Source organism: Protobothrops mucrosquamatus, unplaced genomic scaffold, assembly GCF_001527695.2.
Source record: "Protobothrops mucrosquamatus isolate PMUCROS unplaced genomic scaffold, P.Mucros_1.0 scaffold563, whole genome shotgun sequence".
In the NCBI taxonomy this organism is placed as follows: domain Eukaryota; kingdom Metazoa; phylum Chordata; class Lepidosauria; order Squamata; family Viperidae; genus Protobothrops; species Protobothrops mucrosquamatus.
In genome coordinates, this window is record NW_015386866.1 from 38,877 (window position 1) to 108,786 (window position 69,910).

A 69,910-nucleotide genomic window follows, 5' to 3' on the forward strand; every position below is an offset into this window, starting at 1 on the left:
TCATATGATCGTTTAACGACAGCCGGGTATCCAGGAGGACGCCCAAGTTGCGTGCCCTTTCCACCGGGGCCAGTGTTTCGCCCCCAATGGCCAAAGATGGAGTAAACTGGCTGAAACGAGGCGCCGAGAACCACAGCCACTCGGTCTTGGATGGGTTGAGCTGGAGCCCGTTCCTCCCCATCCAGACCCACACAGCTTCAAGGACTACCTAGACTAGACTAAACAAGGGTGACATGAGTGTTGGTACCACTTTATAATGCTTAGTAAGATCACACTTGGGATATTGCATCCACTTTTGGTTGCCACAATATAAAAAGGATGTTAAGACTCTAGAAAGAGTGCAGAGAAGAGCACCATAGATGATTAGATAACTGGAGGCTAAAACACATGAACGGCTGCAGGAATTGGGTATATCTTTAATGAAAAGAAGCACTAGGGTGACGTGATAGCAGCGTTCCAATATCTCAGGGGCTGCCACAAAGAAGAGAGAGTCAACCTATTCTCCAAAGCACCTGGAGGCAGGACAAGAAGCAATAGATGGAAACTAATCAAGGAGATAACCAACCTAGAACTAAGGAGAAATTGCCTGACAGAACAATTAATCAGTGGAATGACTTGCTTCCAGAAGTTGTGGATGCTCTAACACTGGAGATTTTAAAGAAGAGATTGAACAACCATTTGTCTGAAATGTTACAGGGTTTCTTCCTTGAGCAGGGAGTTGGACTAGAAGACAGAGGTCCCTTCCAACTCTGTTATATTGTTATCCTGTTAAGTGTGATTCTTCCACATTAAGTAATGGGGATGGAATCTAATATTCTAAGTAAAATAAGAATGTGTGCTGCAGGATAGGTAATTAATTAAAGTTCTCATTTAGCTTTCAGCTTAACTGTCTCAGTATTTTTGTGTTGGGCTGTACATGCATAATGCAAAGCTTGAACATCTAAAGATGCATTTGGCAAGATTGGAAGTCCACTTCTTCCGCTTAGTTTCAGCTTTGATTTAAGAATGTCGACACCTGCTTTTATCTCATTATGCAAATACTATATTAAATGGGTTTATGTGGCCAACGTATCTCATGTAGTGGTTTCTTTTCTTGAGATAAACAGAAAGCTGCCAGAAAACTGCTCATTTCTGACCAATACAGTAATGATGTTGCTGCTACTTTTTCCATTCTGTGTGCCACAAACACATTTTCAAAAAGAAAGACACCTTCCATTGGACTGTACTATAAAGGCTGTTCTTTAGTTATCTCTCCTGTGAGAAAATAGATGAATACGAATAGCACAAGAGAAGCTCAGCAAGATCAAGCATATGAAAACAGCCTACAGAACTATGGATGCCCCGGCAAATATCCCAAAGGAGAAATATTTTGATCTCGTATTTCTTTTTTGCCTACCCCTGGCCTATACAAATTGCTTAAAGTAAATCAGTTTTCTTCTACAGTAATTAACATGAATAAATATTTTTGCAATAGCATCCAGAATAGTAATTACAAATGACTTTAAACGATGTAAGGTAAAAATTGGTTATTGGGTTAAAGTGAACTTTTTGCTAATGTTTCATTGATAGATAAAGAGTCACCAGGCTATCTGGAACTTTTGAATGACTAGATGCTTTTTTCTTCTAACTCTTTCATTTCACATTTTTATAATTTTTCTGAGGCTTGAGCTTGTAATTTTTACTGTAGCTTATCCACTTCAGTTTACTAAATTCTGAAGCTCCAGAATTTTCATCCCTTGCGTTAGGTTGTTGGAATAGAAAGGCATGCATCTGTTTTGAGAGAGAAAAAATTACTCTTACAAAGGTAAAAGTAAAGGTTTCTCCTCTCCAATCATGTCCAACTCAAGGACAGTGTTCATCTCCATTTCCTAGCTGAGGGAGCCAGCATTGTCCAAGGACACTTCCAAGTCATGTGGCTGACATGACTATATGCTAAGGCAGGGCTTTTCAACCTTTTCACCCATTGTACCACTTTTAGGATATGGCAATATCCAAGTACCACCAGTCACCTAGCAAGGTGTCAAAAACTTGATGATAAAAAAAAAGGAAAAAAGTGATGAAGTATAGGTAGTCGACTTACAACAGTGCACTTAGTGACTGTTTGAAGTTACAATGGCACTGAAAAAAGTGCCCCCCAAGCCACAGCCTGCCCATCCGGCGGCGCTCTTCCTCCTGTCTGAGATTTTCATTGTTGTGAGCATTTCTGTTGAGGATTGGCAGCGGGGGTGGGGGGAGGTTGGTTTTATTCCCCGTCTGCTGGGTGGTTGCAGCAGGTTTTGGTCACTTCACATGACCCTGGGACACTGAGACCGTCATAAATATGAATCAGTTGCCAAGCATCTGAATGTAAATCACAAGACCCTGGAGATGCTGCAACATTCCAGCTGATCGGCGCTTCTTCTGGGCTCAGCAGAAGCGCCAGGATCAGTGCTGCTTTCCAGCTGGAGCCTGGCGCTGATCCTGGCGCTTCCACTGAGCCCTGACAGCCCTGCAGCTCCAGCCATCTCTCGCTCAGGCTTGTGCGGTGCTGCCACTGGTTCAGCTCATTCCCCTCCCCCGCTACCACTTTTCTAGGATGGTCGCGTACCACCTGCCAGGTGCCAATGTACCACAGGTGGTACCCGTACCACTGGTTGAAAAGCCTTGTGCTAAGGCACTCAAAATGCTGTTACCTTCCCACTGAAGTGGTACCTATTTATCTACTTGCATTTGCATGTTTTTGAACTGCTAGTTGATAGGACCTGGGGCGTGCAGTGCTCGTTTCTCAAACTGCCAAATTTCTGGTCAACAAGGCCAGCAACTTAACCGCTAGGACACTGTGCCCCCTATATTACTCTTAATCCCAAGCTATTTTCATTCAACAATCATCAACATTAGGCTGATTATTAGCATAAAAGCTATTGATGATGATTGTGTGCCAGGAAGTCATTATTGACTCCTAGTAACAACATACAAGCTACTGCTTTCATAATAATGTTCTTCCCAGAGATGCCATTTTGCAGTAGTGGTCAAACTTCACAGGATCAGGGCAGGGCAACTTAAATCCCCAAGTAGCAGGCCACTAAGCTCTATTGTGTTGGCGGAAGTCTCAGAATTCAGCAAATAATATTAAGTTAATATAACTGCCCCATTCCAGTGGATTCTGGGTAGCTTATAAATATAATACTAGATTAAAACAATTAAAAACATAAAACAAAACAAACTAGACTACTAAAGACAACACTTAAAACCATTAAAAGAAGCCAAATTGTAAGGATGATTTTTCACAGTTGTTGATGTCTGAAGGGTGGTGAGAGATTGCTTATTTCATTTATCTCATTTGTATACTGTTCTTTCTCAAAAGTTGTCCAGAGTAGTGCACGGAAGCAATAACAATAAATTATTATTCAGTAAAATAATCTATCACAAACCAAAACTAGATTGTTGAGCAATCTGAATAATTAAAAATCACCTCAAAGGCAGTCTGGTTTTGGAACAAGTGACATGCATTATGTTATCTGAAACCTTGCCACCCATCCAATCAAACCTCTTGGGAAGAGATTTCCATGGGAGAGAGTGGGGTTGCGATTACCACAACTGAGAAGGGCCCGTTCCTTGTCATTGCTATGCATCTGGATTCACATAAAAGGCTAAACCTGCTTAAAGGAAGAAAAAAAAACTAACCCCAGAACAGCCCTCTGCATATCCAAGCCTTCCTTGCTGTTTTTATCGTAGTATTCCTCTTCCCCTTGGCCATGTACATAAATACAAGTGTCTCTTCATCATCTCTGCCCCAGTGGCTAAAACTTTGTCTATTCCTGCTCTATAATCCATGTTGAGTGCAAGAGGAACAAGTGACAGCTGTGACCTGGAGAGTCTTTGCACAATTCCATCTTGTGCACCATTCCTGGATTAGATGGTCTTGCTTGTGAGCCCTCTTGCCTTAATCATATCCTGGACTACATGGAGCTGCCTTATAGACAACTAGAGGCTGTATTTGGCCCAGAATGCAGCAATATGAGTAGTTTGGGTACCCTAAATCTGTCTATGCAACTTTTACTTGGCAAGCTACACAAGCTCTCTTTAGGCTTCTGAGTGCAACTCAATGCACTGGCTATAACCTACAAAACCCTATTATGGAATAGAGCCAAGTTATGCCTCTGATGGCAGACCAATTCCTCTCTCTGAAGTTTAATTTGATGGGACCTAGAAGGTGTGCTTTTTCTGAGGTGTTGCCTGCTCTCTGGCATGATCTTTTGCTTCCCCTAAGATTCAGGTGGCCCAAGCCTTTAAGCCTTCTGGGAAGCTTTAAAAAACCCAGCTTTTCCCTCAGGATTTTGGTCAGGATGATAGATGAATCCATTTCTGGGAGGTGGAGGTTTGGTTGATCTAGGCTGTATATTGTCTGATTTATGGATTTCATTTTTCCTTTCATACAGTTTCTCATTTGTAATCTACTGTTTTTTTTACTTAATGTACACCATCTGGAATCATGATTATGTGGGTTAGGCAGTTCCACAAATCTTCTAAATCTTCTAAATGTTCCAAATAAATAAATTACTCTGGGTTAGTAAGAAAAGTGTTGTGATGCACCTATTCATTCCAGATATCTGGGAAATGGGAGCATATAGATCAGGGGGGTCAAACTGCCGGCCTGCGGGCTGGTTTCATCATACCGAAGCCGTGCCCACCCCATTGCCGGCAATGCAAAAAGAGTCGCGATACGTCACGACATGTCACGTGATGTGACATGTCACGTGACGTGGCGAGTTTGACACCCGTGATATAGATTAACTTCTCACCAAAGTTTGGCCAAATATCTGGCTACAAACAGCACAGACACAGAGAGGTTCTAGGAGTACTTGGACAGGAGCTATTTTATACTTTAAATGCTGCTGCAGAACCTTAAATTGCATTTCCCTGCTGATCATGCAGTAGTAACTGTGATTCATGAAGGATAGCAACTTGGGAACAATCCAACAATCCTGTCTCCTGTGCAAACCTAATTTAAACAAATGAGCACCCATTCCATTTATTTTGATCACTTTTGTTTTTTACATCTGTTTTTTCAGAATTGTTCAATGGCAACTAAATCAGGCAATACCTGGCCTCAGGCTTTTAAAGACATGAGGAAAAGGAGATGGGGAAGAGAAAAGGAAAAAGACACTCTATTAATAATTCTTCATGATGAATTTCATTAGACGATCATTCAGACAGTCATGGAGACTGTCTGCTTACATCTGAGCTTAACAACACCATTTAGTTACAACAAACACATACCTACATTTTATCTAGACTTACATTCTCTTCCTAAAATGGCCTATAGAAGCCTTGGGAAGCTCACATCAGAACGTGACAGCAGTGTGAGCACAAGAATAACATGATATTAGACTTAGTTTGGGGATAGCAAAGTCCATGTTCTCCTTTATTTATGGAAGCTTCATGGGTGATTTGGGATCTGTCATTATTTCTCAGTTCAGTCTACTACATAGGATTTTGTGGGGGGAAACTTTGAAAAAGGAGTGTTGTTATGTTGCCTACATCTCTTGAAGGAACGACAAAACATCAGTCTAATAAATAAACAGCATTACTCATTTATGCTTCCCAAGAATAAAAAGTAGAATGTCGAATTTTAATATTGGAGGTGATACGTAGACACTTGTTGATTAGGAGTCACCGAGATTATGATATAAAATGGGTGACTATATAAATGTTTTAAATAGATAAATAATGGATCATAACTACTAAAAGCATTCCCCTTTTAAAGTTGTCCTAGTTTGTAGCCATGCTTACATTTCATCCTGAGGATTGTCATTGATGAACTAAAGATGAGCCTGAATTTAAGCCAATTCAACTCTCATTAAAAGGAAGATTAGACAGAGGAAAAAAATCCTAGGAGGAAATAATTCAGTTTCACTACAGCAGAGTTCCCCAACATTTCCGGCTTTCAGACCGGTGGTGGTGGGGGAGAGTGGATGGTTCTGCATGAGCGTCTGGCAAAGTGCATGTGCAAGCGCACCTGATGCTCACGCAAATGGAGGGCACGCACTCGCCTGCATGCTCGTCATCTTTTCTGCGGCCCGGTTACAATCCCCTCATAGCCTACTAGTGGGCTGCGGCCCACAGGTTGGGGACCCCTGCACTACAGGATGTGATTTTAAAACATGGCTTTCTGTTCATTTTCTCCATTTCAAGCATAATCTTACACTCATTTACAATATCCTTTTTTACTTGCCTATATTTTTCATTTTTTTCCCTAAACTAAAAAGATGCAAAGTCTGTAATGACCAAACCAGATGAGCTAATTCTACTTTATTGTAAGGCTACATTACCAAAATCTTCCAAGTGTGAAAGTACAGACATCTCTTTATATAGTCTGATAGGGAGGATTCTTTGAGTTTCTTTGCCTGCCTGTAATGCAGCTGTGGGCTTCCCCTCACCCCTTATCTGATCATTCCCTAGGCAGCCTCTCCTCCCCACCCCTTCCCAAAGCCATTCCCACATATCATATGTTTGTTTTATGCACCTTTTCTAGCTCTACAGTACTCTTTGTCAATTACAAGGTTTTTGATATGGTTTTGTACAGCACTGTTACAAAATGAACAATTTTATCTTGTAGCCTTTTCTTAAAGATCCCAACAAGGAATTTGCCTTTGTCATAGTTGAGCAATGTATCCATGTTTTCATCAAGCTCTCCATCCCTGTCCCTCAATCTCTCTGTTATCAGGTGCTACTAGCTCAAAACTCTATTATAGAGTTCATCTGTGAGAGGGGAGGCTGTCTTGCTTCCATGTGCCTCAGTTTATACATCCTTTCATTAAAATGGAAATCAGTTTAAAGAAAAGCTTTTGATATTCTTTATCATCTTCTTTGCTTTAACTATGCCAAATATTTTTAATATCCATTAATTTAATGGATACTTGCAAGCTGGATTCAGATAAAAGCTGTTCCAATGCATAACTGTGAGAGATTCCAGCAGTGAAAGACAGCCAAAACCTTTCCCTCTGACAACTTTTTTCTCTATTGTGGATTTGAAAAGCAGAAAAAATTAAGAGTTCATCATATTCCTTCAATTTCAGTTCCCATTCTAGGCTGGATTTCCTATTTTGTGTCAGCTTCCCCTCATCTGGTGCCCAATTGGCATTATTCACTGTGCCACAGATAATGAAAATTATAATCATACATAATGTATAATCATGTATATCTGAGATCACTGTCCCATGCAGATCAACCTCTTACACTGAGAATGTCCATCACCACCCCAGCCTCTATGTATGAATCCTAAACATCTATGCCCTCTCCCCATTGTTGCTACAGTTTGAACTCAGTTGAAAGAACAGTCCATCCAGGTAGTTAATATCAAAGCATACACGCCCTGTGCCTTGACAAGAACATTTGGATCTTCATAAGATGGATTCCAGATAGTTTAGCCTATTGAAGGTGACCTTTTATTTTTCTAAAGATTAAAGTAGGAATAAGCTCTTTTCCTCAAAGCGCTGTTTTTAGAAGAACTAAAGAAACATACAATGGGATAAGCAGTAATTTCTCGATTTTGGATTATACATGTTAGTTTAACAAAATGAGAAGCATGTTGTCATGGCTAGTAGTATAGTTTTTGAAAGTTATACATATGTAGTGCTTTTTTTCATGTCTAATTTTATCATCTGCACAGATGCTAGCTTATACAGCTAAATGCATATAAAAAGGAGAAACCTGAGGAGTTTAATCTAAATTTGAAATGATTTAGCTAGAAAAGCTCTGAAGCCATGTCCAGGTGATAACAGTATTGCTCTTTGGACCTCTTGCTGAGGGGGGCTGCAATGCATGATCCAGTGTGAACTACTGAAAGCTATATAAAGGAAATCCATTCTATGTCTTCAATAAGAAGGCTACATACACTGACTTGAAATTAAGGCTGGTTTGGGCTGCTTTGAGTACTGAAAGATGTTAAGAAACTCTCTCCTCCCCAAAGTTTCTTCTTTCTTGTCCTGTTGGAAATTTTTTCCTTTATCTACTGTTGCTTCAGCATCATGTATTTCCTTCCTGTTATTGTGCTGGCAGAATCCACCGATGTCCTGATTTGAAAAGAGTTCAGTGGAAGTGATTTCCCCCCCCCCCCCAAATAGTAATCTTTTTGTTATTTTTCTGATTTCCTAATTTTCCTATTGTCTTTAAACTCTATAGCATCAACAAACAAAATTTAACTTTACAATTGCTGCAGAGAAACCTTGTCAAGGGAGCAAGTCTGTTTGATTGCTGAAGATTGTACTTGTTTATATCCCGTGTGGTAAATTGTCTCTCAGACTCTCTTCTTGGGATACAAATTCTGGAAATTGTATTTCATCTGTGTCACTGATCTAATTAACATTTCTCAGTGCTGCAGAGCCATCTGAGGGTTTTTTTTGGGGGGGGGAGGGAAGGGATGGTTATAAAGGAAGAAAAAGAATAGGTTCTAGTCCAAAACAATTTCATCTATATTCCAAAATGGGACTTTTTTACTTATAAATGGAAGTAAGCAATTAATCCCTCTCCTTACAACTAAATATTCCTCGCTAAAGGGGCTTGATTCTCTTTAGCCCAGGATGGACTTATGACTCTGGAGTAAATTTGTCTATGGGAAAATGGCTGGAAAGAGGACAGATATTAGCAGGAAGCTTCAGTGAGTACAGGAAAAGTTGTGTTTCCCCTCTTCTCACCAACCAAACTTTCCTACAAATTTCCTGCATCATGGCACATGAGGATTTAATGCCCTTTCCAAACTGGATTTTTTGTATAACATTCATTCATTCAGGACGTAGTGAAACTTGAAAGAAATCTATTTTGTTTATTTTTAAACAAACTGATACTCTCACCTGACTCACATAAAGTTGACTCTGAGTGGCTTACACCAAGGCTTTTCAATCAGTGGTACGGGTACCACCTGTGGTACATTGGCACCTGGCAGGTGGTACGCGACCATCCTAGAAAAGTAGCGGGGGAGGGGAATGAGCTGAACCAGTGGCAGCACCGCACAAGCCTGAGCGAGAGATGGCTGGAGCTGCAGGGCTCAGCGGAAGCGGCAGGATCAGCGCCAGGCTCCAGCTGGAAAGCAGCACTGATCCTGGTGCTTCTGCTGAGCCCAGAAGAAGCGCCGATCAGCTGGAATGTTGCAGCATCTCCAGGGTCTTATGATTTACATTCAGATGCTTGGCAACTGATTCATATTTATGACGGTCACAGTGTCCCAGGGTCATATGAAGTGACCAAAACCTGCTGCAACCACCCAGCAGACGGGGAATAAAACCAACCTCCCCCCACCCCCGCTGCCAATCCTCAACAGAAATGCTCACAACAATGAAAATCTCAGACAGGAGGAAGAGCACCGCCAGATGGGCAGGCTGTGGCTTGGGGAGCACTTTTTTCAGTGCCATTGTAACTTTGAACAGTCACTAAGCGCACTGTTGTAAGTCGACTACCTGTACTTCATCACTTTTTTCCTTTTTTTTTTTTTGATCAAGTTTTTGACACCTTGCTAGGTGACTGGTGGTACTTGGATATTGCCATATCCTAAAAGTGGTACAATGGGTGAAAAGGTTGAAAAGCCCTGGCTTACACAACATTTAACCTCAGTTAAGGGCTGACCTCAAAACCAGGAGACTGTGAAAGCCAACTAGGTGAATCTCACCTCAACCCATCTCATAGGGTTTTGTTATTGGTGGGAAAATAGGAGGAGAGAGAAGTATTAGGTATGTGAGCTGACTTGAGTTACTTATAAAGCAATAAAGGCCATATAAAAATCAAATAAATAAATGGCACTTCTTGATAAGCATTTGAGAGTGTAAAACTGCAAACCTATTTAACAAGATTAAATTGACTAAGAAAGCATCTTCCTGCCTCCTTCTTCTAAGTTTGACTCCCAAGGGCCAAACTATGGAAACAGGCAAACAGAGAAGCAATTTGGTTTCTTAGTTAAGTTCAGAAGAAATGCTCTTTATGTTATTTTATAGTTATTAAGAACTAGCAGTAAGTGGCATTAGATTTCAACACACTTCTATTACTTTTCCCAATGCATCCTAACTCCGCTCATCTTTTCCCGATGCATTATTGTGCATTATTGTGGTGTCTTGCTGCTGAATGGCTTTGCAGAAGGTGACAAGATATCTGCAAGACATGCTTTAAAAAGTCAGTTGTGATCAGAATTTTTAATGTATCATGCTCATAAAAAAACAGATGGAGCTTCAATTGCAACTGCCATTTTGACTTATTTTACCATGCTCTATGGACACCCTTGTGACATTTCCAGGGATTCAATATGATGACATGTTTTGGGCTCCAACATGTTGCAGAATACTGGAACAAGCCTATTTTTTCTATCTATATGGACTTAAATCATGTTAGAATTCTGATGCTAGGCACAATCAAATGCAGTGTTTACTTTGAAAAAACAACAACAAAATACAAGCATTGTCCAAACTGAATCTGAAGCAGTCTTGATATTTCAGTTGTATGCATGTAGTTATATTAATTAGATCATATCTTCACAAACAGCAGAATTCATACTTTCATCCCATAGGAAGACTCCATATGCACAATCTGGTGAAGAAGCTGTTTATTCTTCCCAAGACACTCAATTTCTAATGCTCAGGAGTGTGGAAACTCCCCAGCTGATCAGTCTCATTAACATTTGCTGATTCAATTTCCTCAGTCACCTCCAATTCCTCTGTGAAGTTCACTAACCCTGATATTAAAGAGATCATGCAGCTTATATGCTTTGCGGCTCAGAGTGATGATTCAATAAATTAGATATGCTCCATTGATAGTGGGATTGGCTGAAAGATTTATTAGCCTGAGGTTAGAAAGCTAGGTTCAAGATAATATGGTATAGGTATAGGACAAGAGCAATACTTTTACTACCTCCACCCTGACGCTATAATTCCAAGATTTTGTGGCTGAAGCAAGATGCAGGCTGATCAAGTCTAGACACAGATTACCTGCTTATGTTTTAGAGACCTTCTGGCAATAAAACTCCAGATCTTCTAACATTCTAATTTCATTCTTCTTTATGATTCTAGGATTACTATATGTTGTTAGTTTAAGGCAGTGATGGCAAACCTTTTAGGGACTGAGTGCCCCAAAACTGGCCCCACCCCAGCCCCACCCCCTTGCCCCACCCCACTCCACCCCCTGCCCCGACCCCACTCCGCCCCATCCTGCCTGCCCGCAGGGCCACTCACCGCCTCCAGGGCCCGCCGCAGATTGCCCAGGCAGCTCAGCAGCGCCATGGCAGCTACGTCCTCTGCCCGCGACCTGCAGCATCAACTGTGCGCGATGGGGCGTGAGGGCAGAGTCTTGTCTATGCTGCCTGGCTGCCATGTCCTTGGCTGAGCTGCTCCGTGTGGGCCACACTCGGGGGTGACTCTCCTTCAGGGGGCTGCTGGTGAGGAGGGGGTCACGGGCGGAGGAAAGGCTGGGGCAACGGCATGTGTGCCCACAGAGAGGGCTCCAAGTGCCACCTCTGGCACCCATGCCCCACCTCTGGCACCCATACCACTGTTTAAGGCATTGCATCAAATAAAAGGTTCACTCCGTCACACTCACTCGTGAGAAAAGAAAAACTCCCATTGTTAGCCTAGAAAAGACATCCTGAGGGACTCAGGTTGGGGGTAGCCTGCTTTAGACCTGGAGATAAAAGACCAAATATGCAAATGGTGTTTTGTCCAATTGCAGGAAGCAATTCCACCATTCTCAATAGAAAATCAATGTTTTTATCAAACCAGCAATAAGACAATGTTTAAATAGTACTCAGTATTTTGCTAATGGACATGAGCTCTACTGGTCAGTAAAGGTAACCAGCAATTCAGGTGTCTCCAGTTCTCTTTGTGGCTTGGCAAGTCATCAGTCCTGCTTTTTTGCCATGCTTTCAGTACCCTTTGTCATTTCCCGCCCCATTTTTGATTTTAGAACATTATATAACATCATAGAATAATGTTCTACACCCTAGTGGACAATCACTTAAATATGAGCCAGCAGTGTGCTTCAGCTGCCCAAAAAGCCAACACAGTGCTAGGCTGCATTAACAGAGGGATAGAATCAAGAAAACATGAAGTGTTAATACCACTTTACAATGCCTTGGTAAGGCCACACTTGGAATACTGCATCCAGTTTTGGTCACCACAATGTAAAAAAGATGTTGAATCTCTAGAACGAATACAGAGAAGAGCAACAAATATGATCAGGGGACTAGAGGCTAAAACATATAAGGAACGGTTGTTGGAATTGGGTATGTCTAGTCTAATGAAGAGAAGGACGAGGGGAGACATGATAGCAGTGTTTCAATATCTCAGGGGCTGCCACAAAGAAGAGGGAGTCAAACTATTCTCCAAAGCACCTGAAGTCAGGACAAGAAGCAACAGATGGAAACTAACCAAAGAGAGAAGCAACCTAGAACTAAGGAGAAATTCTCTAACAGGACAATTAATCAGTGGAACAACCTGCCTTCAGAAGCTGTGAATGCTCCAACACTGGAAGTTTTTAAGAAGAGAGTGGACAGCTATTTGTCTGAAATGGTATAGGGCAGGGGTCTTCAAACTTGGCCCTTTTATGACTTGTGGACTTCAACTCCCAGAATTCCTCAGCCAGGCATTCTGGGAGTTGAAGTCCACAAGTCATAAAAGGACCAAATTTGAAGACTCCTGGTATAGGGTTTTCTGCCTGAGCAAGGGGTTGGACTAGATGACCTCCAAGGTCCCTTCCAACTTTATCATTATTATTATTATTATTATTGTTGTTGTTGTTGTTGTTGTTGTTATTATTATTATTATTATTATTATTATTATTATTATTATTAAAGTTGGAAGAGAACTTGGAAGTCTTCTAGTCCAACCCACTGCTCAACCAGATTTATTTAGTTTGTTTTAATAGCTTATAACAGGCATGTCAAACTTGCAACGTCACGTGACGTCGCGTGGCGTATTGCAACTTTTCCTCCATTGCTGGCAATGGGGTGGGCACGGTTTCGTCGTGACGCATCCGACCCACGGGCCGGCAGTTTGACATGCCTGGCTTATATTAAAACAAATGTTAAAATATTAAGTATTATATATATCAATATATCAATATATATATTGATATATATATTACCTTGAGTGTTTTTTTTTTATGCACCCTGTTGGCCCAAATATGGGAGGAAGAAATCTTTTGTCTGTATCAGCTCAAAGTAGAGCCATCCACAGGCAGCAGTCGCTACTGCGACATCATTTGTGTTTTTTTTTTTAATTTTTTGGATTGCTAACAATTAAGGGAGACTGGAATAGCTATTTTGAGCTAATTAGCTCTCATCAGCCAGACATAATCTTCTGAGATTCGAACCTGGGCTGCTTGCCCATTAGGCAGTTGTGTTAACATCTAGGCCACAGGCTCTTTCTCACTTTGTCTGCTGTGTCCGGGAGGGAAGAGAACAGGGGAGGAGAATTACCTTGAGTGTTTTTTTTTATGCACTCTGTCGGCCCAAATATGGGAGGAAGAAATCTTTTTTCGCAGTAGCGACTGCTGCCTGTGGATGGCTCTAGATTGAGCTGATACAAAAAGAGCAAAAGAACTGATGAACGGCGAAGGAAGATCGAAAAGCCCAACGTGTGAGCAAGTAATGAGGAGCCTCAAGAGGAGGGGGACAACTAGAAGCGGTACAACATACTCACGGACACCCGAGGAGGAAGACAGTGTCCCTGGGTGGAAGAATATATGCAGGAATGCAGCCGCCAGGGATTCCACCGATAGGCATCCGGATCCGCTTGATACACCCCCTCCCTCGAACGTACGCAAGCACAGTCAGTCCAGAGAGGGTCAAACAGACCACGGAACGGGGCTAGAGAGGATGACAGACGCGGGAGTGGGCAAGCAGAAACGGAGAGAGGCTGGATCCAGGAGGAAGGAAACAGCAACCTCGGAGGGCACTAATACAATAAAGGATGTGGGCCCTTTAAGAAACCAGATGGAGGGAACGGACGGACTGGTAACTAGGTCAAGGAGCCGAGTGCAAAGTCGCCCAGCAGCATAAGAAGGACTCCCAGCAATCTTGCATCACGCTCTGATGATGTCGGTAGTGTTGACCGATGAAAGGCTCAGCTTTTAATTAAACAGTTTTGTTTTTAGTATTATCCTGGTGTTCAGATTATTTTATGGTATGGATTTAGCCAGGATTTGCATTTTTAGCATAATTAGAGACCATATATATATATATATATGGTCTCTAATTGCTATAATTTAATAGCATTTATTTTAATAGTTGCCAACTGATTTTAGATTGGTTCATTTATTTTATTTTTAATGTGTCCTTGAATATAAGACAATTCAAAAAGCAAGTCATAAATATTTTAATAAATGTATTTAAATTATATGAGGCCACTTTTGTTTATGTTTGCCTATTCTTCACAGTCTGCTGCCATCCCGCTTCTTGGGTAGCCTTAGGCCAAGTAGTGAATAGAATAGAATTTGACTAGTGACATTTTTACAAGCATCAATAACATCTCTATCATGCCATCTTCTCTATATGAAAAAATATTCTCCATCTTTCAATTTTAAGAGAGATCAGAACAAATCTTTCTCACAGTCATCTCAAACCAGTATATTCTTCCCACTTCTGAATTTTTGCTGCCCAATTTGCAAAGGCCTACACACTACACAGCATTCAGTGGGTAGGCATCAGCAGATTCTCCTGATTACTCTGATTTCTTTTTCCTGCTCTTCCCCATAATGATTTTATATTATGGTTACATTTTGTTCCATAGCCTAGAGAGCATTGTAGATTAATTGTGCCTGTTTTTGTGGCTTCCGGTGTTCATAAGTCAGAGAAAACTATCTATCTGGTTGTTTTTTGTTGATATTTACTAAGCAGTTGATTAGTTTGGTTGTTTTTTTCAGAAGTAAAAAAAATATACATTGACCCAATGGTCATGCCATCCAGAGATGACCTAAATACTGAACACACAAGACAACTTGTAAATATTTGTCTTAGTCTGGCCTATCCCTAAATATAACTTAAAGGCCAAATTCAAATATGACAAAGCCATTATTCAGATACTTTATCTGCGCAACAACATAACTGCAGACCAGACTTCTCAAAGGTCTTTTAAACAAAGTGGCTTTATTTTTCAGAAGTGATGGTTTTTTAGCTGAAAATTGATTTGGCCTGTTTTATGGAACTCTCAGAGACCTCAGTCTAACTCTGCTGTTCAGCTGTAAACCATACGTGCTTACTGTCACAAAAAAGAAGAAAAGAAATGTACATATCATGAGCTAAGATAACAGAAGACAGTTCACATTTATTGGAAAAGTTATAGATGGAAGTAAGGATGGAGAGAGAAATATAGAAAAAAAACCATTTTGTAGCTTCTTCCTGCATCTTTCCATTTTATCCATGGCAGTATTATGAAGTCATGTATCCAGAATGGACACTCTTGTGCAGCAAAATATTATGACCGCTGCCTAATTCCAGATGCAAAAGACTTCTATCCAGATAGATATAATGTCTTTTTCTCAATACTGGAGCAGAAACAGAAATGCACTTAGAGGCCAAATGCCTCCTGATCACTCCTTACTGCTACCTGCATCTCTTGAGACAACTATCCTGCATGATGCTGATTTTGCTTTAGCAAAGTCCCTGGGCGACAGTGTCAGATGTCTGAGTCATGTCACCCATCTAAATTTGATATAATCAAATATCCTCAGTCTGTTCCTTTCATTTCATTCTTACAGGAAATTTACAATTCACTATCAAACTAAGCCTGAACAAATTGACCCATCTGGATGCAGGCCCACCAGCTGTGCCTAGCAGGAACTCAAGAAATCTGTTTTTGTTTCTTGCTTAGAAATAAAGAAAGCTAGGGGAAGACTGTCAAATACATGGCAGACCATAATATTTTGTTTGGAAGTTATGGCTAAACTAATGGGTCACATGTTATGCATAGCTGTCCTAAACAAACAGAAAAGGAATGCTTCACTTTACCACTTTAAGTATTGCAACATTATAGGGGTGGGGAAGATAAAAGGCCAGAACGCTCCTTTTGACTGTTCCTTTAGCATGTTGATAGACCTCCATGTAGGATAGGAAACTAGAATTCTCTGAATGCAAAGTTCTGATATAATTTAAAACTGTCTACGTGCGGTGTAGCTGAGATTACTACATGACTTTAAGTGATTCATCACAAATATGGAATATTTGATCTTGCTCATTATTGCCAGTGGCTCCCAACCTGTGATTGAGGGACAGTGTTGATCAATGAGGAGACAGATGCAATCAGTATGAGCATCAATCCAATCAGCTAATCAGTGAAGTTCAGTAACCAAAACCTCATCAACACATATAAAATACTAATATGAAATGTGATAATTTTTACCCAAATATTCCAATGGGTATTCCAAAATATTTCTGGGATTTGGTGATCTTGTGGCCTTTTGGAGACTGGCAAAAATATGAATCTTCCAGAAGGCCTTAAGAGACTGACTGGGGGGACAACCATAGCACATTATTTGCTGTCATTGAATGATTAGGTATCTTTATTATTTACAACAGTGCTGCTCTTCTGCATATTGTTTTTTATTATAAATGTTTTATTAATTTTCTATTTTCACAATCAAGTGCCCAATAGACAACGTGATGACTGAGTCCACTAGTGATTCCGTAGTATATGTAAGCTTCAAACTAAACCCAATATTATTATACCCTCCATTGCATCCTCTCTTCTTCTGGTAATAACCATTTTTCCACACTAAGCAAATACAATCCTTATTGTTGTTAGTAAACATACAATTGCATATCAACATTTGTTACATTTTTCTAATAGTATCAATAATATCAGTTTAGAATATCTTTTCTAACCAAAGCATACCTTAATTGCATTTGCACTCAATTTCCATTTATTTAGTCCATATCTTACTTTCACTTTTTTCAATTTTAATTTCCCATCCATGTTCAAAATATCCCAATCATTTATAATTTCAGAACAAGTTATATTTGGGTAACCAAAAGCTTCCCTTATTCAAAGTTCTTAGCATATTCTTATTTCCCTGTTCATACCAAGATATGATATTCTGTTTACAAATCCTATCTATCTAGTTATAATAATACTTCTATTTCTAACAATCTATTTTAACCATATTCAAACATCTAATTAGTAATATAGCATCCCCTTTAATAGGTCAAAGCTTCTGTTTCCTTCAATCTTACTCTAGCTTTCTTCCTTTGCCAATTAACTTTCCAAGCCAGTACATTTGGATCATCAAATAATTCTTCCTCTATTTTTGTATATATTATTTGAAACAAGAGAAACAATTTAGTTAAAGTATTTTTGGAAGAACTAGCCCGTTGATGTTCATTAAACAGCCTGCCTCCTTCTCCAGTTCCCCACAGTTCTGTTAACGGCTTTATCTTCCATTCCATCAGCTCTCCTTCCTTATCCTCCAGTATGTTCTGAAATCTTGGTTTGTAAAATGTCTTTTCTGTTTCAATATTATCATTGTGTCTTCTAAGTTTTAATTTATCTGAGTCTGGTTGTTAGTTTCTTCCTTTAGATTGTTAATGTTTGTGTCAGCATTCTCTAGTTTTCCTTCTATTTTCTAGGTTGCTGGTTCCTTCTCTGTAGTTATTTTCTGAGTTTGTAAATTTAAATTAGAAAATTGTTCTTTTATCTCCTTTGTGTTATTTTTAATCTGATCACTGGCTAAAGCAATTGTTTCTTGTATTAATTTCAACATGGAGAGAATTTCTTTCTGTGGTTCATCAGTATTTTCTTGGTGATATGGCAAACTGAGGCTACTGGGGACAGATGTTAAGGATGGTTTTTTATTATTTAGAGCTAAGTATAGAACATCCATTTTATTTTTTTGTAAGTAGCCTTTTAGCTGTTCCTAAACTCCCCTAATCAGATATAAGTAAAATTCAAATTTTTCTGTCCAATGAGAAATATATCCTTTCTGTCCAGGAAGAAAAAAGAACCATTAAAGGTTGTTTAACAATCAAGCTTTATAATCCAAAGTGTTCCATATGTTTCTTTTACAGGAAAATAGTTCCACAATACAGTTCTGAAAGTCAGTATTTATGTTCATAATTCAGACAGGCCAATTTTAGAGTAATATTATCATCTCTGCCACACAGATAAGCAGCCCCCAAGTCTGTTCCTTTTTTCTCAGCTGCACTTCTCAATAGTAAAAGCTTCCAAGGCCAGCTAAAGTCTTATCTAATTCTGGGCTTCGAGCCAGGTTTCTTTTAGGCATAAATAAGTTGTAGTGCCGTAATTCACCACTAGATGTCATCAATGCCGTTTTTCAGTTTTTAAATCCAAAACTTATATTGTAAACTTTTCAAGTCTTTTTTTTAAAAAAAAGGTCTTAAAAACACTTTTAGTCCCCAAATTTACAAGCCATATATATATATATATATAAATTCCAAATTAGTCTTATAGGTTTCTCCATTTTCCCCAAGTAATTAATTTGCCGCTTTTCTTTGCTGAGGAAATGAGGCGGAATTCCTTTCCCTCTCTCATTGGGGAGAGTGCTTTGGGCAGATTTTCAGGAAGAGGTCTTAAAATCATAAAGAGAGGATCAGGTCTCACCCAGTTTCATCTACGTTGCTGTAAGATTGCTTGATAGTGCTTGTTGTCTTCCGTTGTCAGCAGCTTTGGACTGGCTACATGAATGTGGCCAGTCTTTCCCCCGCCGGTTTGGAGGCCTTCCTCAGATCAAATGGGAGGGCTGCCCCCCCATGGGAGGGCTGCCCCCCCGCAATCAACCAGGGTCCCTTCCTTGCTTGCCACCTCTATGGGGTGACTTTTGACCCTTTCCAGGGTTCCCCAGCAGGGCGAAATCAAACGCGAAAGACAGAGCCCTGTCTTCCTGCGTCTGTATTACCATGACATCAAAACCGGAAGCCCTCTTCTGCATATTGTTATGACCTGGGATAGGCAGATGCTGTTTTTGATGTTGTAAAGGTATCATAGGATATAAGCTGTTCCAAGTAAAGTTGCCTTTTGAATAATTGATGGTGATGTTGTTGATGCAAATGTTGCTCGAATGGTGTTCCAAATATTTTGGAATTGCATCCATGATGCTTATTACTAGTTGTACTATTTTGCTTTCTTTTACCATAGTTATTCTACTTCTATTTGTAGGTCTTTGTATTTTATGATTTTCTCCAGTTCTTTCTCTTTTATTCTGCTGTCTCCAGATACTGCAACATCCTCTATCCTTTTTTTGTATAGGGTGTTATGTGCCATGTGCAAAGAAATTAAAATTTTACAGTTTTTCTCTAAACTCTGTGGAAGAGTAGGCTCCTTGACAAAATTCCAGGCACATATGCTGCCTTCTTTCCCTCCTATTTGAGCCTTTTCCTCAGTGTCAGTATGACAGAATTATCAATAAAGCAGCAATTTTACACAGATCTGGGAGGAGAGGAGAGGAGAGGAGAGGAGAGAGGAAATTCTGGTGCTCCGTAGCCACCAGTAAACTGAGAATTGCAACAGAATATAGTACAGTATTTCTCAGTTTTGGCAGCTTGAAAATACAGTATGTGGACTTCAACCCCCAGAAATAGCAGGGAGTTGACGTCCACACATCATCAAGCTGCTAAGGTTACAAAACCCTGATATAGAATATAGTAAAGTATAACAACAATGACCAGACATTCTTTATTATAAAGGACAGCTCTATATGTCCTTTAATATGTTGTATATTTATGTTTTATTTTTTGCTGTTATTGATTATTGGTAATGATTTTGCTGTGAGCCACCCAGGGCTATTATAGATAAAAGGGCCAGCAAAATCAGTCTCATGAATAAATAATATTGCAATATATACTCCCTAAGGAAAAGTACCACTTCCAAACAGATGATTCCTATCACTATACAACCTTGCTTTTCTGTTCTAAAGCCAAAGTACAATTAGCTTACCTCAGAGAACTGCACTCTACTGATATGTTCTGTTCATACCAGTTCATGTGCCACAGGTTCTGTGGATCATGTTATATTAAGCTGAGCACATTCATAACAACCCTCATAATATATTTTATGATCTTGTTATTTCTTATCATTGAACTTTCAGTTATCACTGAAATATGTGTGGCAAAAACCTTGCCCTGTAAAAGCAATAATGGATACAGGGATATCATGTCCCTTTCAGTTTTAAGAAAAAGTAGGACTTCCTGATTCTGAGAAATGGTGAAGGGAAAATTCAAGGCAGTGATAATTGGGTAACAGCATCCTGTTCATGCGCTGTAAGTAGTAGCCCGCGCGCCTAACGGCGCGCAAATTATATAATTATATAACTAAACATCAAAAACAGCAGCAGTACATTCAGGCAAGTGCATCTGAGATTCCCTGTAACTAAGAATGTCTGCCTTAGTTCAGTGTAACACTTGCTTTGCAGCTGTCTTCCGCAGTACCCTTTTCAAACTTGGAAACTGTCCTATCTGTAAACAAATCACTAGCCTACAAGGACAGATTATCTATCTAGGGTCTGTAATCTCTGCTCTTCAGGCAGAAATTAGGTGTCCAATTCAGCCCCTCTACTCTAGTAAGCCTCCGTTCTATCAGCTCCCTCTACCACAAAGATCCTGCAGGAGAAGGGTAGTGTGGACAACCGTGGGATCTGGCAGGGTGAGAGCTGTGAACCATAAACGCAAAGCTTTCACTGTGTCCCTGCACAACAGTTACAGTGCTCTTGCTGACCTTAATAGGGACATTAAGGAGACAGGTAAAGGTATTTGTGAAGATAACTCAAATAAGCAGGGGATTGTGGTCCGAGATGAAGAACTAGATTTCGACAGGGAGAAGTGTGAATCTGGTGTTACACATCAGTCATGCAAGAACAGAAAGGCATCCAAAAAGACAAGCTACCTTCTGGTAGGTGATTAAATTATAAGGGATGTAAATTTAGGAAAGGACACAGAGGCTTTGAAAGAGGTCAGGTGTCTTCCAGGTGCTACTGCCAGTAGGGACAAGAAGCGTATTTCTAAAATAATCAAGAATGGCAGCAAGGACTGTGATGTGGAGGCTATCGTACATCTTGGCACTAACGATCTGTCCCAAAAAGATGTACTCTCTGGGCAGAACGATTTCCAGAGCTTGGGGAAGGAATTTAGCAGAACAGACTGTAGGCTTATTTTTTCAGAGGTTTTACCAGTGTACAAGGAGCAAAATGGAAAAGGCCAGCGCATAGCACAATTCAATATGTGGCTAAAGGAGTGGTGTAAAGGGGAAGGCTTTGGATATATTAGTCACGATGTCTGTAGCTGGTCCAATGAAAAGATGTACAAAAGAGATGGTTTGCATCCATCAAAGAAAGGGACTGAGTTACTCGGCTATAAATTCACAGATTNTTGCCATTACGGAAACATGGTGGGATGAAACCCACACATGGAACACACAGCTAGAGGGATTTAAATTATTTAAAAGAAACAGACCAAATAAAAGAGGAGGTGGAGTTGCTCTCTATATAAGAAATAACTACATCTCTACAGAAATAGAGCACAACAATGATAAAAACTGTCTTGAATGCATTTGGGTCAATATAAAAGGAGAAAAAAATGACATTGCCATAGGTGTATACTACAGGCCACCCAGCCAAACAGAGGAAATAGATGAACTTTTTGCTAGTCAGCTAACTAAAGTATGTAGGAAGCATATCACAATAGTAATGGGGGACTTTAACTACACTGACATCACCTGGGAGACAAACTCTGCACCAAGTGGAAGATCAAATAGGTTCCTGGCAAACCTCGCAGACAACTTTGTCTCCCAAAAAGTAGAGAAGGGAACTAGGGGATTAGCCATTTTGGATCTAATTCTCACTAACAGAGATGAAATGATAGAAGGTGTTGAAGCCATAGGAACCCTGGGAAGAAGTGATCATGCAATATTGGAATTCAACATTATGGAAGCACAAGCAATAGAACACAGTCAAACTAGAGTCTTGGACTTCAAGAGAACTAATTTCAATAAACTTATAGAGGGCTTGGGAAGGATTCCATGGATGAGAATCCTCAAGGGGAAAACAACTCAAGAAGCTTGGGAAATTTTGAAAAATGAGATAATAAAAGCTCAGTCTAGTACAATACCAACAAAGAGGAAAAATAACAGCTCTCAAAAGAAACCAGCATGGCTTCATAAAGAACTCTCTGACAAATTGAAAGATAAAAAGGACAAGTATAGAAAGTGGAAAGAGGGGCACATAACTAAGTCAGAATATCAGCAAATAGCCCGAGCCTCCAAAGATGAAGTGAGGAAAGCCAAGGCTCAAAATGAACTAAGGCTTGCGACCAAAGTCAAAAATAACAAAAAAAAAAAGCTTCTTTCAACATGTAAAAAACAAGAAAAAAGTGAAGGAAATGATTGGTCCATTAGTGGCACTTTCACCGTTCTTCCACTGTTCGTTGTCCCTCTTTCGTCTTGATAAATTGAGTAAAAAACGTAGACAGAAATGTGTTTCCCTTTTTTGTCTGGTTGGATAGCTTTTATCACGGTATTTTTTGTCTTTAGAAACACAAGTTAAGATAGGCAAGAAAATGGTAAGTGAGCACCTGTCCAGCCTAGACGAGTTCAAATCGCCAGAACCAGATGGATTACACCCCAAGGTTCTCAAGGAACTGGCAGATGTGATCTCAGAACTACTGAACTATATTTTTCAAAGATCCTGGAGCACAGGAGAACTACCAGAGGACTGGAAAAGAGCTGATGTAGTTCCCATCTACAAAAAAGGAAAAAAAATGGACCCAGGAAATTACAGACCTATCAGCCTGACCTCAATACCTGGGAAGATCCTAGAAAAGATAATCAAACAACGAATCAATGAACACCTACAGGCAAACAAAGTCATTACTAAAAGCCAACATGGGTTTGTCAAAAATAGATCATGCCAGACAAATCTTTGACCAAGTGACAAAATTAGTGGATGAGAGGAATGCTGTGGACATAATTTACTTGGACTTCAGTAAGGCATTTGATAAAGTAGATCACAACCTACTACTTGACAAGATAGAAAAATGTGGGGTAGAAAGCACCACTACCAGATGGATCCATAGCTGGCTGACCGGCCGTACTCAGCGTCTGGTCCTCAATGGAACCGCATCTACATGGAGGGAAGTGTGTAGTGGGGTGCCCCAGGGCTCTGTTCTGGGCCCAGTGCTCTTCAATATCTATATCAACGATTTGGACGAGGGGATAGATGGGGAACTCATCAAATTTGCAGACGACACCAAGCTGGCAGGAATAGCCAACACTCCAGAAGACAGGCTTAAGATACAGAAGGATCTGGACAGACACTGGACACTGGGCGCTATCTAACAAAATGAAATTCACTGGTGAGAAAAGCAACTACATTTAGGCAAGAAAAACCAAATGCACAGGTATAGTATAGGGGGTACCTTGCTCAATAGTAGTAACTGTGAGAGGGACCTCGGAGTCCTAGTGGACAATCACCTGAATATGAGCCAGCAGTGTGCTGCAGCTGCCAAAAAGGCCAACACAGTGCTAGGCTGCATTAACAGAGGGATAGAATCAAGATCACGTGAAGTGTTAATACCACTTTACAATGTCTTGGTAAGGCCACACTTGGAATACTGCATCCAGTTTTGGTCACCGTGATGTAAAAAAGATGTTGAGACTCTAGAAAGAGTACAGAGAAGAGCAACAAAGATGATTAGGGGACTGAAGGCTAAAGCATATTAGGAATGGTTGCTGGAATTGGGTATGTCTAGTTTAACGAAGAGAAGGACGAGGGGGAACATGATAGCAGTGTTCCAATATCTCAGGGGCTGCCACAAAGAAGAGGGAGTCAAGCTATTTTCCAAGGCGCCTGAACGCAGGACAAGAAGCAACGGGTGGAAACTAAGCAAGGAGAGAAGCAACCTAGAACTAAGGAGAAACTTCCTGACAGTTAGAACAATTAACCAATGGAACAACCTGCCTCCAGAAGTGGTGAATGCTCCAACACTGGAGGTTTTTAAGAAGAGACTGGACAGCCATTTGTCCGAAATGGTATAGGGTTTCCTGCCTGAGCAGGGGGTTGGACTAGATGACCTCCAAGGTCCCTTCCAACTTTACTATTATTATTATTAAGTGGATGAATGAATCATAAGCCGAATACTGGGCAACAATGGTAGAAGGATTCCATTCAGTATTTTCAATTCAATGGGTCTTCCTTTTGAGGATTACCTTACAGGGATAATATTTCATGGAGAAAGAAATTTGAAATCAATATATTTAAAATAGAAAATTAGAGCTACATCTGCCTGCTAAATGCTCTCAGGCTCTTTCCAAATAATATTTGCACTTCTTATTTATGACACTAATAATGCAAGAGAATCCTCACTATAAAGTCACTACAAAAAACTGCTGATGATTCATTCTTTGTTTTTGGCTATCTATCTGCAAGAACAGTAAGCAAGATTTTTTAGAAACATTGCTTGTAATGCGTGCAAAGACAACATGAACTTTGTGTTTCCTTTTCTCGCCATTGTGAAATTTGAAAGAAGGTATTTTTAGTTGAGCAGCAATTAAGACCAGAACATTTGTTCTGGCCATCTTCTGTGCAATTATTGTTAATGAATGTTTGACATCTTTAAAAATCTTTTTGGAGAAAATTCTTCTATTTCTTGAAAAGCTTATTTAGAATTTCTTCTCTAGCATTTAGACTTCAGCCAGGATAATTTTTGCCTGAAATCACACAGTGATTTTTATGAACAACATTCTAAAAACAGGTCTACAAGCTTTTCACTGATGCCAATAATTATCATCAGCTAAGCGTAAACAAAAGCTTAGTTCCAGACAAATACATTTAGAAACACATAACTATAATCAATAAACTGAAATCCCAAATGGCACAATTCTGTGCATGGCTGTTCATAATGCAAATCTTCAATGTTCAATAGAACATCCTCCCAAGTAAGCGCACGCAGCATTGCAGTCACCTTGTCCTAGTAAAGTTTCCCATGTTACAAAAAAAATTAATTAAAGTTGCAATTGCTATTTTTATTGTTATATTTATTTGAGATATTCATGCATCACTGGCTTTAACAAAAGAGGCAGCACACAGATTAGGATCTAATAAAAATCAGCAATAATGATGAAAGAGCCATTATCCACAAAAGAAGTAAAACAAATAAAAAGCTGCCCCACCTAAATGCCAGAGCAATGCTATCATGAAAACCAAGAGGGAATCAGCGAGAATTTGAAGAAAGAAGCACATGAACTGTGCATTTGGAAACATATCAGATTGTACCATTAAGGATTCAAAGCTAAATTGCACAAATATTTTCAAACTTGTTTCTGAGAAAGCTGTAGGCAAAGGGAGCACAGGTAGGAAGGATAAAGAAGAAAAAGCAGGTTTGATGTCTACCCACTGATAGTTGTTATACAGTCACTAGCACATATCTTCCCTTCCAATAAATATTTGTTATCTGGAAACTGACACAATGAGTTTAAGAGCAAACAGGATACCTAATTTTTATTTTCTGCAAACAACAATCTATTTTAAAATAATCTTGTGTTTCTCACTGTATTTTACATTGACAGTAATTTGATCATGTTTATGTAGCACAAATATGCAATAAAATTAGTACGACAAAAAAAAACATAGTAGAAATGTGGTTATTTTTAACTGAAAAAAATGAAATCACGAAAACACAAAGAGCCATTCAGCTGTAAACTGTGAAGCTTTTGTATGAAATACATTTAACGGCAATTTTACTGCTATAGAAAACGATTGCAGTTTCAACTGCATTGTGGCCTGAGGATTAATATATAATAAGCATATGCAGACAATGGTTTAGTGGGCTTTCCTCCAAGTTATGAGAGGACCTAAGTGCATGCTGGCCAATTTGCCAGTCTCTACATTTCTTCAGTAATAAGACCAGTGATTGATAATGATATGACAGGTTATTGAGTGATTTTCTTGTCATCAAGAAAACTTTCCACCCACTTCTCCCCGTAACATGGACTGGGGCTTGGTTCAGACAAGGCATAGATTGGAGTTTTGACAGAGCAGTTTATTTATTGAATTTATATGCTGCCCATCTCACTCCGAGAAGTGACTCTGATCAGTATTTGTCTCTACTTTGGTTCCTTAACCATTTACAGCTCTTAATTCTTTGCCATACTTGATGCTTTTAGTTTGAGCATTTCTGCTGGGTGCATTTTTCACTTCCATTGTTGAAATCTTCTCAGACTTTGTTTGGCTTTTCTTTTGGAGTTGTCTTTACCTGTGTAGTAGTAGTAGTAGTAGTAGTAGTAGTAGTAGTAGTAGTAGTAGTAGTAGTAGTAGTAGTAAAATAAAAATAAAAATTGGAAGAGACCTTGGAGGTCATCTAGTCCAACCCCCTGCTCAGGCAGGAAACCCTATACCATTTCAGACAAATGGCTGTCCAGTCTCTTCTTAAAAACTTCTAGTATTGGAGCATTCACCGCTTCTGGAGGCAGGTTGTTCCACTGGTTAATTGTTCTAACTGTCAGGAAGTTTCTCCTTAGTTCTAGGTTGCTTCTCTCCTTGATTAGTTTCCATCCGTTGCTTCTTGTCCTGCCTTCAGGCGCTTTGGAGAATAGCTTGACTCCCTCTTCTTTGTGGCAACCCCTGAGATATTGGAACACGGCTATCATGTCACCCCTAGTCCTTCTTTTCATTAAACTCGACATCTCCAATTCCAGCAATAGTTTCTTATATATTTTAGCCTCCAGTCCCCTAATCATCTTTGTTACTCTTCTCTGTACTTGTTCTTTGCTTGCAATCTTTCTTGCTCTGTCCATTTTGAAGGCATGTCGGCTGCTCACATAGGGGGTTGGCAAACATGACAATCTGCTGCTGAGCAGTCATTTCAGCACGCTGCATGGGGGATCTGTTGCACTCTCCCAGATTCCTTGTATACAGATTTGGGAGGGGAAAATCTAGCACAACCTGCCATCATGCTTGTCATGCAAAGGAAGGGAAAGTATCACTTCAGAGATCACATGGAGAGCAACACTGATTTAAATTGGTGTATCAAAGGAGAACCTGGGAGACAGCCACAATCCACTGATGACAGCTGGAGGGGAGGGGCCCGACAGTCAGTTGGAGCTGGACAGATTCCACCCATTGGCAATAGTCAGCTCAGTTGCCACCAAAGTACTATATATTAAGTTTCTGTTGGGAGAAAAAGGAATGCACATCTGTGAATTATCTGCACATTGGATAAGATAACAAAAGTTAGCTGGCTGGGTATGAGAGGAAGAGGACATATGGACATGTCCCTTTTAAAAATAATTTTGTTATACAAGAAAAATTCATACAACTATAAAATAGATACATTAAAGCGAACAAAATATAAAGTGCAAAAAGAAAAAAGAAGTACAATCAACGTAAAGAATGTATCACTATCTCTTAAAATAAAATAAAAGATCTCTTCATTCCGTACTGTCCCCCAGTTTTTATAAACCCATTTCTGAAACCCATCCCTCCCTATTAAGGCAAAGTCCAGTAAAGATGATCAGAAATGACAACATAAGTATTAAGTATTACAGAGGCGCCATCTTATAAAGACTTGTTATATCAGAGTGGTAGTGGTACTTGGTGCCTGAAACCAATAGAAGTTTTGAAACAGAAAAATCCAGATTTTTCATGGCTTGTGTATAGACAAATTCAAGAGAGATGGCGAATCGATAAAAAGATTACTTTTTCCATGGAAGATGGGAAATTTCTGAAACAAGTAAGGGACGGTGCTAAAGGACACATTAGAAGGATATATAATGTTTTATTAGAATTGGATTCAGAAACTGAGTTAGTTAAAGATTGTATGATTAAATGGGCCCAAAATATAGGAGAAACAATATCTATGGATACCTGGGAGTTGATATGGGTGAGAAATGTGAAGTTTACGCAAGCTCAAAATCTACGTGANATATAATGTTTTATTAGAATTGGATTCAGAAACTGAGTTAGTTAAAGATTGTATGATTAAATGGGCCCAAAATATAGGAGAAACAATATCTATGGATACCTGGGAGTTGATATGGGTGAGAAATGTGAAGTTTACGCAAGCTCAAAATCTACGTGAGAATTTTTATAAAATGTTTTATAGATGGCACATGGACCCTGCATTTATGAGAATTATGAATCCAAGTGCTGGAGGTGTGGACAACAAGATGCAACTTTTTTTCATATGTGGTGGACTTGCAAGGTTATTAAGGCCTTTTGGATAAAATTGTGGTGGAACTTACAGCAAATTTTTAAAAGAAGAATTACTTTTTTGCCTCAGTTGTTTCTCCTGGGTATCACACAAAATTTGGATGTAAAAGAAACGAATTTGATGTTGTATTGTTTAACTGCTGCCCGTTTGTTGATAGCACAAAACTGGAAGAGTAAAATCTTACCTACAATGGAAGACTGGAGATTGAAAGTTTCGTACCTTGCTGAAATGGCAAAGATTTCTGCTTATTTGAAGAATTACTCAAATGAACAATTTTTATTAATATGGAGAAGATGGATTGTTTATATCCAAAAGAAGCATAGAGTGGTGGAATATAATTTAGGTTTTCAGTAAACTTGTTTTTTTTTTTTTCTAATATATTTTACCTATTCATGTAGAACAATATATTTTGTGGAGTTAGAGATTTTAATATCTGTTTGCTCATATCTGAATATTATCCTGGGATTCGGTTTGGGAAGTCCGGGGTGGGGGGATGGGGGGTGGGGTTTTTTGTTTTTTTTTTCTATAAAGCATTGTGAAATATTTGTGATGTTTTTTCTATGTTAAAAAACAATAAATTTTATATTGAAAAAAAAAAAAGTATTAAGTATTACAAATTATATCTATTACACTCATGGATATGTCCTTGAAGAAAGGCTAGCAACGTAACCTCAAGCCAGTTAGGGGGATATTTACTTGCATATAGCAATCCCTAAGTGAACAAATACTGCCCAATTGCTTTAGCCTGAACTAAAAAGGTGATTGTGTGATTATCCTATCCTATCCTATCCTATCCTATCCTATCCTATCCTATCCTATATCATTGTTTTTTTCTGGGAGGGCTCTTTTGGTAGGATATCAATAAAATCAAGCATCTCTGGATTTAGTGGATGTGAGTTTACATTTCGGTTGGAGACATTATAGCAAAAGAGTTTTTTGCTGCCATAGCAGGAGTCCTCCAGGACAGGCTCTAGATTTCTGTTGCCCTTCTTACCATAAAAACAGTCCCCATACTGCTTCCTATAATCTCTCAGCAGCCTTATTACATACTCAGAACAAAGAAAAATAGCTGGATATAATAGGACTTTTAAGTAAATCTGTTTTGGAATGTTGTGAAACAATGTTTGTGGGCTACAAGCATTACCTGCCTGATAGATACTGCATGTGCACAGATACATTTCCAAGTACTTTCATATATGAGTTCAAAAGGGAAACAGATGGAATACAATTTATAACAACACTAATTGCTGAGGATGCTGCTTTCTTTCCAGCAATGTTGTGCTAGGGTATGTAAAAAGCTAAATAGCAGAATGTAGTTGGAAAGACCAATGGCTTCTATTGTGAATGTGCCCTGGGCTCTTATTATACATTCCAAGATTGTCCAAGCTGTAGCCAGAAGTCACACGTGTACTACCCCCCCCCCCCAAAAAAAAACTTGGATCCAGCCTCATAGCAACTCCAAATTGTAAATTTTAGATTAAGGACAAAATAGAAACATTATTAAATACATGTAATTATATTAAATTGGCTCCATCCCCCTTGTGGACTGTACCTGCCAGCAGACTATTCAAAGGTGGTATTGCCTTTTATGTAAAAAAGGCACAAATCATCTTTTATTCTTGCATTTCATCCCCTTTTCATTTACACACACACACAAACACACACAGAGCCAACTGAGGACAACACAACACATCTAATAAGATGTGCTGTAATTCGTTATGTTACAGAAAAACTGTAAGGTTGTATAAAGATTTTTATTTTAACTGAGGAGTATTAGACACGACTTCCCAATTAACAACAACAAAATTAGAAGTGATAAAGTAGTGCCATCTAGTGGAATATTCAGTGCATTTAGTATATACTCTGAAAGGTTCACTTCAATTATTTTTCAAATGGTCAAGTTTGAAAGAGATCATGTTTGATTATCTCAGCTGCAAGATATTTAAAATCAAAGTTGCTGCATTAAAATTTTACTAGTTTGCTTTTTGCAAATGTCACTTTTCAATTACTTTGATTTTCTAGGATATTGGTAATTATGTGCACATTCACAGACATTTAATTTAATATGATACCAATGTACAGTTTCTCATCATTTTATAATCCCCAGTATAATTAATAAAATGATGAATGAGAATGGCAACCATCTTATATATCAAAGACCAGTATAAAATTAACTGTTATTAAAACATCTTTTAATATTGTATTTTTTAAAAAAAATCTGACATTTTACTGATCCAGTCTGTTCCTGCAGTCAGTACAGACAGGCTATTTCAAAATAATGAAATTATAGCATGCAGAGCAAAGGTTCAGATATGAAGCTCAATGGCAAGAATGAAATTGGATTTTGATTCTTTTTTATATATTCTTCATTCCTAAATAGAAACATGAATGCATCAGCAGTCTGACTGAGGAACTGAAAAGACATTGCAACTCAAAATAAGTTTTGGTCTAAATAAATATGAAGATATATATTAATATCATATCTCCTAACATATCATATGAGAATATCATATCTCAATACATCTATGCCACTTTCTTTCTCTCTAAGTTAAATCTGTCCATCTAGTCTAGTCCCCAGTCCACAAGGAGTCAACCAGTGAAAGCTGCCTTCCTTATATAGATGGGAAGAGCAAGAAGCAGAATGACCAGTTAAGTTTTGCAGTGGCAATAATGATTGAGCCTCAGCTGGGCCATGTTGCCAACTCACTGCAATCTGGTGTGAAATTTATGATGTGAGCTTAAGAAACAGATGGGAACAGCATGGGAGACCAGCAGCTTAGGCTACGGTGCAAAATTGCTCAGAGTCTGAGCTCAGAGAAAATGGCCATATACGGTATATTGTGAAAATTAAACAAATCTCCATTAAATTGAGATTTTTCTCTTTGAGAGTTTGAAAGAAGCCCTCCATGCAAGTATTTTTGCTCAACCCATTTAAATGCAGAATGACTCATAATTAAACCTACAAATAAAGACCTCCTTTGGCCCATTCCACTTCTGGAACATTAGAATCCACATCGTGTTCTAGAGGAATAACACCATTCTGCAGTTTTCCAGAATATTGAGTTACTTATAAGTTAATAAAGACAGGATAAAATTCCAACAAGCAAACGAACAAACTCTATTACCAGAACCCATTTCATGGAAATCTCCGAATGCCCTTGCTCTCTGATGTAAAATCTTTATCTCCTTTCTAAAAAGTGACCATTTATGCTGTTTATTTATAGCTGTTATTTGTTTAAACATTTTGCTAGCAATTCTTGATGACTATAATCCCCCCCATAGTTTACAATATTGATACAGTATTGGTTTGCTGCTAGTTCACCACTATTGGTTTCTAAGATGTGAAATTCGATATTTTCTTATGGAGTATTATATTTATGGACTTTATTTTATGGAACTTTGGAGCTTTGCTCCAAGTGTAGATGAAAAAGATAAATACTGTAACTTAAGGTTAGCCGTTTACAATCCAATCTTAGTTTATGAAAGAGAGCAAACTAACTTTTCTGCCCGTGTAGCCCTTTAGAGGGCAAATGATTGGGAAATACAATAAATTGAAATACGGAAATGAAAGCCACGATAGGCGGTTTGAAATAAGAAACCTGGTTCCCGACAGGCACCTTAAGATGCTGTTCGGAAGGCAGACCACCATCAAAGCATCAGGTTAAGAGAGGGGCGGGGCGCGGAGAGCCAATCCGAACGATCTCTACCTGTTTCTCGCGCTGCCCTGAACCGCCGCTAATTGTGGTCGCCTAGCAACTGCAGAAGCAACCGTTGCGCGGCGCGTCCAGCACGTAGCCACAGGAGCCAATCGAAAACCGGACGGTGAGATTTGGGCGGAGCCGCGAAGCCAGGCCAATCAGCTGCAGGCGCGGCGCGTTTTAAACAGCTTCCGTGGCTAAACGGCGTGTTTACTGTTTAAGGGTCTGTCGAATATCGGAGGAGGCGAGGATGCCGAGCCGCCCCGAGGATTACGAAGTACTCCTCACCATCGGTGCCGGTTCATACGGCAGATGCCAGAAGGTGCGGCGGAGGGCGGACGGCAAGGTGAGCGGAGATACCCTCGGGCAACGGTCTCCTGGCACATGGCGTTGCTTGCCCGCACGCCGGGTGCACCTAAGCTCCGCGGCGCCTCTTCCGCCCCTCCTGCGCGGGGAAGGTCTTCGTAATCCGTTGCACGGCGCACGGATCCCATGTCCGTTATCCCTGAAACCTGGAGACTTCTTGAGAGGCGGGCGTCGGGCGCTGCGCTTGTGGTTACCTTAAGTACGGTGCAGTTGCAGAACTGCACGATATGCGGAACTACGGTATAGGTTATCAGTTCACACAGTATTCTAGGCTAAAATGTAATTGGCTAGTTTGTAATTCAATGTATTACACCAGCAGCCAGTTGAGGAGAGGTTGAGACAGCCAGAAACGCTACCTCGCTAGCTAGTCCGCAGGTGGTTTTAGTTGCTCACCTGGAAGCCTTACAACTCCCGAAGCCTTACAACTGGTAAAGCAAAACAGTTTTGAAGTTGGCCTTGCACAAAGAGAAGAACAACTCCCAAAATTTTTCTGGAAGGTGAATTTGGTTTATTTTTGAATGAACAATATGGTGATGTATAGGTTGGTGGGTTTTTTAATCACACACATTAAATCAACATGAATTCTGGGCTCTAATGCTTTTGGCCTGGGATACATATTCTGAAGTGCGAAAGCCACATGCACTTCCAGAAGCTATCCTTAAATGTACCCATAGAGTTCCTTTGATAATTACAATTAAATTGGATTTTTTGATATTTTAATAGGCCAGGATATGTGTGCTAAGAAAACATTTCCCATATTAGTCTAGCCATGGTCATGTTTAAAAATTGGATTTTACTGCTACACAGCATACATGTTTTATATAATAGGAATATGCTCTTGTGACTAGCAAGGTTTGCCTTAGTAATTCTGCAATAAACACATTAAAACAAAATAAATTTGATGGCCTTCCAGAAGACATTTAAAATATTTACAATCTAGATGTACATCTTTAATGTTGTACACTCCTGGAGTGTGAGTTGGGCAGCCATATAAATCTATTTAGTAAATCTATTTAGTGCATCTATTTCAATAGACAACCAATGCCCTATTGTGTTATGGTTTTGGAGATAATTATTTACCTAAGCAGAGAAACAGAGTAGCCAAAGGCAGATAAAGCAGTGGGAGCAGGAATGATTTCTGATTTCCTGCTGGCTTTTCCATTGAGTATCCTAGTGGGAACTTGGCAGGGAGCATTAGAAATCAAAGATGTGATCGTAGCAGTAGCCACTAGCATTGAGGCAGCTACAACTTCCCCAAATGTCATTGTTTTGGGAGTCATGGGGTCTGGATTTTGAATGCATTCTTTAAATTAGCCTATTTGAGGTACCTTGGTTCAAAAATTGTTACCCTACGTACACTGTTTTGCCTACTTAAAGGTAATGACAAGAGTTTAAACAGTATAAAGATGCTGTCGGGAAGTCATTGCTATGTAAGGATTTTTATGGAATGTTAGTTATTCTATATTTGGATGGTTTCGGTTATATATAAGGCAGTAAATCTGGTGAAATCAACAATACAGAAATAAACTAAATCTTATGATCATGTTTTAAAAGGTTATCCATTGTACCCCTTTCCCACCTGATGCTCTTAGGAATAGGATGGCTTTTACAACCTTCCTAAAAGTTAATAGTGTAGTTGTGGGTATTGTGCACCTGTTTACTTAAAAGCTTTGTGAATTTTCACCCAAATAGTGTTTTAGTGATCTCCCCCTCCAGTTGTTCAATGTAATATTTGAGGATAGCTCTGTTAAGGTCTCTTTGTTCATTGACACAGTATCTGCTTGGTGAGTGAAACTGAGCAGACTGAAAACCACAAAAATGTTTTGGTTCTTGGGGTTATCCTAAGTTGTTCAGAAAGTATGTGTTTTGGGGAGTATAGTTTAAGAAATGTTGGTGTGAAATATCACTCCTTTAGGATACTTCGTTTTTACTTGGATGTTTGTGGCACAAACAGGCTTAGGATATTTGTGACTAGCTTGGGTAATTATATGTTTTTAAACCCTTACTAAGGTCTATTGTTCTTCTTAATTACATAGTTTCAGTGGGATATAGTGGAAGGCCTTGCTATCTGCTTCTCCTTGGATCATTATGGCATAAAAGTGTTTGTTATCCTTATTATTCCTGATTAGAACTGACAGAATTTACAACCTCCTACCAGAGGCAGTATATTCCTATATTTAACAAGGCAAGACTCTTCATGAAGGAAAGCCTGGATTGTACTCCTAAAATACCAATACCAAATATCTCTTGATATTATAAAAATGGAGGGTTAGGGTGTTCGTTGCAAGTGAGGCATGAGATACAGTTTCCTAATTCTTGGCTTAAAATTTTTTTTTTTAGTCCACCGGGCTTCATTCGAAATGACTGTGCTATTTAATCATTTTTTAAAATATATATTTTCAGAGTTTAGAAATGGCTTATTTGTCTTCTTTCAGGTTTTAGTCTGGAAAGAGCTGGACTATGGATCTATGACAGAATCTGAAAAACAAATGCTTGTTTCTGAAGTGAACTTACTTCGTGAATTGAAACATCCAAATATTGTTCGTTATTATGATCGTATAATTGACAGGACAAATACAACACTTTATATTTTGATGGAATATTGTGAAGGTGGAGACTTGGCTACGTTGATTGCAAAATGTACAAAAGAAAGGCATGTAAAAACTCTGGATTATTTGGAATGTTATGTTGGTTCTAGAATGTATGTTGGAATTCATCATCATCATCATTTAGAGCCCTTCTGCATACCAGACATCTTTCTAATCCTTCTTATTATAGCATATATACAGGTAGTCCTTGCCTTACGACCACAATTGAGCCCCAAATTTGTGTTGCTAAGTGAGACATTTAAGTGATTTTTGCCCCATTTAATCACCTTTCCTGACACAGTTGTTAAATGAATCACTGCAGTTGTTAAGTTGGTAACATGGTTGTAAAGTGAATCTGGCCTCCCCATTGACTTTGCTTGTCAGAAGGTAATATGACCTTGGGACATTGCAACCATCATAAATATGAGTCAGTTGCCAAGCAGCTGAATTTTGATCACATGACCATAGGCATGCTTCAACGGTTGTAACATAGATTATTTTTTTCAGTGCCGTTGTAACTTTGAATGGTCATTAAATGAACTGTTCTAAATCAAGGACAACCTTAAGACTGAGTTATATTGTTTACTGATATCTTCCTTATATCTTTTTTTCACAACTCTTCTGTGGTTTATAATAACCAAAAATAAATAGCTAATTAAAGTTATTTAATAATAAGCAGGGTTGAATTCCTGTGCAGCCCCCTTTCTCCAATTGCTATTAGAAAGCAACTCTGTGAGATTAAAATTAAGTCCATGGAAAAATGAGATATAAAAAGTTTCCACTTAGAACAGGGGTCCCCAACCCCCAGTCTGCGACCCAATACTGGACTGCGGCCTATTCGGAACCATGGCACGGAAGTGGTGGGCAAACACATGTGTGCGCTCAGCTCAATTTATGCAAGGGCAGGTGCACTCACCTGCTGCTTGCGCAAATGGAGCTGCGTGCATTTGCTTGCCCTCCACTCATGCAGAACCATCCCTTCTCCCCCCCCCCCCCCACTGGTCTGCAAAGCCGGAAAGATTGCCAACTTAGAAGATTCTGATCACACCACAATATTGTTTGAATGGAGAAGGCCTAATTTTATACCACACAAAAAAAGACTCATCTGGGAGTGCTCCAATTTATTTAAATTATGCATATTGAGAGTAATCAACCACTGTGAAATTTCAAGAGTTTGAGACAACTTTCATGACAGATACACATATTTTAGTAGAGTCATTATTTTTAAATTCACGCACCTGTATTTGGTCTGATTATTTTTTATAATATGGCAGGATATGTTCAAATTCAAATATTAGTTCCCAAAACTTTTGGCTTATAAAATAATTTATAAGTTAAGCAATTATTTCTGTAGTTATCTATTTGAAGTATTCTACCCAATTCTTTGCTCTTACCTCCATATACTTTGGCTTAAATTTACACACAGGTTAATAGAGGATGCAAAACAAAACTTAAAGTTTACATTTACAAAATTAATATATATATTATATTTAATATATATTTAGACCAGCCAACAATGATAACTGGCTCTATTATGCGAGATGTCTTTCAGTGTTGTAAAGTAAAATATAAATTGAAATCCTTTTGACCTTGCATCTTTCCTTTAAATCTGAACTAGTATAAGATAATGTTGAAAATCATCAACATAATCTTCAAACAACAGTCCCAAAAAAGGGGCAGTGAGGATATATAATAGTGTATGGACAGAATAGATCAAAGATTGTTAATAATCCAGAATTTTGTATGCTGGGGCAAATGACCTGATCCTCCAGCAAAGAGGACTCCAAGGAACCTCTTTGTGTGAAAGTTGAAAAAGGTAAAAATGGACCTTCCCCAAACATAGAGACAATTATTTTCTTTCCAAACTCTTCTGTTTAAAAGAAGGTTCCAAACAGATAGTCAGATTTAGCTTGTACTCACATTTCTGAGAGAAAGATCTCTACAACTGAGAAAAGTCTGTTTCTTGAATTTGGGTGAGGGGGTGGGGATTTTTTTCCTTTGGAACTAGATTTGGATAATAAAATAGATTCTTGCTGTATCTTATCTTACATAAATCTTGAAAGCGTTTACCTCTTTGAAGTAGTTACAAGAGATTAGGAAGAGGGGGATAGAATTCCAGTTGAACTGTTTATAGAAGATTAGTAACAACAAGAATTTATTCTGTCCTTATTTGGTACGAATGAAAAAAAAAGGAAATGAATGAATAATGCAAAATGTGAAAAAAATCAGAATTAGAAGTCAGAATACAAGAGAACAAGAAGTTAATCAAACCAATATTTGCTAAAAATAATTTTTAATTACTATCATGCTCATGACTACAAAATGTTAATTGCTCTGATTTGTATGTATAAAAAAGGTTTGTAAACACCAGAAAATGGAGTCCTGTGAAACTATTCCTTATACTGTATTCAGAATGCAAATTCACTGCCTTGGGATTAAAGAGCCAGTTTTGCCCATTTCCAGTGTTTTGTTTTATATGAATTAGTATAAATGTTACATTTCTTCTGGGAGCAATTAAAAGAGTATGTGGGAGGATTATATGCAAACTAATAAAATTTATTTTTTGGCTCAGGACTTAGCTATTCAGGTAAAAGTCTCTCAACTTTAAAGAGCCTCTAAAGCAGGGGTGTCAAACTGTTGGCTTACAGGCCGGATGCGTCATGGCGAAACCGTGCCCACCCCATTGCCGGCAATGGAAAAAAAGTCACGATACGTCACGACACATCATGTGATATTTGTGAGTTTGACACCCTTGCTCTAAAGTATCTTATTCTTAAATCACATTCTACAGTATACAACTTTGAGAATTGATTTAATGAAAAAAGTTTAGTCTAAAAGTGCTTAAAACAACCTTTTCCTCTTTCAAAAGACATTATCTGGATGAAGACTTTGTTCTGCGAGTCCTTACTCAATTGACTTTGGCCCTGAAAGAGTGCCACAGGCGGAGTGATGGTGGTCATACTGTGCTCCACCGAGACTTGAAGCCAGCAAATATTTTCCTTGATGGCAAGAAAAATGTGAAGCTTGGTGACTTTGGCCTGGCTAGAATACTTCATCATGATACCAGTTTTGCAAAAACATTTGTTGGTACACCATATTATATGTCTCCAGTAAGTGTCCTTCAAACTTTTTCAGATTAGCTTGGTTCTACTTTAGCATGATCAATTTATAGTAAATTGAAAGGTAATGAGTGACTGAAGAGAGTATTTTCTTGGAATTTCAAATCTGCTTTTATGCTGGTATAATCCAGGTGTAGGGTAAATATGGTGCTGGAGATGCTGCTCCTACATTGTAATTATTAACAAACTGAACCAACTTAATGGAGCATGAAATGATATCTACATTGAGTCTGATTGTACTTGAAGCATTCCCACTGACATTCATAGGGCTTAAGTTAATCATTTACTAGGTTTTATTCTTATAGTTCTGCTTTCCTGATCTAGAATTCTCTCAGATGTATTGATAGCAAAATCTTTGAACTGATTTCTTAGCAAACAAAGTCATGCTGATAGATAATTCCAGAAGGTATAGGCTGGGTTTACTCAATATACAAAGCCATATTATTCTGTCTTGTTTCATATAGCATTATGGTTTATTCAAACTATGACTTAGCATGTTATGTGGACCTATCCACAAAACCTATCTGGGCAGTGCTATTTCGAAAAAGACTAGGTTGGGAAAGCTATCCACTGTTAAGGATTGCTTACAGCTAAATCAGTGGTCCCCAACCTTTTTGGTTCTGCGGACTGGCAGTGGCGGCGTTTGGGGGAGAAGATGGTTTCACATGCACGCTCATCACTTGCGCAAATGGAGATTTGCGCGCATGCCCCTGCTTATGTGGCCCAGTTCCCAAAAGACCAGAGGTTGGGGAACCTTGAGCTAAATTCTCCAAACTACACACTACTAAGTAATCGATTTCCTAGAACAGTGTTCCCTCTAATTTACCATTTTATTGCCATGCAATTATTTATATTTTAATAACTTTTTATCTCATTTTAGGAGCAAATAAATCGCATGTCCTATAATGAAAAATCTGACATCTGGTCTCTAGGCTGTTTGCTATATGAGTTATGTGCATTGTTGTAAGTATAGTACTGCAAATGTTTTTAAGCATGTATTTGAGAATACTATTGAGCAGCTGTTCAATATAGCTAGAACCTTCCTGTCAAGCAATAGAACTTAATATTTTACAACACAGTTCTTTAGAAATATTAGAAGTTTAATAGTGACCATTTTGTAGATTTAAAATTGAAGAGCATGCCATTCACTTTTCCTAGACCTCCATTTACAGCTTTTAATCAGAAAGAGCTAGCAGAAAAGATAAGGGAAGGAAAGTTCAGACGAATTCCATACCGCTATTCAGAACAGCTGAATGAACTCATCACAAAGATGTTAAACCTGAAGGTAAGATAACTTCTGAAAAAAAAGGAAAGGAACTATATGTGGAAAATTTTCTAGACCTAATGTCCCCACTCCATTTAACTTTTAATTCCTGACTCATTTGTGCTATCTCACTAAAAGGTGCTCCTGAGAAGGAAGTGCATTTGTGTGAGTGCTTAGTCTTTAATGTAACTAAGTGCCAATAGTGAAACTAAATCCAGTTGTTTATATATATATACTAGCTGTACCCGGCCACGTGTTGCTGTGGCTCAGTCTGGTTAAATGGAAAAGAAAGAAAAGAGAAAGCGCACGTTTATAATATGTTTACGTCCAACAGATGGTGCTGTTTTTCAAAAAAAGCATGTTTTTACCTGTCACAGGTGTGACATCTATATAATAGTAGGTATATAAAAACACGCGCGTATTCGAATGCGACGTTTTGTCAAAATTTCAAAGCAATCGGTGAAGAATTTTCAGAGATTTAAGATTTTGAACAAACGAACATTTACATTTTTATTTATATAGATATGTATGTATGTGTGTATGTATGTATATGTATGTGTGTGTGTGTGTATATATATGTGTGTGTGTGTATGTGTATGTATATGTCTACACCTGTGTAATCTTTAACATTTTTAAAAATAACTTTTCTGTAAGCTAAATATGCATTTTTCTGATTTCAAGGATTATTGCCGGCCTTCAGTTGAAGAAATTCTACATAATCCGTTAATAGTTGATTTGGTATCTGAGGAGCAAGTGAAAATTTTGGAGAGGAAAGGGCGACGATCAGAACAGGATAAAGTAGAAAGACTTTCAGGAACACCAACCAATGAATTAAAACTGAAAGAACAACAGCTGCAAGAGAAAGAGAAAGCTATAAAGGAAAGGGAACACAGACTAGAACGTAAGTGAATTAATGTATATGGTATTATAGGGATTCCATCCCTGGCTGCTATGAGTTGAATCATCACAACAAATGATTCTTTGTCAGGCCTAAAGTGAAAATAGAGATTTGAAGTAAAGGACAGAGCACAGTGACAATGAATAAAATAACATGGCATTTCAGAACACTTATAATTTGACTTCTAATGTTCTGAAGTAGTCCACTGATATTTTCTGACTGCAATCAAATTCTAAACATCCACAATGTTAATGTGATTATTGTAATCTAAGGATTCGAATGATGACTGAACTATTTAATAAGGTATGCATTAAGTGTTGGATAACATAAGGTTGAAACCTACTCTCCAATGAAAATAGAGTGATTTGGGGTCTTTCAGTTCAAGGTACTGAACTGAAGGGTTGTTGTTTATAGAAGAATTAGAGGCTAGTGTGCTATGTATAGTGCCTTGAGCAAAGACAATATGTTTTTAACAAATAAGACAATGCAAAGCTTACAGCTGAGCTTAAGATATTGCCTCTACCAGCATCTGGATTTCACAAAGTATTTAAATTCCATGCAGTTTTTTCATAGAATAAAGTTATTACAGATAGTCCTTGACTTATGCTTGAGCCCAACATTTCTGTTGCCAAGTGAAATAGTTGTTAAGTGAATTTTGCCCCATTTTATGACCTTACTTGCCACAGATGTTAAATGAATCAATGCAGTTGTTAAGTGAATCTGACTTCCCCATTGACTTTGCTAATTAGAAGGTTGCAAAAGGTGATCACATGACCCTGGAATATTGCAACCGCCATAAATATAAGTCAATTGTGAAGTGTCTGAATTTTGATCACATGAGCACGGGGATGCTGCAATGTTTATAAGTGCGAAAAGCAATCATAAGTCATTTTTTCAGTGACGTTGTAACTTTGAATAGTCACTAAATAAACTGTTGTAAGTTGAGGACTACCTGTGTTATTAGAATAAAGAAATGTTATATGCCTCTCTGTCAAATAAAATACCCAGTGATGTTAATTGCAATCTTATAAACATACTTTTCTTTTTGTTCTAGAGAGAGAACGAGAATTGTGTATTCGGGAGAGATTAGCAGAGGACAAATTGTCTAGGTCTGTTCTTAAATGTTTGAAATGTTTTAGTTTGCTACAATAAGTTTTTTTTAAAAAAAATGTTCTGGCATAAGTTTTTGTGACTGGATTTTTACTGGAAAAGTTAAGTGACCTCCTATGTGTGGAATTTAATTCCTGGTATCCTCCAGCCATTATGACCCTTTCTGAGAATTCTGGATATTAAAACGTGTGCATTTGGATGGAACATACTGTAGGCTGGGAAAGGCTACAGAGCTAGATATTTGTGATACAACAATATTTGCTAGTCTTCAAAATGCTCTAGACTAGTGGGGGAATTAATTTGGAAATCATTTTAATATAAGCTTTGTTCTAATCAACTCCTTTTTGTAGGGCTGAGAATTTGATGAAGAATTACAACTTATTCAAGGACCATAGATTCTTCCTGCCAGCCACTTGCCCAGGTAGGAGAAGATACAGGAAGCTCCAACTGGATTACTAATCAGGGATACAGAAACTCCTATCATTATCTTTCTTCTATCTCTATGGCTGGTATCAGCCTTCTGGAATTGTGATAATCCCAGAATATTGTGAAATGCTTTACTGTTGAATTATGTAGAAAAGCGAGACCTCCTCCTATACTGAACACATGGCTCTCTGGTTCCTAAAGATCTGAAACTCTAAGCATAGGAAACAATAAAAGATGCTTCAAGACTTGTGAAACCAAAAATTTGGGTTTCAGTAATGGCCCTTCACAAATCATGAAGTATGCATGCTTCAGGATTGTAAGAAGCTTTCCGTATATGGAAAATTATGACTTCTACTAAAGCTTTCAAAATTACTGCGAGTTGTGATTATTTTGTGTATTTGATCAGAAACAGACAAAATATATATTCATAAAAGAAACAACCTCTGTTTCTATTTTTATGTGAAAGTTGGCTGTTGCACCTGGAATATCGTTACTAAATTTGGGTGATATTGTGTAAATATAGCTATTCAATTCACCCTCTCTTGTATCTTATCAGATTGTTCTTTATTTTTATATGTTTTAGTCTTGACTTTCTTGAATTGTGAAATTAGTCCTTAATAAAATATATTTTACTACTTTGTAAATAAGAAAATGAGATTTCTGTAAGATAATGAAATATTTCAGTGGTGCTGATTTTAAAAATTAGGTCTTCATTCTTAAAGTATTAAGGTTTACTATTATTATGGATGCCGCTATATTCCTGTATAGCTGATTTCAGAATAATGCACTTTGGCTGGTTTTCAGACTGGATTACAAGAAATTATTGCATTCTTGCAAATTCTTCTTTGCTTGAAAAGGTGTTTCCCACAAAGTATTTGGGGCTGCCACTGAAAAACACCACTTTGACCATATACAGCTTCAAAGCTTGTCTAGCTAATGAAAACTTTTTTGGTTTTAAAATAGACCATTGTAAATAAAAGGCTTAATTGTCCAGGCGCTAAACACATTCCATTTTTAAAAATTTGATGTAGAAACAGCTGTCTTTTAAATATCAATTGCCCTTAATTCACTTGAACAATAACAGAACATGGTGCTGTATTAGAACAATTTTACAAGAGGGACTATCCTGTTTTCACACTAAATGAAACTTAAACTAACAATAGCTAACATTAAGCAAGGCACTTTAAATGTAATTAGTCTGCCCTCACCCCAGTAGACTTCAACAAATTTATTGCCAGAAAATATAGTTACCCCAAAAATGCTTATTCAATAATAGGAGCAGCAATAAAGATATTTAAACAATGATTCTGGGTGGCATACAAATAATGATAATGATGACTCCTGTCACTGAGCAATCATTTTTCTTGACAATGTAGCTCTTACATATGGTATCATTTAACTAATTCCATTACAAAAAAAAATTATCACAACCAAATACATATTGTAAAGTTATTTGTTTCTTTAAGAGGAAGGGTTTTCTGAATCTGCTATTAGGTTTTGATTAAAACTTCAGATAGATAATGTCTATATTAATTGATGTTACCAAAATTTGATGAGGGGGCTGTGCTGAATCATACTAATGACCTCTTTACAGTTTTATCTCTGTAGTTATCAACCAGATATTTTGAGAAGTCCACTGAGTGGTATATTCTCTCCTATACTTTTAGTAATTTATACATACCCAAGATAATGGGGCCTAATTTCTAGTTTTTCTATGTGTTATACAAAGAAGTTCTTCCTTTTACCTGCACTGAGTGTAAACACTGTTTGAAGCAAAGCTGCAAATATACTCAACTATTCAACTACTGTATATAGTAAAGAAAAATCTAAAAAAGAAAAGCCAACACTGCTTAATTTTGTATTTTGGATGATATGTATTCTGTAGGCTTAAGAATTTTGGTTGTTGTATTCTCTGATAACCCACACATATAGCATTTTTTCACAACAACATTTATATTTATCTATGCTGGCTGATGCAAGAAGCTGTGCTTATACGAACCTGAAGGCTCTTGACTAGGGACTAACAGATTGAAGAGAGGATCGTAAACATTCCCCATTTTACATACTTTTCTGAAATGAAAAATTTACAAGTGCAGTAAAATAGAGTGTAGCAAAATTATTAAAAAAATCCATGAATACCACTTCAATAAAATTTTACATTGCCATATTTATTATTTAGAATTATGGAAATGTTACTTAACATACAGTAAGCAAGTTTTATTCTACAGGGTAAACATCTGTTAGCAGACCTAATCATCGTCAGGATGGAATCTGTGATGTCTATCTGTTGGATGGATACTTGGATACAGTTAAAATTAATTTTCTCCTTCTCCCTCAATGCCACTAAGATCTTTTCTTTAGAGCAGTAGGAGGAACAGTGCATTTGTTCAAACAAACATTTGTTTGTTAGATGTTCCCCTAAATATTAAATAGAATTAAGCTTTAGTTCCTCTGTAACATGTTTAGGTTTTGGAAGAAAATAAAACAAACTTTCAGTTAAGAGTCTGTCCTGTCATTTTACTGATCTTTAAGTTACATCTGCACCCACAATTCCATTACATATGTTTTAAAGATGATTACTTCAGAGTTTTTTCTACTCAACTGTTCTAAATATATATGTACATATCTTAAAGCCAATTGTATCTCCTCATGCTTTGGATGTCTGTAATTTTTAACACAATAGGAGAGAAAAACTTCTTGCTTGGAATATATTAACCAACTATAGTATAATTATTGTGAATTAAACTTAGTTTCCATCCTGCTTGGTTCTTTGTCCTGGCCCTTAGATCTAGTTCTGAGATAACCACTCAGAGGCCTTTCTTATGAAAAACGTTATGTGGTCCAGAGCTGTCTGAAAGTAGAAGCACAGAAGATGCGTCTTCTGAGAGGCGTCGTGGGGGCCTCATTTTTTAATATCTGGTACATTCTGATTAACAAGGCAGTTAAGTGTGGGCTGATTAGCATGACAAAATTGCATTCACAGAATAACTCAATGGTTAGTCATTGAACTGGAGTGGCATTTTGCAAATCTCAATCTTGTCTTCTTTATTTTTTTTTCCTGATGACTTTGACGAAGAAATAGAAGTAATGCTAATCAAATCTGTATTGTACACAGAACTGAGTAGCATATTAATACAATAGAAGACTAATAAAATTCAGTTTGATCTTGACAGATTAGAACAGGGGTAGGCAGAGCCAAGGTTGCCTACCCCTGGATTAGAAGAATAGATTGTGAATAACAGAATAAACTTAATAGAGACAAATACAACTTTTCTTATAAAAACATTAAATGTATATGTATAGAATATGAGCTAGTACAGGTGAAAAATATGGGAAGTAAATAAGAGCAACATAATTTGGATGCAAATACTTATTATACTTACATATAATAATTATTAGGGTGCATCAACAGAAACAGTGTCCAAATCATAGAAAAGCTGGTTTTGAGTATTATATCCAGTTCTGGGTACTACATTTTAAGATGGAATCAAAGAATTGAAAAAATGTTCAAAGAAGAACAACAAGGGTGTTCAGGTTAGGCATATCACATATGGGCTGCAAAAATCCCAAGGTCAGCCTATTTACCGAAAATAGATCCGTAAGATTCTGTGATGACACTCTTAGCAGACCTTGAGAACCCAGGAAGTAGCTAGAGAGGGAAAGGAGGAAACAGCTGTTTCAAAAGCGATTTTGGAGGTGGAGTAGAAGTGCAAGAGAGCAACTTTACCTCAAGGTTAATATCAAGCTTGTGAGGATGGCAGGCTCAGGAAATGCCATGTTGAGTTCTGAAAAATATTGCTAGCCTTCCATCATCCTCCACTTTCTACTGCTATTTCACTCATTTCTCCTTTCAGATGTGAACCAAATAATTTTCCAAGAAAAAAGATCAGTAGTTTACTGCTCCTTCTCATTATATATTCAATAAGTGATACTAGCAATAACAGGATGATTAGTAGCAAATGTGTCTAATAATAATAATAATAATAATAAAGTTGGAAGGGACCTATACCATTTCAGACAACCCTATACCATTTCAGACAAATGGCTGTCCAGTCTCTTCTTAAAAACTTCCAGTGTTGGAGCATTTACTGCTTCTGGAGGCAGGTTGTTCCACTGGTTAATTGTTCTCACTGTCAGGAAGTTTCTCCTTAGTTCTAGGTTGCTTCTCTCCTTGATTAGTTTCCATCCGTTGCTTCTTGTCCTGCCTTCAGGCGCTTTGGAGAATAGCTTGACTCCCTCTTCTTTGTGGCAGCCCCTGAGATATTGGAACACTGCTATCATGTCCTCCCTCATCGTTCTCTTCATTAAACTAGACATACCCAATTCCAGCAATCGTTCCTTATCTGTTTTAGCCTTCAGACCTCTGATCATCTTTGTTGCTCTTTGTACTCTTTCTAGAGTCTCAACATCTTTTTTATATATCCAAAAGAGCTGGTGTGATTGTGTACACAGCCTGTTGGACTTAGATTAGCAAACCTAAGAAACTATAGGGCATAGTCATCTAGATCATCAAAAACTAGGTGTGCCTGGCTCCAATTTCCCATGGGGAATAAAAGAGCTATGGGTATGCACATATTCTGTGTTGTCAAGAAAGAGAATAAAATATAGGCATGTCAATTAAAAATAACAGTTCATGATTTTTATTTTATTAAACTTATTTCAAAGTATAAAATATAAATGAAATCAGTGGGGAAATGGGAAACAAAAATCTAGGGTAAAGGGACTTCCAACTTGTGGGAATTACCAGTTCATGAATTTAAACACCTATTGTCAGAATAGGCTTCAGAGACTGGTATGGAATTTCAAGAATAAAATAATAATAGAAAAAAGTAATAAAAGAATAGCATATGATGAGCATAAGAATCTTACATGATCAAGGATGCTCATATTATCATTGAAGGAGTTATGTGATTATTCTATGCAAAATGATTTTATATAATTCTACCAATTATGTTAGCTTTTTCAAGATGAATCTTTTTAGCACTGCTGGTTCTTGCCTATGTATTATTCTCTTTTTACAAAGGAGCAATAATGAAAATAAGAAAGTAAAGCTAAGAAACGAACATAAACAGAACTATGATACTGTTTTCCATTTGAATATTGTCTAGATATGTTTCAAATGACTTTCAGAGAAAAATCCTGTTCTTCCACCAAAAATAAATAGATAGATACAGTAGATAGATAGGTAGACAGACAGACAGACAGACAGACAGATAGAGCTGGAAGATCTCACCATGGCTTTAGAAACTATAAAAAAATTCCCTCAACATTTTTTTCTTCACAAATTCAGTAAGCTATTCCTATTGGATTAAATGACATGGCCTATTTTTATTTAATATTGCTTGGTATTCCTGTTTGCCATATCATATGAATGAATTCTGTGATGTGATATTCTATGTTAGATATGAATTCTAATATTTTGCAAATTTTATAGCTAAAGAAAGTTATATGAATATTACAAAAGTATATTTTTGTTTATCTTTTTAAGAAGAGGAAGTGTTACCTGTCCCTACAGCAAGAAAAAAGAAAGTCCAGTTTGGTGATGAAAGTAAAGAAAATGTTCAAGGTGAGGAAAACCTGGAAAATTTTTCCCAATCAAGAGAAAAAAAATGTAACTTGAAGAAGCGTCTTTATGCTGCAAACCTGCGTGCTCAAGCCCTGTGTGAACTGGAGAAACACTACCAGTTGAAAAGCCGTCAGCTGCTTGGAATGCGTTGAAACAAGTCATTTGTGCCTGTACAGAGTAGTGATATTTCTATGGTGTTTTAAAAGTATATTTTTGTAATGGTTGTGATGAAAAGGTCTGTGTAGATAGTTTTAGATGAAAAATGTTTTAAGCTAATGATTTGTGAGCATTTCTCTTCTTAGGAATTGTGCACCTTTATGCACTCAACGACACCAAGAAATTACTAATACTTTTAACCGAAAAAAAATGGTTTAGAAGATGTTTTAGGATTAAGATGAGAGTAATGTAACATTGCTACTATGTATCAAAAGAAAAGAGAATGCTAGGATGAGGTTTCTCCTTTCCAAATTTGCCTTTTCCATTTTTTTAAAGTATCTTCTTAAATTTAAGTTTTGATATTTTTGTATGTGTAAGTGCCAGTTGGCTGTGTCTGTTTTATTCCCGTTAGGCTTTTCAGTGTTGGGATATTACTGAAAGCATGGTTTTAAATAATGATAAATTGCTTAAAAGGAGAAAATATGGTCATCAGAACTTAGAAATAGCCAACATTTGGTTGGCAGAATTTTGCATATAAGCAGCTTGCTTTGTTAAAGCCTGATCTGCTTGGAAAGTTTCATCATCAAGTCTATCTGTCAGATGTTATAGACTGTAACCTCTATAAGCCCCAAACAGATGACCAGTAATTCAGGGTTTGAGAAGCTGTAGTCCTAAGCATTTCAAGATTATTTCTACATATATTAAATGCTGAAAAAAAGATCTGTTAAAGACATGTCAATGTGAGTTTTACATATGTAAAGGAATTATATCTCAAGCCATGTTTCCATGGAAGTTAGAATGTGGATTTCTTCAGGGGTCAGGATGTACAAATGCTGCAACTTGGGATAGAAAGCATCAGTTAAATAGGCTTGTGTGTCTATTTTTCATAGTGCATAATAAATAATATGAAGGCACACTTGATCTAAATGGTTTTGTTTTGTAAATCCAAAAGTCTGTGTGATGACCCAGGGCCCCGAACGGAGGCAAAGCAGTCGGCTGGCAAGAGCAACAGTCTTTTCATCACTGCCAGTGTTCACCCAAAAGCTCCCACATATGCTGGCACGAGTTCAAACAATACAGCCAGGGAAGTTTACACTGTTGTCAAGACAAGACAGATAACAAGAAAACGTAAAGAATCCTTTTAACTCTCAGCTTGCCTGCAAACTGCAGACTGCAAGGAGAGATCAGGAATGTAGTCTGTGGTCATGAAGCAGGAAACAAACTGGTCCAGAATACAAAGTGTCCAGGTTACAAGAGCACAAGTCACAACAATCTCACGTTTGTTCCCGGCAAATGCCCCATCCCACAGCGTCTCCTTAAATCCTAATCCCCAGGTGTGCCTTGTGGAGTGGGGCGGGACGCTCTCCTCCCGAGCAAGTGAGTCTGACTCTGTTGTTCTCTCCTCCTCTCTGCTCTCCTTGCTCTAGGATCAGGTGGGGGGGGGCTTGCTCCTCGCCTGAACTCTGCCTTCCCTGTTCCAAACCTGAAGGGCCCTGGCCTGCCTCAGCCTGCTCCTCCCTACAGTCCTCCAAAGCCACAGACACCCCCTCCTGGGCCTCAACAGGGAACTCCATGTCTTCCTCGGAGTCAGGCTCGGAGGGAGGCATGACAGTCTGATTACTAATAACTTCAAATTTTGCTAGTTTTTCCCCCCTAGTGTCCTAAATATGGTGCCCCTGTCCAATCTCTGTCATAGGTCTACTGAGTTCTTGAATTCAGGACTGACTCATGGCTCTATTCCACACGACTGTTTCTAGGAAACAAAATGTTCTTGTGACACAGAAAATTGTGTCTGTAAGAAATATCTGTGTCCTTCATTAGGTAAAAGTGAGTTAACTTTTGCATCCCTTGCAGCCTGAACCAAAGCTGCAATTACCAGATATGCAAAAATCATAAGGTGGCAATAAAAAGATACAGAACATAATTTTTTTGCAACCCAGATTTGTCAGCTCAACTGTGCCATCTAGATCAGGTCTTCAACCTGTGGGCCGTGGGCCGGTACCGGGTCACGTCTTGTTGGCCAGTGGGCCACAGCAATGGTTGGTGAGTGCGCTTACATATGTTCACACCCCCCACTTGTGCTAGTGGCCCCGTTTGCGCATGCACGGGAGTGCTAGCGCTGCCACCAGTGTCATGCGGTCACTAGCATCCTCTTTACGCATGCGGGCGCTAGTGGCACGTTTGTGGGCACTAGTGTCCTGCTTGTGTGGACATGCAGGCACCAGCACTGCCATGAGTGTGTGCGGTCCACTTGCGCATGCACATGGATGCTGGTGCTACCGTCATGTGCACAACCATTTGCACATGTGTGCGCGCACACACATTTTCTCTGCTCCTCCCTTTCCCTCTGGGCTGCCAACCCGCAAAGGTTGGGGAACTCTGATCTAGAACATGGGAATAAATGCACTTTGGGTCAGGATGTTAAGTTATTGCTTACAAATATTTCAGCCCTATGCTCAAATTAATTTTTAATTTTTTTTTGAACAGATGACCTTCATGCTGCACCATATGCTGTTTTTGAAATTCCCCTTAGTAAAATGAGAACACTCTCACCAATGAGTCATTGTTTCCAGTTATTACAATTAGTGATGTCAGTGTAGGGAAATGGATTGTGTCTTCTCGTTTCTTAATTCCATGAAACTGTATAGTATGCCTATTTCAGGGCATTTGTAATTATAAAAAATGAAACAAAACATACTGTATGAGACAAGGATTGTTTATATTTCCCATAGTGGTAGTATCAATTTATTCTTTTTGTTTATGTTTATTCTTTACATGGAGTAATGGGATCATATTATCTAGTTCTTTCTGCTGACATACTAGTATCCAACTTCAAAACTGGTCTCAGTCAGTCTCTTTATTGGGCTTATATATTTGCACAGTCAAAAAAATTAGTTGTCAGACATTGCCTTCCTTCCTTCCTTCCTTCCTTCCTTCCTTCCTTCCTTCCTTCCTTCCTTCCTTCCTTCCTTCCTTCCTTCCTCAATTTATAAAACATACAATGTATTGATAAGTTAGCCACTTTAGTATGGAATTTACTTGAAAAGTATTTGCTTTTAACTTGTGCTTTCCCTTAATAACTGGAGAGACTGACATGCTTACTTACAAATTAGAAACCAATATCTGTGAATTATAAGAATAAATTAAACTTCAGCATGTTTTATTTTTTTAAATTTTTCCAATACTTCTATAGAACTGAAGCAGCCTGAAAATATTATTAACAACCAGTGCATTTTTACGTCTCCCTAATCAATAGTAAATTCCATTGAATTCATGTGTTGTAGAGGAAAGTGGGCAAAGCACTATTAGCACACTGCATGCCAAAGCCAACCACATTTTCTTGCATGAGCAAATGCCTAATATTGGACTGTACATCCAAGGAAATCTTTTCACTGTTATGATCAATTTTCAAGGTATCTTAATTTTTTTTAAAAAATGAAATACAATCTAATAAAATACAACAGATACAACAATTTTAAATGGCTAACAAGAAAAAAGTCATAAGCATAGCAGTAAAAAATGGTATATGTGTGAAGACTTTGAAATTATGCTATAACCTGAAGAATAAAACTGACCAAATTGCTTGAAAATATTAACTGTCGCTTTGTTGAAAAACTAAAACCAAATGTTGACAAGAAATACATTTCAACAATTCATTGCTGCAAATCAAGTGCATAGTTGTTTTTGCCAATTCACTGAATACCTGTCGATGGTTAGGTATTCTCCAATTTAGTTTTGGTCCCCTCTGGGAAGTCATTTTTCAAAAACATCTTCAAAAAGTTCACATCACAAAGAATAGTTAGAGATCTGAAGCTGATAAACTTTACAGTTCTGGTGATTTGAACACTGATGCACTGTATATATGTGGTATATCACAAGGAATTCTTTTTCCAAACACAATTGAACAATCGATTTATAGACACATTCTATTGTCTTTCCCTGTTAATTGTTGCTTATATACACATACTAGATTAATTTTTAACCATCAAGCAATTTGACACAATGGAAATTCAAGATTTTCCATGTTGATATAATTCTGAAGAAATTGTGGCTATATTTCTTTGCCTGATCCAAATGCCATGCTGCTAAATTAATAGCTTAGTGGTCTTGAAAATATCAAATACTTTTATTGTACAATATACTCAGGTATAAATACTATAAATAGTTTTCTAAATACATAATGTAATATTCAAACATACTTTCGTTTGGGCTCTGAAGTAAGAACTAGGTTTTACTTTCGGGAAGGGCTTACTTTTTGCCGGTACTGGTACCAGGAGGCCACAAGGGTGGGGCGGGGCCTGTGTATAGGGTGGAGAAGCAACGTGGCGGCGAGAGTGTGGTGGCGGACCAGGTACAGTACAGGTGCAGTTGTGGGTGGCGGAAAGAGTGCCGAGCCTGGCATGGCGCGAGTCGGCCCAGATCCTGAGTGCCGCCCCGCCACTGGCCTGCCAGGGCCCTTTGCCAGCAGCCTTTGGGCTGCTTGAGTGCCAGCCTGCATGCCTATTTGGTGCTGCAGGTGCCGGGCTAAGGGCTGAACCTGGTGCTCTTAGGGCCCTGGTGGGTGTTGCAACTCTCATGCCAGCTGGGCGCTTTTGGCCTCTACTGGCTGCTCCCACTGGATCACCTTCTGCCCGGCCAGCTGCTCCCATGTGGTGAGGTGAGGCAGGTGGCAGGGGGGTGGAGTTGCTTCCCTCCGCCTGCCAGACACCTGCCGAAGCCACGCAGGGTAAGGTTGCCGCGCCCACCCCCTCCTAGATGCCCTCGCCTCCCCCAAGTGTTTTTTTACCGTACTAACCTGCCTTTCAGCTGTATTGCATTTCTCCGTTCACTTCTCAGCCTTCACCGCGTGTTTGTGGGGCAACAAAACAAAAAGAAAAGTCAATCAGACTTTCCAATTTCTTGAGATCTTGCAAATTGAAATTTCAAAGTTCTTCACACCTGTTCTATTTGCACAATTGTGACCCCTGCCGTGTTCCCATGGTTAACCATATTCGTGTGATCCTGATTTCTGATGATCCCTGACTGCATCCCCCAAGCAAAGTCTGGGAAAGCTGGCAGGAAGTTGAAGGTCCCAATCTGGCTGCTTACTGGATGAGGGAGGGTGTGCAAAAGGGTGTACAAGGGGATGAGGGGATGTACAAGAGGTGCAGTACAGGTTAGGGAGGGTGACTGGGGGGCACAAGAGGTATTGTTTGGGTTGGGAAGATTGCACAGGGTTGTGGCATGGGTTGGGGAGGATATGTGGGAGTGCACAAGGGTGTGAGGGAGATCTGATGAAGATTGGGGAGGGTGCATGGGTGTGTGTGAGTGGCCGATGCAGTGCAAGCACAGAGGGGCTTGGGTGGGTACCTGGTTGGGAAAATGTGCCCCAGTGACTTATAACCTTCCCTGCTGCCTTTCCTGTGTATGGGGCCACTGGCAGGAAAGGTTGGAAATGGTGATCACATGATCACAGGGTATTTGGCACCCAGATAGTATGAGGGGGAGGTTCTGGGATGGCCAAAAACTCCAAGTCATAAATACCATTGATTCAGAATCTTTGACTACTAGCTGAACAAATTGTCGTAGATTGAGGACTACTTGTATTGGCAAAGTTGTAACTGCTGCAATACTCCTGCGGTTATGTGATCTGGTTTCTGCCAGTTTCCAACAAGTAAAGTCAATGGAGAAGCCAATAGGAGGTTGCAAGCTGCTCCTGCTCCCAATGCTTATTTGTCTGCCATGCTCATTATGTTTATCTGTCGAGGTAACTAAGTATTTCTGAAAGATGAACCAACAGGTCATAGGTTGTCTAGATTGATTGTAAAAGTTTTGTAAAGATATTATTTTTTTGGATTATGCAGAAAAAGGGTGCTTAGAATATAGATTTCAGAAAGTTAATAACAAATCAAGGGTTCAGATGGATTTGGAATTATAGCTTTGAATTAAGAAGAAATTTTCTGATAGGAAATGGTGATTATTTGGGATCTTTTTATAATAAAGAATCTTGAACGTTGGGCACTAGAGGGAGCTAGAAGATAAAGAAACGAATAGAGTAGTAATCTTTAACAGTTTTACAATCCATTTTATTTACAGCCAGAAAACCCAAAAGTAAGTTATAAATCTAAGCCTGATCTAAACCTACATCTTCTATCATTAGTCAGCATAGAAAGTGAGTAATGATAGAAGATGTAGTCACTTTTAGTATCATCACAATCTGTTAACTATCTTCAAGAGTACAGCAGATACGATAATGCAGATACGATAATACTAAGCTCCTCTTATATTAATTACTAGCTGTACCCGGCCACGCGTTGCTGTGGCTCAGTCTGGTAAAAGTGTGTGTTGCTTTTACGTCCAACAGACGGCGCTGTTTTTCAAAAAAAGCATGTTTTTACCTGTCACAGGTGTGACATCTATATAATATAGGTATATACAAACATGCGTGTATTTGAATGCAACATTGTGTCAAAATTTCAAAGCAATCGGTGAAGAACTTTCGGAGATTTAAGATTTTGAACAAACGAACATTCACATTTTTATTTATATAGATTTGTATGTCTTTTTGTATTTATCTGGGTTGTTTTGCTGGTATGTGGCTGTACTAAAGTTTTGATTTAAGCAGGTAGAGACTGTGGCCAGTTTTGTTGGTGTATCATTTATGGACCATGATGCTCTTGTGATAGTAACTTATGCCTTGATCAGCACCTAGTTAGATTTCTGTAATGCTGGTTAATTTAGCATATAATATACCAAGACCTAACTAGACAGAGAGTTCCTCTCTTAGAAATGTGAAACTCCACATGAGTTTCAAGTGTGGCAACAGCCTCAATCCTAAGTTCATCTGGTAGCTTTCATAGCTTTGAGTTGTGAGACTTTGTTGGTGTAACTAGGCTCCAGGTATCCGATGGGATTGTTGGTACTGTACTAATCTTCCTGTTGTGTAGTGAGGCTGGATTGGCAGTGGAACTGCTTGAAGCTGCGACTGGGTTAGCAGTGGACTTCTAATGGTACTAGGAAACTTTAGGCATGTTGACTTTAGGCATGGTTCAGAAATGACTCAGAAGTCACCACAGGCCTGACTCAAGTTGCTATGGGTCCACCCATGATCTCATATTACATTTGGATTTTCTGTTAGGCAGTGGCAGCATGATAAAAAATTGAAGTATTTTATCATCAGCCTGTTACAATGGTCTGATCACTCTCTGATGGTGCTTTCTACAATCATTGCTTACTGCTAAAAAATAGAATGTATTTCATCACACACACACACCCCTACATACACACCTCACACGCACACCTAAGAGGGAGTCAAGCTATTCTCCAAAGCACCTGAAGGCAGGACCAAAAGCAATGGATGGAAACTAATCAAGGAGAGAAGCAACCTAGAACTAAGGAGAAATTTTCTGACAGTTAGACCAATTAACCAGTGGAACCACTTGCCTTCAGAAGTTGTGAATGTTCCAACACTGGAAGTTTTTAAGAAGAGAATGGACAACCATTTGTCTGAAATGGTGTAGGGTTTCCTGCCTGAGCAGGGGGTTGGATTAGAAGACTTCTAAGGTTCCTTCCAACTCTGTTATTATACACACATAAATACCCTTTCTCCCTGGTATGTTTCTCCTGACATATCAAACTTCATTTCTGTGTAACAACCATGGGCAGAAACATGCTCCTATAGAGCCATTTGAACTTTTTTGGATGTCAAACTTCACATGCTATATGAAGAAACCTTCTTCTATTTTAAATCTTTTGTATTATATTTCTGTATTGCAAAATCTGATTATTTAGTTATATCCTCTGTTTTCTAAGTAGATTTGGTTGTTAGTGAACTCTTTATCTTGCCCCTTAGTCAGGCTGTCATGGTTCCGATAGATGAGACCAGTAAAAACAGAATTCCAAAGCAAGAGGTTTCCTTAAAGAACATAATTATTGGCTACAAAGTATCGGCAAGATCAAAAGTGAAACCAAGACTGAAGTTCCCTCCCAACTGTTACAAAGTTACAAAATTGAACTTTCCACCCCAGTAGTATGTCATAAATCACATTACCCAATATACTACTTTGGCGGGCTTTCTAATGGAAAGCTTAGCCTGCCAAACCCAAGCAGCAATGATCTTGGTTCCCACAGGAGAACATTGTTTTGTCTAACTTTAAAAACACAACTCCCCCCTCCCAACTGTGGCAACTGAAAACGAAGTTGCAGCGTTGACAGTCGGATCCTCTAGAGAAAAGAGAAATCCTATAAAGAAGAATTAGAGTTAGGAATTTCCTCGAGGAAATTATGATTATGAGGGTGCTTATCAAAAAATGTACGTATCAATCATCTGCTTTGACCTCGGTACTTTTCACCCAAGTGGCCTCTGACAGTGGGTACCCTTTCCACTGTACCAAATACTGTAATTTTTCTTTGTATAACCTAGAGTTAAGGTTTCATTTTATTTCATAATGAGTCTCTCCCTCCACTAAAAGGGGACCAGGTCCCTGTCTTGGAGGAGGTCTTAAAGAGGACTCCCTGAAAGATTTGAAGAGGCTGCAGTTAAAAACAGGGTCGACTTTTTCCAAAAGACGAGGGAGTTTTAACTTTACTGTGACAGGGTTTATAATTCGAATTATGGGGAAAGGTCCAAGGAATTTTGGTCCTAATTTTTTACTAGGCAATTTGAGTCTTAAATACTTCATAGAGAGATAGACATTTTCCCCCACTCAAAACGGCTTCTGAGGAGCCCTTTTTTTTTTGTCAGCCTGCTCTTTGTAAATTTTTGAGGCTTTTGCTAAAGCTTTTTTTGCATTGTCCCAAACAGCTTTCCAGGAGGCCACCCACTGATCTAAAGTTTGAGAAGCGGGAGGGTCCTGCGGGTATTCAGGCATAGGAATGAATTCTCTACCAGTAGCTATCTTAAAAGGGGTGAGTCCAGTGCTGCTGTGTACTGTGATATTATAAGCCACCTCAACAAAAGAGAGGAGGTCAGCCCAGGTCATCTGCTGGTAATCAACATAACACCTAATGTATTGTTCCACCATCGCGTTTGCCTTTTCAGCTGCTCCATTGTTAGACAGATGAAAAGCCAACAATAGTCCTTGTGTGGATCCGATCAGTTTAAGGAAATCCCTCCAAATCTTGCAGTAAATAGGACTCCCCTATCTGAAATAACCTGTTTTGGTGCTCCGTGGAGCCGGTATATATGTTTAAGAACATTCTAACTTCTTTGCGGAGGGGAGACCGGAACAGGCTATGAAGCTTTGAAAAAAGGTCAATAACAGTCCATATTACTGTATTTCCCCTACTTTCTGGTAATTCCACAATAAAGTTCATGGCAATCTCTTCCCAGGGTTGAGAAGGGTCTGCAACTTGTAATAATCCAGGAGGCTTACCAGGACGTTTCTTCATAGTTGCATATGTTGCACAGCTTTTCACATAGCTTTCAACATTCTTTTTTAAACCTAGCCACCAAAATTGCCTCCTGACCAAATGTAAAGTCTTTAGGTATCCAAAGTGACCAGCCTGGATTCTTTTCCATCCTGATGTCTTCCCTGAGTCTTTATCGTCCCCCCAAAAGTTTAGGTAGGCGACCCGGGCTCAGGGTCCTGCGTTTTAAAATGAATTGGAGTCTTGCTTTAATGTTATGGTTCCGATAGATGAGACCAGTAAAAGCAGAATTGCAAGGAAAGAGGTTTCCTTAAAGAATATTTATTGGCTACAAAGTATTGGCACGATCAAAAGTGAAACCAAAACTGAAGTTCCCTCCCAACTGTTACAAAGTTACAAAGTTAAACTTCCCACCCCAGTAGTATGTCATAAATCACATTCCCCGATAAACTACTTTGGCAGGCTTTCTAACAGAAAGCTCAGCCCACCAAGGTCCCTTCCAACTTTATTATTATTATTATTATTATTATTATTATTATTATTATTATTATTATTATTATTATTATTATTATTATTATTATTAAAACCCAAGCAGCCATGACCTTGGTTTCCACAAGACAACTTATTGTTATGTCTACCCTTAAAAGCTCACATCCCCCCTCCCAACTGTGGCAACTGAAAACGAAGTTGTAGTGTTGACACAGGCCTTTTGAATAAGCAACTAAGGTGAAAATAAACTGTTTCCTTTCCCCCTCCCTTTCTGCTACAGATCAAACTATTTAAAGTAATACCAGATATCCATATGTCAACAACCAGCACATTATCTATCTTTTCATCAAAGTATCAATGGAGCCACCTTCATCTGTGAATCACATTGGCAGTGTTTCTTCTTCATGTTGTAATACTTACGTATGTGATTAACATTCATGCTAAGGATGTAATTAGAAATGAGTTAGTCCAAATCCAGGCTCTGAACAGCTACAGTTGTTGGGAAAGCGTGATCAAATCTTAATGTTGTTCTACTTCTATTGTTTGTTATTTTTTAAGCTGTCAAGACACAGAACAAAGGAAAGATTTAATTTCACTGAAACTGGGTTACGCCTACATGGAAATAAAAGCATTGCTTAATCCAGAGCAATGTATTTACAATTTGATACTTCCTTTAAAAAAAAAAAAGGAAGTTTCTGCTTTACAGGACAGATGGAAAATACATAACAATGATTGAAATATTATGTAGGGCTACCAATTAAACTTTGTGTAATCCCTATTTCCCTTACTTAGCTCACTTTTTCTTAAATTGGAATTAAGAAAATTAGATTAATTTTACTGAATTAAGTGTGCACCAGCAAACAAACAGGAATTTTATATAGGATTATAGGTGAAGAATTGAAGAGAGCCATTTTGCTTTGAATTATAATGCCATAATCTCTATTTTTATTTGTATTAATTATAATATACTGTTATTGTAATTCAATAGAAGACAGTTACACTGTGAATTAAATTACACCATTTTTTAAACACCTTGTATGTGCTTCTGCTTTATTTTCTTTATTAATAGTTCTCAAGAGGCAAATCCTGATATATACCATAATGTATGGGTGGCTTAAATCATTTTCCTCGACCAGTTGCTTCACAAACTTCAATTCTGATCTGGTAGGGTTAAACACGAAAAAGAAAAAAAATCTTTATCTACCAATTAACATCTCATATATAGCGGGTGACAGGATTTAATGTAAAACAGAGAGAAACCTTGATTAAGACTACATCTTCTATCACTAGCATAGAAATTGGTGGTTTCTCCCTGGTTTACATTAAAAAAAAGAGAGTGGATATAGGTAAGGTGACCAACTTTTTTACAATGAAAAGGAGGACACAAATAAATTGAAGAAAAAAATGTCGTAAATAAAAGAAACATTTTATTCATTGCAACAATAATACAGAATACACGGTCACTCACGCACTTGTCACCTCCCGCCTGGACTACTGTAATGCTCTCTACATGGGGCTCCCCTTGAGAAGCACCCGGAGGCTCCAGCTGGTCCAAAATGCGGCCGCGCGGGCGGTGTTGGGGGGGACTCGGCGTTCCCACGTGACACCGCTGCTGCGCGAGCTGCATTGGCTGCCTGTGGCCTTCCGGGTGCGCTTTAAGGTGTTGACTATCATCTTTAAAGCGCTCCATGGCATCGGACCCGGATACCTTCGAGACCGCCTCCTGCNTGCAGGACTGGCCTAGGGTAATTTTTAGGGGGGTTTTAATTATATTTTAAAATTTGACAAATATTTAAATATTCCTTTTAATTAATTTTAAATTTGTATTGTTTTGTATGTATTTTAAATAGATTGTCAGCCGCCCTGAGTCCTACGGGAGAAGGGCGGGATATAAATCCAAAAAATAAATAAATAAATAAATAAATAACATTTTATATTGTAATTATGCTTACATGCTGCGCCCCCGCCCACAGCTGCCCTGCCAGCACTGCTGCCCCGCCATGTAGAGCGGGCCCTGCGGCTCCCAAAGCACCAGCGGCTCCGGCCCCGGGGGCAGCCCGCCATTGACACACACCGCCTGCAGCCGCCCCGCCAGCACCACCACCCACCCTGCACAGCCCCATGTAGAGCAGGCCCCGCGGCTCCCACAGCACGGGGGCATCTGGCCACCGCCGCCTGTCACACCCCCGCCCGCAGCAGCCCCGACGCCCCTGCCTCTTGCGCCTGCAGCCATTATTGCCCTTGCAGGGCTGAAGATCAAGAGAAAGTTACCATGGCGTCGCCGCTCCAGTCTCCTCCAGGTAGGAGATGGTGTAGTTGGGTAGCAGGGAGGGGTGCAAAGTTCCTGCCAATTTGCCTTCTCTGCAGACAACTTACATGTGCAAAGTTTGCCGGCTGGGTGTTTTGGCGTGGTCAGCAGCAATTCCTATTGGCTTTTGAAAGCCAATAGGGGGAGTAGCACAGCTCATGCAAAAGTTGAAAAAAAAATCATCAAAAAAAGGTGCCGGAACGCCGTTCTGAGCGTTCTATGAGAAAAAAAAAGCCCTGCAGATTAGTCTTCAAATATCAAAAAGGAGGACATGTAGGAGGACACTTTTCAAGGGAGGACAGAACTCACAAAAGGAGGACTGTCCTCCCTAAAAGAGGACGGTTGGTCACCTTAATATAGGTTATGTATTTAACACATCTTGTAATGTGTCTCTGCATGAGTAAAACCAGGAAATGGCTGATGGGTCACATACACTATCATGATACAGCCACTTTCAGTGACAGATTTCATGAGAGGTACCTGTCATGTTTTACATTTTAATGTGCCATTATATACAAGAGCGGCATAACATAAAATCCAAATTTGCTTGTCATGAAATGGAGGGTCCAATATAGTTGCTGTTATGTTTTGTTACAATAGTATTAATATGTTTGTGATCCAAGAGCAATTAATTTCTTCAGATAATAAGTGGCTGATTTGCTCTGATGTCATAGACCCTCTGATTGTTACTGGCTTACTTAAGTCTTCAATTTGGTGAGGGGACAGTGGACATATTTAGAATTTTAAAATGATTCAAATTAGTGGCAACTGTGGGAACAGGCAATCACAAAATATCCATTTGCCAGGTGTGCACAGTTCTAAACAAAATAGTGGTCAATAGCAATAAGGTGATATATAAATCTCTTTTGCTTTTATTTTCTAAGACTATCCCTATTCTCTCTTTATATATAGAACTCCAAACTTCAGGTTTCACTTTGCAATCTACTATATCAGTTTTCCTGTTTTGTTTTGTTTTTTAATGAAATTAATGACCAATTTCAATCAGGTTTCAGACCAGGATTCTGTATGGAGACAACCTTGGTTATGCTTATTGATGACCTGTGTATCCTTCTAGACAGGCTCTGGTGGTTAAGAATTGAGGCCACCATTTTTCAGTGGTTCTCTTCCTTCTTTCAAGGCCAGTTATAGTTGGTGTTGACTGAGGGGAAGTCTCCTCCTTTGTGCAGTGCCACAGGACTCCATTCCACATCTACATGAAAGTTCCAGAGAAAGTCACCCACCAATTTGGGGTAGAATATGTAGGTAGGTCCTGTCAAATATCATGTGAAATATGTCCTTAGAAAAGTAAAAATACCAGAACATCTCATTGTTCTCATATGAAACACATACACAGGCCAGGAAGTTGCAATTCAGGTGGAATATGGCGAAACAGAATGGCTGCAGGTTGGCAAAGGCGTGAGACAAGGCTGCATATGCTCCCTTGTTTACTCAGCCTATATTCTGGAGGGAAGGTAAATAGGAGGAAGATGAATATGATTTTAAAACTGGAGAAAGTAATATAAATAAAAGTTGTCACTGACGTGATAGCACATAATGAAAAATAATAATTAAAAGCTGATTAAATAAATAAATAAAATTAAAATGAACAAATAAACCTTGATTAAATTAAAAACCATATGACCTGTATGCACACCAACTCCATATCGCACATATCAAAGGAAAAGAAGTGGTTAACTGCTGTTTCAAGGACTGGAAAGAAAAATCACTTGCCCACTTAAAATGATTAATTAATATAAATAATATTACCCACTGCTCTCCTGTATCCAAACTTAAGTATAGTGTCTCCCACTCTGCCATAACAATCAGAAATTATATTTATTGGGCACTAGGATTGTGATATGATTTGCCTATATAGTCTTTGTTTAAACAAAATTATGTATAGTACTAATGGTGTTATTCTTTTTGGATTAATCATATTTAATTTTTTTTTTAAAAAATGATACTTGTGGATACTTATTCAATGCATATATGATAAAAACATTGGAGAGGCTGAATCCTTTTGGAAAATAAGACCAGAAAATGAAGATTTAAGATGGTCTTGATCAACTCAGCATCTCAGCTGGAAATTAAAAGATTGTAGTTAGTTATCAGTGGTTTATCTTGCGACTTCATGATTCAGACAGCTTGAGGTATACTTATCTGCTGGAAGTTAAATATAACAGACAGATAAAAACAATGAAACTACCCTACTGAATCTGGTACTGACCCATCAGTTACAACACTAATTGCCTAATGGTGATCTGGGGATTTCAATCAGATAGTTTCCTGGTGGCAGGGTTTGAACTTGGGCCTTTCTTACAGTATAAGAACATGTAGCTTTTCTAGTTGGGCAACATATTTGTCATGTAAATCAGGCATACACATACACATCCCTCCTACTCTTGTTCCCCAGCAGTAATTACTATTTTGTGACTGGTATTATATGACAAAATGACGCAATTATATTTTCTGCAATTACAACGTTCTACATCTTTCAGTCTGTAAAGTTTAGAAGGGTTGAAAATAAGGACTTGCTGCTTGTGTTGCTAAAATTTTCTAAAATAAAAAAAACAATAATATGGAAACTAGATTATCATTTAGTCTGCTTTTATAATGAAAGAAAAATGTAGAAGTAAAACTAAGAGTCACCTGCTTGAAGCCTCTGTGGAGCAAGAAAAGTGAAACAAGTATAGATAGTCCTTGAATTGCAATCATTCGTTTAGTGACAGTTCGAAGTTACAACAGCACTGGAAAAAGGGACTTATGACTATTTTTCACATTCACGACTGTTATGGCATCCCCATGGTCATCTGTTCAAAATTCAGATGCTTGATATCTGGTTCATATTTATGACAGTTGCAGTGTCCTGAATTCATGTGATCACTTTTTGTGACCTTCTGACAAGAAAAGTCAATGAGGAAGTCAGATTTACAACTGGGTTACTAACTTAATAACTGCAGCGATTCACTTAACAACTGTGGCAAGAAAGATCATAAAATGGGGTAAAACTCATTTAACAACTGTCTCGCTTCACATTAACTTACCAAAATAAATTTTGGGCTCAATTATGGTCATAAGATGAGGACTATCTGTACATGGAAATGTAGGTCAAAAATTGGGCACTATAGTATGAGAATCCAAAACTCAATGGCTATTACAGAAGCATTTGTTGATCAGTGAGAACAATTGTTTGCTCATAAAGTTACTGCATATTACCTTAAAGACAGAGAGGAAATCACAGACTTTCAATTCCAAAGGTAAAAATACATCCTGAGGCTAAGAAGGATGCCAAATAAAACACTGCAGAATGCCAGGTATTCAACGAAAGGGACCATAAAAGTAATTTTCTTGGCACACAGTCTTTTTTAATCCACATAAAATGATTGTAGGTTTGTGAATGATTACTGGACAGATTAGAAACACGTGCAGTATAGATTTGCAGTAGTACATACTTCTGCAAGGGAGAAAGATAATTTTCCCACATAGTGGAATAAGGAGGTACTATATTTGTACTGAATTTAGCTTTAAAAGTCATGCCATAAGATTAAAATACAGTCCCTTCATCTGTTTTTAATAGTATGATGCCACCACACATTATGATTAGTTCTAATATGGAAATTCCCTTTTCTCATAGTAAAGTGTTAACATATGGCCTATTGTATCCCTTTCATTCCAGACCATCAGTTCCTCACACAAGGCCTATTGTTTAAGACTTACCATCTGCCAGATTGTATATGTCTGCATTATACATGTATATATTGGGGTTTGAATATTGTAACTTGAAAGCCAAACCTCACTGAACGTTAGCCAGAAAAAAAAGCTGTCTTTCAGTCTTTTCTAAAAGGCTTGTCAATTTTAAAGAAGGTTGTTTAAGAAGCATTTTAGAATACCTTGATTATTTCATTGTTCAAAGCAACCCTTTGGATTTACTGATGAATGTTGTTTGCTGTTTAATTAATACGACGGTCAGTTTACATATTATGCAGCTGGCAAATGCTACTGAAAAAATTTGAAACCATAAAATTTCAGAGTAAATAACAGAATATTAAAATAAAAAAGCAGTACTAGATTTGATATGGATGCAAACATATCCTGAATTATAATGGAAGAATATTTTTAAAATTTATTTAATTTTGTTCCTCAAGCTACTGATGGTGGATATAACTCAATTGATCATTCTGTGGTATGGGGCAGAGGAAAAATTGGGAACCAAAGATTTACACGTCTGCACTGATAATTTCATCCTCAGTTCCTCCACTTAATTTAACATTAAATTTGGCATTAAACTGATGTAAGTGAAGATTGACTCCCCTTTTCCCTAACTAAAACAGATGCTTTTTTAAAAAAAAGCATTGTGAACCTTCCCTTAGTAATGCTGAATGGGCATCTGTTAAGGAACTTTCTGAAGCAGTCTTGAAGAGCTGTCATTATTCATACTACACAGAAACACTTATTGCTGTGAAGGCCTGCTAGTTTGTTTTACAGCAGTTACATTACTTTAACATGAAAAAATAATGGCCAGAAGCATGCAGCACCACAATGAAAATATATTGAGCTGCAAAAATCTGGATGATCAATGGATGGCATCCAATCAATTAGACTGCATATCTGGTGCTGCCATCTAATGGTGTATAGAATTTTTGGAGCCCGGAATTGATAGCCTTATGGTGAATTATGTGGAAAATATATTGGCACCACCCTTTATAAAATAACTGCCATGTGTGATCCATCAGAATACATCATTTTTTAAAAGACAAAGTAGTAAAGACAAGAACAGTTGTCTGTGTCCTTTTATAATATAACATTTGCATAAGTTATATTGATGATCCAGTTTTCTGCTCAATCACAGTCATTTTTCTCTTTCTATCATTTCTAGCCAAATCTCCAGGCTACATGTCTTTGGCTCAACATATTCCTGCATGCATGTGTGTGTGTGTGTGTGTGTGTGTGTGTGTTGCACATGAAACTCTCCTAATCTGCCTTAACAGAAATTTCATATGTACAGATTACAGTAGAAATGTATGACTAGGCTAGCTATAGAAAGCTAATCCCCTTGCATAATTTTGTAAGTATAAGTTCAGATCAGATCAGTTGTTAGAAAATAATTTTTGCAAAATAAAAGAATGTGACCATAACATTATACACAGCCTGAAATGAAAAGCAACTCTGTTTTTATCAATTTTCTGAATTGCAATTATATATGCTGCTAGCTCCTGCCATAAATAACTGCCTGAGGTTCAACCGATCCCAAATGCATTTATTCTGATTATTTAGTAGAGGCTGCATCTTAGATACTTATTTTCCTAAGTGTATCATTAAAATCATACCTATTCATTTAATGAAAACTACATTAATTAGCAGCCTATATAGATCAGTAATTTGAGCCACTTATTCTATTAGTAACCACCTCAAATTAAGATTAACAATTAACTGGCTATAATGCCCATTTTTAATTCACACCCTTCAAGTTGATAATAATCAGAATTTTTCCTCACATTGCACTTTATGCACAGATACCATTCAATTATGTGTGGCATATTTTTATTTTCTACTTTTATTTAGGCAACCTTGGCTCTTTTATGACTCACGGACTTCAACTCCCAGAATTCCTGAGCCAGAAATGCTGGCTCAGGAATTCTGGGAGTTGAAGTCCATGAGTCATAAAAGAGCCAAGGTTGCCTACCCCTGGCCTAAGCGAAAAAGCACATCTTCAGGCTCTTAACCCTTCAAACTACCAGTAGAGTGAGGAAAGGGTAAATTGGGGGGGGGATTGATTCCAGAGGGCATGCTGCTACAAAAGGCATATTTCTGTAGAAAAGGTACTGATAGATGACATTACATTTAGTGGACCACCAGAGCAAGGTATGTTATGGGTTTCATCTAGCAGGGAAGTACATCTAGTGAGATCTAGAATAAGGGCCTTTTCTGTGGTGGCTCCCTCCCTCTGGAAAATCTTTTCCTCAGAAATAAGAATGGCCCCCACCTTGATATTTTTCCAGAAGGCCCTGAAGACATGATTTTGTTAGTGGCATGGGAACTCTAGGTTGACACCAAGCCAATCAAGTGGTTGGTGTGACTGTGCTTGCTGCCACCATGGAATGGGGGTGAAGGGGGTTAGACTTTTTTATACAGTCTAACATACAACCATAATGATACCTGCCCATTACAATTACATGTAACAGGTCAGTCAGACCCAATTTTACAACTTTTTGAGGGTAGTCATTAAATGAACACCGCAATGGTAAAGTAAACATCATGGGCATTAAACAAACCAATGGTCCACTATAGGCATGTTTTAGGTGAAAGCTAGAAGCAAATGCTAGTTTTTGTAAAATGCAGTCATGTGACCACGGGACTCTGCAAATAATCATAAATATGGCCATTTTGCTGAGTGCCTGCAGTTTGGTCACATAACTGTGGAGGGAGCCCAACTGTTGGAACCTCAAATTCAGGATGTAAGTTCCCCTTTTTTGTGTCAGTCATACATTTGAATGGTTGCCAAGCAATCAGTCATAAGTTGAGGACTACCTGTATTGTGGAATCTTAATGCTGCAAGCCACCCAGAGTCACAATCTTGACAACTTGAAGATATGTGAAAGATATATGAAAGCATATCAACTCCCAGAATTACCCAGCCAGCAGAGAAGTTGAAGTTCACACATCTTCAAGTTGCCAAGGTTAAAAAACTGCTCTAGAGCTAGTGGGAGTTGCAAAAGAAATAAGGAACTATGTCCATAACACTGTCAAGAAAACTGCACAACAGCTCACCAGGATTTGAGTTCAACTTGTATGTCTTTTTAATGGTTAAGAGTGGCTGCCCTGTTTACCTTTGCTTCTAGTTACCTAAATGACAGCACAGAAGCTGGAAGTGCCACCCTGGAATTAAAAAGCCAGTGACTTGGAATTAGGAGATCCATAGATATCAAGTGGAAGCAGCCAAGTTCCATTCTTATTTCTACTGCCAGAAAAGGTAAATTAATGAACTAAAGTCAATAGAGAGTCATTCCTGCCACAGGTACCTGACAACATAGGCCCAGTTATTAACATATCATTGAAATGAAATGTCACTCTAAATTATTAACTGGCTGTAATGTGTTAATGGGTGGCACTAAATGCATTCTTAAAATGTTTCTATTATTGACATTAGAAGGACTGTCAGACCTTTGAAAACCAAGTAAACGGAGGGAGCAAAATTCAGACTGCCTATCAATAAAAAGACAGCTGTTTATTCAAATCCCACACAGAGGAATAAGCCTACAGTAAACTTGGCTTACTAAGGTTTGGAATAAATAATATCTCATCTAAAAAATCCTCTTAAGTTCATTATGCCTATTTGAGCTGATTGGATGGATATCATTATTATTCTGAATGCAAAATAGGCTGCCAACCCTGACCAGAGTTCTAGTTATCTAAATGTATGTAAGTTACCCAAATATAAAGAGAACATCATTTTAATATCTTTCCACAAATCATCATGATCAATGTAAGAAAGAAGTTATTATTTTCTTCCTGCTTCAATTTACAGCTTTCAGGAAAGATTACCCTGACAGATGGAATCAATGTAAAAACAAAACACCCACTGCATTACTGTAATTCTACCTTATTCCATATATTCTGCAATTGTCATCCATAAGATGTGTGATATATTATTATTTTGTAGTTATTTGAACTGGATTTTTTTTTACTGTTCTCCATATTTACAGCTCTGAAACAGGAGGTTTATACAGTACATATCTGCTCTATATTTTGCTTTCACATGAATAATTCTTCTGAAAGAAGAGGGATGAAAATGACAGACACAGAGGCAACAATTTAATCATTGGAATATCTGCATATTCTTTCTCGTTCTGAATTGTATAAGTTTGTTGGGCAAGATTGGAACCACCAAGTATTCTGCTTTTTCAATGTGGAAATCTCTCAATTCTCTGAAATCTCTTAATTCTTCCTTGCCCTGTTGGATGTTTCTACTGTGGTAGCCTTGTTACATTGTGATTTACATTTATTGGGGACATATTGTGGTCTAAGAAGAGAAACAAAAAGGAGCTGATTGAGCAGAAGGAGAAAAACAGGAGTGCTTGGATACTTCCTTCAGTATATGTGTTATTCCTTCTTCTCTTGAATATTTGCAATTTATTTGATCAGTTTTATGAAAACATTGGCTTTGTTAGCTTATGTAATAATATTCAGGACTCAACAGGCTGACTATGCACTCTTAAAGATAGCCTTATGCTGGCACACCTAAAGACTTGCTAAGATAGCCATTACAATGGAAACTGACTGCCTCCTTCACTAGAAGTCTGTTTAAGAGAGATAAAATGAAAGACTCAGAGAAGAGCATATTACAGACGATTTCTATTTCTAATTTTGGGACTAGCATGAATTAATCTTGTTCTGTTTTCTGGAAGTATCTCTGTTTCATTTAACCAGGAAGACATGAGTTATATATTGGTGATTTTAATCTTTGTTTGCTGCCCAGTTACTGCTGCCAGATGGGTGGCTCTATAAATCATTTAAATAAATTAGTAAATTATAGCAATCAAAACGTAAAAGGGAATACCTTTTAATTGTGGCTAAAATGAAATAGAACATGTGAACATTACTGTAGAATGTATTTTTAATATGCAAGGGAAGAATTTTGATGGCAGCATCATTATGGTAGGTGTGTAGTATGTGCTGTAATCTATAATGACACATTTAGCATCATGTTGCATAAGCACAAGGCAACTGAAAGAACCTTAACCTGTTTTAACCCCGAATGTCCTCATTACAGCAATGTTTAATGCTCCTGATCACTTCAATTTTTTGTAGACTTGGCATATCTGGTTCTTCAGGTGTGAAGGAATATGATGGAAAGCCTAATAGATCTTGGAAATACAGAGGAGGCAGCAAGACACTTAAGGGAGGAAACGAGGTCATTCTGATGAAATAAACTATAGCTCATGCAACCTTATGTTTTTAATAAAATGTACAGTATTAATCTGAAATGATGCTCTCAGATTTCTTCTGGTTTTTGAGTCCAGGAGTGAGGGAAGCGCAAGAAAAAGACTTAGAATAACTCCACCTTCATTATACCTGGCAGAAATTGTGCAGTATAATTGATTGGTAGGTTTTCAAGATTCGGTTACATCGCCCTAGTCGCAGTAAAGATCTTTCCAGAATCCCAAATGGCTCTTGTTTTCTGAGCTTACCACCTCAGAGTAAACAATGCAAACATGCCCATTTCTTAGAAATGCTTTTTCTGTTTTCTGATTATTTTCAGTTTTTTTGCTTGAATGCAGGATTTAAGGTTTCTCCGTAGATTAAAAAAGAAATCATGTAGTGTAACATCTCGAAAGTTCCTCATACGCCTTTTCAGAGAGTCAATTAATCATGTTATAGCTTATTTTCAGCTAATGCCACTCAATAAATTTCTTTCTTTTAATTCTTTAGTTCCTACTTTCATTCACAGTTTTTCACCTAAAACATCTTTCAGTTTGCTCATATTCTGAACCAAATAAAGTAACAGTATAGATTATTGATTTGCAAATCTTTTTTCCTACTCAATTTTGCTAGTCAATTCATGTTATGTTAGCTATGTTTTGAGTTTACTCTGGCATCACTTCAAGGATCTCTATGCATAGCAACATGTACGGATCTACTCATATACAGCTGCTAAGAGACTGGGGTCAACTCTGATACTTTATTCAGAAGTGGAATAAATGCATAGATTTATGCATCTCAAAATACTGATCAATGCCAACCATTTTTTCTGCATTATGAATGGATAGATAAATCAACATTCTGCATGGAAAGATCTAGACTTGTAAACCACATTCACTCCATTAGTTGCACTTTTTTTTTTATCCACAAAGGATTTATGCATAAAGGTTGTCTTATATAGGCTTAGTGGTAAGTCTATATGCCTGTAACATGTTTCATTTATTTATTTATTAAATTTATATACCGCCCTATCTCCCTTGCGGGACTCAGGTCGGTGAACAGGCGATACTAAAAACCACGATAATAAATAAATAGTTTGTTTTAAAATCGAATTAAATAACAGGCCTGTTCTAAAAACACACCCGTAAAAAAAACCCCCACTGAAACATAATCAAACTACGCCAGGCCGGCCGCACGGAATAGATGGGCCTTCAGGGCTCGGCGAAAAAGGCGCAGGTCCGCAACTGTACGTAGGTCGGGGGGTAAGTCATTCCAGAGGGCAGGAGCTGCCACAGAAAAGGCTCTCCCCCTGGGGGTCGCCAGCCGGCATTGTCTGGCCGACGGCACTCTAAGGAGGCCCTCTCTGTGGGAGCGGACTGGTCGAAGGGAGGTGTTTGGTAGGAGGCGGTCTTGCAAATACCTAGGTCCATTGCCATGGAGTGCTTTAAAAGTTGTTACTAACACCTTGAAGCGCACCCGGAAGGCCACCGGCAGCC

The 69,910-nt window shown here is 38.3% G+C and overlaps 1 protein-coding gene across 1 annotated transcript; it reads left to right on the plus strand.

Annotated features, from left to right (window-relative positions):
- The first annotated feature begins 32,071 nt into the window (after positions 1–32,071).
- NEK2 (NIMA related kinase 2) lies at positions 32,072–47,403 on the plus strand. The gene is made up of 10 exons (XM_015817217.1): positions 32,072–32,203; positions 34,659–34,876; positions 37,681–37,921; positions 38,811–38,893; positions 39,089–39,215; positions 39,876–40,095; positions 41,147–41,201; positions 41,553–41,642; positions 46,134–46,150; positions 47,144–47,403. Exons 1-10 carry the CDS (start codon positions 32,108–32,110, stop codon positions 47,344–47,346), a joined length of 1,350 nt encoding a protein of 449 aa, XP_015672703.1. The 5' UTR covers positions 32,072–32,107; the 3' UTR covers positions 47,347–47,403.
- Positions 47,404–69,910: the final 22,507 nt, after the last annotated feature.

What these genes read in the sequence shown, in the direction of transcription:
- NEK2 (XM_015817217.1), top strand. Translation starts at nt 32,108, where the DNA reads ATGCCGAGCCGCCCCGAGGATTACGAAGTACTCCTCACCATCGGTGCC. An exon ending in CAAAGATGTTAAACCTGAAG is followed by an intron (nt 39,216 to 39,875) that starts GTAAGATAACTT and finishes TCTGATTTCAAG; the next exon opens with GATTATTGCCGGCCTTCAGT. An exon ending in GCAGAGGACAAATTGTCTAG is followed by an intron (nt 41,202 to 41,552) that starts GTCTGTTCTTAA and finishes TCCTTTTTGTAG; the next exon opens with GGCTGAGAATTTGATGAAGA.